Source organism: Hordeum vulgare, chromosome 7H (assembly GCF_904849725.1).
Source record: "Hordeum vulgare subsp. vulgare chromosome 7H, MorexV3_pseudomolecules_assembly, whole genome shotgun sequence".
Taxonomy (NCBI): Eukaryota; Viridiplantae; Streptophyta; class Magnoliopsida; order Poales; family Poaceae; genus Hordeum; species Hordeum vulgare.
In genome coordinates this window covers 157088755-157160843 of record NC_058524.1, presented here as the reverse complement: position 1 = coordinate 157160843, position 72089 = coordinate 157088755, and the positions used below count along the sequence as shown (strand labels likewise).

The window sequence follows — 72089 nt, the reverse complement described above, 5'->3', positions numbered from 1 at the left end:
GTGGATCACTGGAGGGCGGTCAAGAATATCCTGAAATACCTGAAAAGGACTAAGGATATGTTTCTCGTGTATGGAGGTGACGAAGAGCTCGCCGTAAAAGGTTACGTCGATGCAAGCTTTGACACAGATCCGGACGACTCTAAGTCGCAAACCGGATACGTATTTATTCTTAATGGGGGTGCGGTAAGCTGGTGCAGTTCCAAGCAAAGCGTTGTAGCAGATTCTACATGTGAAGCGGAGTACATGGCTGCCTCGGAGGCGGCTAAGGAGGGTGTCTGGATGAAGCAGTTCATGACGGATCTTGGAGTGGTGCCAAGCGCACTGAATCCAATAACCTTGTTCTGTGACAACACGGGTGCCATTGCCTTAGCAAAGGAACCACGGTTTCACAAGAAGTCCGGACACATCAAACGACGCTTCAACCTCATCCGCGACTACGTCGAAGGGGAGGACATAAATATATGCAAAGTGCACACGGATCTGAATGTAGCGGACCCGCTGACTAAACCTCTTCCACGGGCAAAGCATGATCAACACCAGAACTGTATGGGTGTTAGATTTATTACAATGTAATTCGCATGATGATGTGAGGGCTAGATTATTGACTCTAGTGCAAGTGGGAGACTGTTGGAATTATGCCCTAGAGGCAATAATAAATATAGTTATTATTATAATTTCTGTATCAAGATAATCGTTTATTATCCATGCTATAATTGTATTGAATGAATACTCATTTATATGTGTGGATACATAGACAAAACACTGTCCCTAGCAAGCCTCTAGTTGGCTAGCCAGTTGATCAAAGATAGTCAGTGTCTTCTGATTATGAACAAGGTGTTGTTGCTTGATAACTGGATCATGTCATTAGGAGAATCACGTGATGGACTAGACCCAAACTAATAGACGTAGCATGTTGATCGTGTCATTTTGTTGCTACTGTTTTCTGCGTGTCAAGTATTTGTTCCTATGACCATGAGATCATATAACTCACTAACACCGGAGGAATACTTTGTGTGTATCAAACGTCGCAACGTAATTGGGTGACTATAAACATGCTCTACAGGTATCTCCGAAGGTGTTCGTTGAGTTAGTATGGATCGAGACTGGGATTTGTCACTCCGTGTGACGGAGAGGTATCTCGGGGCCCACTCGGTAATACAACATCACACACAAGCCTTGCAAGCAATGTGACTTAGTGTAAGTTGCGGGATCTTGTATTACGGAACGAGTAAAGAGACTTGCCGGTAAACGAGATTGAAATAGGTATACGGATACTGACGATCGAATCTCGGGCAAGTAACATACCGAAGGACAAAGGGAATGACATACGGGATTATATGAATCCTTGGCACTGAGGTTCAAACGATAAGATCTTCGTAGAATATGTAGGATCCAATATGGGCATCCAGGTCCCGCTATTGGATATTGACCGAGGAGTCTCTCGGGTCATGTCTACATAGTTCTCGAACCCGCAGGGTCTGCACACTTAAGGTTCGACGTTGTTTTATGCGTATTTGAGTTATATGGTTGGTTACCGAATGTTGTTCGGAGTCCCAGATGAGATCACGGACGTCACGAGGGTTTCCGGAATGGTCTCATTTGATATATAGGATGACCTCATTTGATATATAGGATGACCTTATTTGATTACCAGAAGGTTTTTGGAGTTACCGGGAATGTACCGGGAATGACGAATGGGTTCCGGGAGTTCACCGGAGGGGGGCAACCCACCCCGGGGAAGCCCATAGGCCTTGGGGGTGGCGCACCAGCCCTTAGTGGGCTGGTGGGACAGCCCAAAAGAGCCCTATGCACCATAGGAAGAAAAATCAAAGAGAAAAAAAGAGGAGGTGGGAAAAGGGGGAAGGACTCCTCCTTCCAAACCTAGTTGGACTCGGTTTGGAAGGGGAGAGCTGCCCCCCTTGGCTCGGCCGAAGCCCTTAGGGGTCCTTGGACCCCAAGGCAAGGCTCCCCCTCTTCCCCCTATATATACGGAGGTTTTAGGGCTGATTTGACACAACTTTGCCAGGGCAGCCCGACCACATATCTCCACGGTTTTACCTCTAGATCGCGTTTCTGCGGAGCTCGGGCGGAGCCCTGCTGAGACGAGATCATCACCAACCTCCAGAGCGCCGTCACGCTGCCGAAGAACTCTTCTACGTCTCCGTCTCTCTTGCTGGATCAAGAAGGCCGAGATCATCGTCGAGCTGTACATGTGCTGAACGCGGAGGTGCCGTCCGTTCGGCACTAGATCGTGGGACTGATCGCGGGGCTGTTCGCGGGGCGGATCGAGGGACGTGAGGACGTTCCACTATATCAACCGCGTTCACTAACGCTTCTGCTGTACGTTCTACAAGGGTACGTAGATCACACATCCCCTCTCGTAGATGGACATCACCATGATAGGTCTTCGTGCGCGTAGGAAAAATTTTGTTTCCCATGCGACGTTCCCCAACAACAAGGCCCTTAGTCAGTTCCGACTGAACTAAGGAGTTCCCTTCATCCAGTCGGTAACAGATCCTCGACCGTTCAGTCGGAGATTAGCATTCGGAGTTTATCAAACTAACCGACTGGATTCCACTCTGTGCATCGTAACCCCCGTGGAGGGAAACGGTCATACGTTTCCATGTGCCTTTATTAGCATTTAAGACGTACGTTACCTGTAACGTAGGCATTTATTCGCCACTACTCCACCCCTGTGCACCGAACCGTTGTGGAGGGCAGCGCACTCTATATAAGCCACCCTCTCCCACTGGCGCAGGGGTTAGCAATTCACTGTATTTTATATTCCACTCGACAACAAGCTCCCAGAGCACTGAGACGTAGGGCTATTACCTCCACCGCAAAGGGGCCTGAACTCATACAACCTCGCCGTAGCTAAGGCTCTGCCCATTCTTTCATACCCTACACATCTACTGTCAGGCTTATACCCACGACAGCCGATGCCGCGTCCCGCACGTGCCGGCTCCGCCTCCGCGCTCCTACTGGCTCCGCCTCGGCCGACCGGCTACTCCACCCCTGCAGGCTCCCACTGCTACACTCCTCCGCCGGCTCACCGCTGCCGCGTCCCGCCCGCGCCGGCCTCGCCTTCGATTGCGACCGGCTCAACCTCCGCACTTCTGTTGGCTCCGCCTCGACCGATGTCGACTCCGCCCCGGCTGGCTCCCTCGCCACTCTGGGTGTCCCATGTGGTCGACTACGGGAGATGAAAAAGAAGCGTGGGCCAACTAGCCTGCCGGCTAGAAAGAAAAAACAGAGCATCCGGCCACACGCGCAAAAAAAGAGGTACCACCTGCATTCGTCACCACTCCATCAACCGAACCACGTCGCCACCTGGCCAGTTGGCCTGCCCGCCTGCCTCGACGCTGGCCCGACCGCGTGTCCACTCCGACGCTCGGCCGGCCAGCAACCCCATCGACCGCCCCGGAGGCTACACCCAGCGGGTGCGTCCGACGCGCCCCACTGGCAAAAAGTTGCGACCGTTGTAGGCGGCAGTCGGCTGTCTTCGACAACAACCGCCTCGCCGGCAACAAAAAGCAATGTGAGCTCTTCATCTGCATATGTTAGCACCATGCACAAAAACGGATACCCCGAGCGACCCTCGGGGGACATCCCCACATTTGTTTCAGCTACTTTACTGTTCAGCCTGACGCTAGCTAGACTTGGCTCGGGGTTGGTTGCTTGGCCCGATACGTTCGTTCCCACGAGACAGATTAGTAGCATGTACGGTACCGAAGGCCCACTCTTGGTATCAGCTAAAGACCGCACCGTGGTTGTCCGGCTAGCAAAAGGCAAAGGATGGAGGTCACCACACCCGAAAAGCGTCCAGGGAGAAAACGGCTTGGGCGATACGGTAGTTTTAGTTGTGAGGTATCTGCTCGGTCGAGTCCGCTCCCAGAGTCCGAGTACTGTACGCTCCATTCCGCGGCCCACTCTTCGTCTCAGCTACAGACCGGCTCCCATCTGTCCGGCTAGCAAGAGCAAAAGCCAAAGAGCGGAGGGAACATGAAAAAGACTAAAGGGGGCTCAGACGAAACTGAGTCGGCACCCTCTACATAAAGTTGCACTGCCCAAACCAAATATTTGACATGTGTGCATCGACTAACCTTGTCTTTTGCATGATCATCTTCGCGGGAACTCCTCATCGCCCGGCTGGCTGGAGCCCGCCCGGCGTCCGCCTACTAGCTATTCCCGTCCGACTGGAGTCCTGCCGGTTGGAGCCTTGCCGACAGCTGTCGATAGCCGGCCAACGTTAGCAATTTTTGCTACAACAACAACAAGAAGCCTCCGCACAACTCTTCAAGTTGCCCGAAGGCTTGGAAGCTACACCCTGCGGGTGCGCTTGCTTGCCCTGATACGTCTCCAACGTATCTATAATTTTTTAAGGTTCCATGCTATTATCTTCTCAACTTTGGATGTTTTATATGCATGAATATGCTATTTTATATCTTTTTTGGGACTAACCTATTAACTTAGTGCCAAGTGCCAGCTTATGTTTTTTCCGTGTTTTTGGCCCATTTTCAGACGGAGTCCAAATGGAATGAAACTTTACGATGATTTTTTTTGGACCAAAAGAGACCCCCAAAGCTTTGGGAGAAGGCCAGATGGGCCACGAGGGAGTCAGAAGCCCTCACACCGCCGCCACCCCCCGGTGGTGGCGCGCAGGCTTGTGACCTCCTCGTGGGCCCAACCGACGTAATTCCACCGCCATAAATTCCTATAAATTTAGAAACCCCCAGAAAGAAACCTAGATCGGGAGTTCCGCCGCCGCAAGCCTCTGTAGCCACCAAAAACCAATTTGGAGCCCGTTCTAGCACCCTGCCGGAGGGGAATCCATCTCCGGTGGCCATCTTCATCATCCCAGTGATCTTCATGACAAGGAGGGAGTAGTTCTCCCTCGGGGCTGAGGGTATGTACCAGTAGCTGTGTGTTTGATCTCTCTCTCTCTCTCATGTTCTTGAGATGTCTTGATCTTGATGTACCATGGGCTTTGCTTCTATAGTTGGATCTTATGATGTTCTTCCCCCTCTCCCTTCTTGTAATGAATTGAGTTTCCCCTTTGGAGTTATCTTATCGGATTGAGTCTTTGAGAACACTTGATGTATGTCTTGCACGTGTCTATCTGCTGTGATCAACTTGTGGGTTTGTGACAATTGGGAACCTATGCATATGGGTTGGCACACGTGGATTCATGTGAGTACTTGATGTATGTTTTGGTGATCAACTTGCGGGTTCGTGACATTGGGAACCTATGCACAGGGGTTGGCACACATTTTGACTCTCTGGTAGAAACTTTGGGGCACTCTTTGAAGTTCTATGTGTTGGTTGAATAGATGATTCTGAGATTATGTGATGCATATCGTATAATCATGCCCACGGATACTTGAGGTGATAATGGAGTATCTAGGTGACATTAGGGTCTTGGTTGATATGTATCTTAAGGTGTTATTCTAGTACGAACTCTATGATGGATCGAACGGAAAGAATAGCTTCGTGTTATTTTACTACGGACTCTTGAATAGATCGATCAGAAAGAATAACTTTGTGGTGGTTTCGTACCCGACAATAATCTTTTCGTTTGTTCCCCGCTATTAGTGACTTTGGAGTGACACTTTGTTGCATGTTGAGGGCTAGTTATAAGATCCAATTATGTTATCATTGTTGAGAGAACTTCACTAGTGAAAGTATGAACCCTAGGCCTTGTTTCCACGCATTGCAATACCGTTCGTGCTCACTTTTACCATTTGTTACCTTGCTGTTTTTGTAATTTCAGATTACAAAAACCTATATCTACCATCCATATTGCACTTGTATCACCATCTCTTCGCCGAACTAGTGCACCTATACAACTTACCATTGTATTAGGTGTGTTGGGGACACAAGAGACTCTTTGTTATTTGGTTGCAGGGTTGCTTGAGAGAGACCATCTTCATCCTACGCCTCCCATGGATTGATAAATCTTAGGTCACCCACTTGAGGAAAAATTGCTGCTGTCCTACAACCCTCTGCACTTGGAGGCCCAACAACATCTACAAGGAGAAGGTTGCGTAGTACAAATCAAGCTCTTTTCTGGCGCCGTTGCCGGGGAGGCTAGGTAAGCGGCACTAACATCCCGTCAACGAAGCTCTCTTTTCTGGCGCCGTTGCCGGGGAGGTTAGCGCTTGAAGGTATATCTTTAGATCTTGCAATCGAATCTTTTTGTTTCTTGTTCTTTCGCTGAAAATTACAAAAAAAATGGAATTGAGGATGCCTCATATGCTCCATCTTTTCAATGTCTTTCATGAGCATGATGGGAAGGAAAATTGTGCTCAACTGCTGAAAGAAGAATTACATAGAATGCTTGGCATAGAATATGTGAATGGTGAGCATGATTGCAATGTTCTTAGCATGAATTCTATGAATACCCATGATGCTAATGATATGCAAAGCCACAAGCTTGGGGATGCTATATTTGATGAAGATGATCTTTTTAGTTCTTCCACTTTGAATGATCAAAATTATTTTGATGAAAGCATGCATCCTATCTATGATGATTATTGTGAGGATACTTATGCTTTAAAGAAGAGGGATGATAGAACTTGTCATACTCTCGAGAACCCTTTTGCCAAACCTTGCTTTTTCATTGTGGACACAAGTTTTAGTGCTCAAGTCTTTTACGATACTCCCACTACTATTCTTGAGAATATATTTCCTTATGTGGAGAGTAGTAAAATTTCTATGCATGTAGATCATGAAAAGAAAGCTTTAGGTGATGGTTATATTGTTGAATTCATTCATGATGCTACTGAAAATTACTATCAGAGAGGATCATATGCTTCTACTTATTGCAATAGTGTCAAGCTTCCTCTCCATATGTTGTAATTTTTGAAGCTATGCTTGTTTTGCCTTCCTATGCTAGTTGATTCTTGCTCCAATAAATTGTTTGATCACAAAATCCCTATGCATAGGAAGTGGGTTAGACTTAAATGTGCTAGCCATTTGCTCCATGATGCTCTCGTTATGTTTCAATCCTTACCTTTTATGTGAGCATCATTGAAATCAATGCCTAGCTAAGGGCGTTAAACGATAGCGCCTGTTGGGAGGCAACCCAATGAATAATTTTTTTCTTTGCTTTTTTGCTTCCTGTTTTCTTTTCTCCACACTTTCATAATTCTGTTATGATTGTATTTTTTGTGTTTCTTTTTGCGTTTGTGCCAAGCAAAACCATTATGATTAGTCTTGGGGATGATCGTTTGGTCATGCTGGAAAAGACAGAAACTTTCTGCTCACGAAAAGAATTTCATTTTTTTCTGTAAGAGATTTTGAGTTGATTCTTTTTGCTGCTGATTTCTATGCAATTTCTTCAGACTGTCGTAATTGTTCAGAATTTTTGAAGTACCAGAGGTATACGAAATATACATATTGCTACAGACTGGTCTGCTGTTAACAGATTCTGTTTTTGTTGTGTTGGTTGCTTATTTTGATGAAACTATGGATAGTATCGGAGGGTATTAGCCATGGAAGATTGAAAATACAGTAACCCAACATCAACATAAGTAGAATTTAAGTTTACTATAGTACCTAAGGAAGTGGTGGTTTGCTTTCTCATACTAATGTTATCACGAGTTTCTGTTTAAGTTTCGTGTTGTGAAGTTTTCAAGTTTTGGGTGAAGTTCTTATGGACAAAGAGATAGAGAGTGGCAAGAGCTCAAGCTTGGGGATGCCCAAGGCACCCCAAGAGATTCAAGGATGCCATAAAAGCCTAAGCTTGGGGATGCCCCGGGAAGGCATCCCCTCTTTCGTCTTCAATCCATCGGTAACGTTACTTGGGGCTATATTTTTATTCACCACATGTTATGTGTTTTTGCTTGGAGCGTCTTGTATCGTAGGAGTCTTTTATTTTTGTTGTGTCACAATCATCCTTGATGCACACCTAGATAGAGATACATGCACTCACCGTGATTTTGTCGAGCTTCACTTATATCTTTTGGTAGACAATTCAGCTCACATGTGCTTCACTTATATCTTTTGAGCTAGATACTTTTGCTCTATGTGCTTCACTTATATCTTTTAGAGCACAGCGGTGCGTGGCTTGGTAGTTGATCTATGCTTTGAAAGTAGTCTCAAAAGGGGTAGTTATCCAAAGGGATACGAAAACTTCCACCTTCATGTGCATCGAATAGTTAGAGAAGTTTGATTCCTCTCAATTAGTTTTGAGATATGGTTGTGGTAATATTGAAGTTATGCTAGTAAGGTGTTGTGGATCTAGAAATACTTGTGTTGAAGTTAGTGATTCCCGTAGCATGCACGTATGGTGAACCGCTATGTGATGAAGTCTGAGCATGATTAGTCTTTTGATTGTCATCCTTTGTGTGGCGGTCGGGATCGCGCGATGGTTTATACCTACCAACCCTTCCCCTAGGAGTATGCGTTGAATGCTTTGTTTCGATTACTAATGAAACTTTTGCAACAAGTATATGAGTTCTTCATGACTAATGTTGAGTCCATGGTTTAGATGCACTTTCACCTCCCATCATCACTATCTTCTTAGTGTCGTGCAACTATCACCGGTGCACAAAACCCACCATTAGCCTCCCTCAAAACAGCCACCATACCTACCTACTATGGCTTTTTCAAAGTCATTTCGAGATATATTGCCATGCAACTACCACCATAACATGTGCCACCACGTCTACATTGCCATTGCATGATCATAAGATAGCTAGCATGATGTTTCCATTAATGTCTATGCCATGCTAGATCATTGTCACGGTACACTACCGAAGGCAATTCAGATAGAGTCATCATTGCTCTAAGTTTTGAGTTGAAAGTGTGATGATCATCATTGATGGAGCATTGTCCCATGTGAGGAAATAATAGAGGCCAAAGATGCCCACCAAAAAAATAGGCCAAAGAGCCCACCAAAAAAAATATAAAAAAATGAGAGAAAAAGAGAGAAGGGACAATGCTACCACTTTTCCACACTTGTGCATATTAAGCACCATGATCTTCATGATTGAGAGTCTCTCGTTTTGTCCCCACCATATAGCTAGTGGGAAATTTTCATTATATAACTTGGCTTGTATATTCCAATGATAGGCTTCCTCAAAATTGCCTTAGGTCTTCGTGAGCAAGCAAGTTGGATGCACACCCATTAGTTTTCTTCAAGAGCTTTCACATACTCTTAGCTCTACTGCATCATTTGTATGGCAATCCCTACTCATTCACATTGATATCTATTCATGAGCATCTCCACTGCTTATTGATATGCCTAGTTAATGTGATCATCTTCTCCTTTTTTGTCTTGCAACCTCCACCACACTCCACACCACTTATAGTGCTAAAACCATGGCTCATGCTCATGTATTGCGTGAGAGTTGAAAAGGTTTGAGAAAGTAAAGGCGTGAAACAATTACTTGACCAATACCGGGGTTGTGCATGATTTAAATTCGTTGTGCAATGATGATAGAGCATAGCCAGACTATATGCTTTTGTAGGGATAACTTTCTTTTGGCCTTGTTATTTTGAAAGTTCATGATTACCTTGCTAGTTTCCTTGAATTATTATTGTTTCCACGTCAATAGAAGTTACAAAGGACAATTATGCTAGGTAGCATGCAACATCAAAAATTCATTCTTTATCACTTCCCTACTCGAGGACGAGCAGGGGTTAAGCTTGGGGATGCTTGATACGTCTCCAACGTATCTATAATTTTTGATGGTTCCATGTTATTATCTTGTCAACTTTGGATGTTTTATATGCATGAATATGCTATTTTATATCTTTTTTGGGACTAACCTATTAACTCAGTGCCAAGTGCCAGCTTCTGTTTTTTCCGTGTTTTTGGCCCATTTTTAGACGGAGTCCAAATGGAATGAAACTTTACGATGATTTTTTTGGACCAAAAGAGACCCCCGAAGTTTTGGGAGAAGGCCAGATGGGTCACGAGGGAGTCACAAGCCCTCACGCCGCCACCCCCCCCCCCCTCGGTGGTGGCGCGCAGGCTTATGACCTCCTAGTGGGCCCAACCGACCTAATTCCACCGTCATAAATTCCTATAAATTCAGAAACCCCTAGAAAGAAACCTAGATCAGGAGTTCCGCCGCCGCAAGCCTGTGTAGCCACCAAAAACCAATCTGGAGCCCGTTCTGGCACCATGCCGGAGGGGGAATCCATCTCTGGTGGCCATCTTCATCATCCCGGCGATCTCCATGACGAGGAGGGAGTAGTTCTCCCTCGGGGCTGAGGGTATGTACCAGTAGCTATGTGTTTGATCTCTCTCTCTCTCATGTTCTTGAGATGTCTTTATCTCGATGTACCATGGGCTTTGCTTCTATAGTTGGATCTTATGATGTTCTTCCCCCTCTCCCTTCTTGTAATGAATTGAGTTTCCCCTTTGGAGTTATCTTATCGGATTGAGTCTTTGAGAACACTTGATGTATGTCTTTCACGTGTCTATCTGCTGTGATCAACTTGCGGGTTTGTGACAATTGGGAACCTATGCATATGGGTTGGCACACATGGATTCATGTGAGTACTTGATGTATGTTTTGGTGATCAACTTGTGGGTTCGTGACATTGGGAACCTATGCACAGGGGTTGGCACACGTTTTGACTCTCTGGTAGAAACTTTGGGGCACTCTTTGAAGTTCTATGTGTTTGTTGAATAGATGATTCTGAGATTATGTGATGCATATCGTATAATCATGCCCACGGATACTTGAGGTGACAATGGAGTATCTAGGTGACATTAGGGTCTTGGTTGATATGTATCTTAAGGTGTTATTCTAGTACGAACTCTATGATGGATCGAACGGAAAGAATAGCTTCGTGTTATTTTACTACGGTCTCTTGAATAGATCGATCAGAAAGAATAACTTTGTGGTGGTTTCGTACCCGACAATAATCTTTTCGTTTGTTCCCCGCTATTAGTGACTTTGGAGTGACTCTTTGTTGCATGTTGAGGGATAGTTATATGATACAATTATGTTATCATTGTTGAGAGAACTTCACTAGTGAAAGTATGAACCCTAGGCCTTGTTTCCACGCATTGCAATACCGTTCGTGCTCACTTTTACCATTTGTTACCTTGCTGTTTTTGTAATTTCAGATTACAAAAACCTATATCTACCATCCATATTGCACTTGTATCACTATCTCTTCGCCGAACTAGTGCACCTATACAACTTACCACTGTATTAGGTGTGTTGGGGACACAAGAGACTCTTTGTTATTTGGTTGCAGGGTTGCTTGAGAGAGACCATCTTCATCCTATGCCTCCCGTGGATTGTTAAACCTTAGGTCACCCACTTGAGGGAAAATTGCTACTGTCCTACTACCCTCTGCAGTTGGAGGCCCAACAACGTCTACAAGGAGAAGGTTGCGTAGTAGACATCATGCCCCCGCTGGAATGCACCAGCTGGCGGACCCCGCGTCTGTTTCCGGCAGGGCCTCACGCCCACCAGTTGGCTGACCCCGCGTCCGCGCCCGACAGGGCTTCGCACCCACCAGTCGGCACACCCATCGTCCATGCCCGGCAGGGCCCTGTTCCCATCAGTCGGCGGACCCCGCGTCTGCGCCCGGCATCCTCGACGCCACCGTCTGCTTCAGCAACAACAAAGACCCTCCGCCCGACTCTTCGAGTCGCTCGGAGGCTACACCCAGCGAGTGCGCTGGCGCCCCCCCACTGGAAGCAAGCCACTCTGTCCCCGGCCTGATATCGACCGTCATCGACAACCTGTGCAACAACAACAAGTGCGAAAATCCTCCGTCCGACTCTTTGAGTCGCCCGGAGGCTCGGAGACTATTGTTGGGGGGATGAGCCACGGTTACCCCAAAGACGGCGAGTCGGACGGGGTGCGTGCCCGCCTAGGCCGACGGCTCCGATTCCCACCCACGGCCGGCTGCTCCGACCAGCCGGCTGCCTGGAGTCAACTACGATGTCCCATCAGACACACGCGGTCGTGACGACCAATGTCACGCAACTTCCACGACAGCCTTGTCCCCTAGGCGATGGTTTATAAAGCGCCTCAGGGGGCAAGCATAGCCTAGCTCTCAAGCTATAGTGTAACTTGTCCCCTAGGCGATGGTTTATAAAGCGCCCGAGGGGGCAAGCATAGCCTAGCTCTCAAGCTATGTTCAGCTTGGCATGTAAGCTACTCACTATAGCTTACATCCCAAGTTGCTTGACATGTAAGCTACCCATTGTAGTTTACATGCCAAGCCACACACACTCATTCCTTATAAGGGGTTTCATGCCCACCACGTATGGCATGGCCTCACTCTCTCCCATCCCACATACACTCATGTTTGAGGCAGAAGCCCATGGCTCTCCTCTCCAATACAGCTCCAGAAGCAACCTTGTACTGCAAATACACCTCATATACAGACATGCAGGAGTAGGGGTATTATCTCTTCGAAGATCCCCGAACCTAACCACCGCGTGCTACTACCCTATCGCGTCTCGGATCTTCCATGACAGCCTTGCTCTCACCTTGATTAGCCTACCCATGGCATCTGTCGTGAGAAAACGATGACAATGACCTTCCACCCCACAGTAGCCACATTTCCTCTTTGATCTTTGCTTCGTCATCTTTGCCCACAACCTTTTCTTCGGTGCTCCCGGCCTTGCACATGCATTGGATCCAGAACCATTCCCAGATCTCCAGAATCAATTTCCATCGTCTGTGGCAGCACCGGACCAAACCTAATGCAATCCTCTTGAACACGACTTGATTCCTTGCTGTCATCTTGTGCATTCAGAACCATCTTCACACGCTCATACTCCTCATTAGATTGACATGCCCAGAAAGATGTTGCGTCACTCAAATTCCGCAACTCACGGTACCTCACAAGGCTTATCGAATAGTTATACTTCTCGCTCTTTCTGGTTGAAGGGTAAGCAGACTTCGCTCTTATTGTCCACCTCATGGGAACACAACACTTGGGGATCAGTTCTACTTGACGTATTCTCAAGATGTAGAATATGTGAGAGCATGGTGTGGGCCATGTATGTTGATTAGTTTACAAAGTATGACTTCTAAACTATCTGATATGCGCCATGTATTTTTGCCAATCAAAATATATACACCAAATGAAATTCTAATTTCAGCTAGCTACCACAAATGCAATCGTACTTAAGTCAAATCTGCTTGTGGGACAGAAATACTGACACCTGAGCTGACCTATGCATTGCACACATACGAACATCGGTGAATTCCTACAGAGATCTGCCGCTCGGCGATTGAATTTCTGATTTGCATAGCAATGGAGGGGGTCGCGAGAGGGAAAGGTACCTGTCCACGGACTGCTCGCCGGCGTTTCTGGGCGTCGTCGGCTGCTCGCCGGAGGGAGGCGCTGCAGTGGGCGGTGAGGCAGGGGAGAGCTTGGCGTGCCGCAACGGACAGTTAGCAGTTCCTGGCTTTGGGCCTAACCCTTGGTTGTAGCAACGAGACCAAGGACACGGACCGGTGATGCTTGCCTAGATCGGGGCTGCCGTGGGATTCTTGACCAGAACGGTGGGGAGGGCGGCGAGGGCGGCGGCTAGGCGAACAATAACATGATTCGTCTGCGTGAGGGATGGGCGAGGAAACTCGGAACCGCTTCTCGTGTGGAACTGCTTGAAGCAACTTTATCATTCTACCTGACCAAAAATAAATCATTAACTAATTTTCCAGATACAACGATGATGGAGTTACACCAAAGGAGCTCACTACCTAGCGGCGCTGCACGGCTGCCTTCCCGTGCGGCGGCGGTTCGTTGACCACGACGCAAATCGCGTTTAAGCACATGTTTGGGGATTAAAAAATTATACAAGTACGACTCTTGTACTGCTGCATGCATTGTACTGTTGCATGCATTTCAATGATGAAGCATTTTGGCAGCGCATGCATGCAAAACATTTTCCAGTCCTAGTTAATATTTTATGCATATTTATTGTCAATCTTAAAAATATTGTATCTCATAAATTAATAATTTGATTGGAGATTCGCCTTCACCGTTAGGTTCGTCTCGACAAAACCATCAAAATAAGATCCCATATTGACATGTTTCGTTGATTCTTTTTCGTTGTTCCTAGTTGCCACATTTATGTCATCATAGTTGTCATCTTACGGATGAACAATTGTCATAAAAATTATACATAGTTACCGTGATGATAATTTTATACTTTTTAAGTATTGCAGTATTTTGTGAAGCTAAAAAATGATTATTAAAACACTAATAATTGGCAAGCAAATGCTTGAACCAGCACAAGTATAATGAATCAAGTTTTTTACTCATTCATGAACGTGATAACTGTTGAGGCATAATTTATGCCTAAGTAATTTTGGTGATTGATGACAGTACCATACAGGACTAATCGTGTGTGTCAAGGTTTCAGGCAACATTCGTCAACGGCACAAGACGACACGACTCCTCTCTTCAGGAACGGAAGCACGGCGCTATCCTAGATTCTCTTTATTTGAGTCATAGGAAAGCTGTACTATTAAGAGGGGATCCGTAGTGGAAAGGTTTGGGTGGAATCTATCTTTGCACACGCACACCTCTATTTTCTCCCTTTCCTTTATCCTTGGAGCGGCCCTCGCCTGTTTGTTCTTTGCGTCTCGGCAAAATGGTCCCCAGCGGTAGTACCGCTGGTCCCAACGGTAGTACCGCTGGACTGCCAGCGGTAGTACCGCTGCAGCCAGCGGTAGTACCGCTGGCTGGCGGTAGTACCGCCCCTGGTCAGCGGTAGTACCGCTCCAGGTGCCCTGTTCCACCTACCTAGCGGTAGTTCGTGGACGGACCCTTTTGCGAAGACTTTCTCGGCGGTAGTAGTGTTTATGCACTACCAAGGGCCAGCGGTAGTACCGCTGGGTCCAGCGGTAGTACCGCTGGAAGCCCCAGCGGTAGTACCGCTGGTGCCAGCGGTAGTACCGCTGGAAGCCCCAGCGGTAGTACCGCTGGTGCCAGCGGTAGTACCGCTGGAAGCCCCAGCGGTAGTACCGCTGCATGCAGTGGTGGTACCGCCAGGCAGCGGTAGTACCGCTCCTTCCCAGCGGTAGTACCGCTGGATCTCGGGCAGAGAGTGGGAAAACGGTCTGAATTTTCCCCCCACTATATAAAGGGTTCTTCTAGCTGAGGAACCCTATCTCTTACCTCTCTAAGCTCCATTGTTGCTCCACAAGCTTAAAAGTGCCCGATCTCTCTCCCTAGCCAATCAAACTTGTTGATTCTTTAGGGATTGGTTGAGAAGGCCTAGATCCACACTTCCACCGAGAGAAAAGTTGATTCCCCCACCTATCCCTTGCGGATCTTGTTACTCTTGGGTGTTTGAGCATCCTAGACGGTTGAGGTCACCTCGAAGCCATATTCCATTGTGGTGAAGCTTCGTGGTCTTGTTGGGAGCCTCCAAGCTTTGTGTGGAGTTGCCCCAACCTTGTTTGTAAAGGTTCGGTCGCCGCCTTCAAGGGCACCTATAGTGGAATCACGGTACCTTGCATCGTGCGAGGGCGTGAGGAGAATACGGTGGCCTTAGTGGCTTTTTGGGGAGCATTGTGCCTCCACACCGCTCCAACCGAGACGTACTTCCCGTCAAAGGGAAGGAACTTCGGTAACACATCCTCGTCTCCATCGGTTCCACTTGTGGTTATCTCTAACCTTTACTTTGTATTTGCTTTTCCTTGTTACAATATCTTACTTGTCTTAATAGGTCTTGTTGATAGCTTCTATAGGGGTCACCTCTTTGTCATATTATTTGTGAACCCGTATAGTGTTTACCTTAACTTGTTAAGATTAATTAAAAAGTGGTCGTTGTCTATTCACCCCCCCCCTCTAGCCAACCATATCGATCCTTTCAATTGGTATCAGAGCCACGTCTCTTTATTAAGGGTTTAACCACCCGAAGAGTATGGAAGGCGAAGAGGAAGTGAACCATGGGCAACCCGAGGGCATGGACTTGACTTCGGTCACAAGGGACGACTTGAATACGGCTATGGCAGCCCTCAAGACGTCCTTGACGAGCGAAGTCAAAACCATGCTTAAGGAATTAATTGATGGTCTTAGAAGTTCACCCGAACCGGCTTTAGTGGTTAAACCCACCATTTCCGATTCGGAGGCCAACTCCTCTAAGGAAGCGGCTAAAGGTATGCAACCTGCTTCACCTCACGAAAAGGATGGGACTGGAACACATGCCTCTGTTCCACCTCCCATGACTTATGGAGGACCCGTTCTCGCACCTCGTCTTAATCCTGTTGGTCCTCCTCCTAAACTTGTGAAAGGTGACTTTGCTAACTGGGTATTTTCTATTAAGTCTCATTTGAATCACAGCTCAACAAACTTGTGGAGAATTATCGAGCAAGGATATTACCCCCATGACCCAAGAAACCTCACTCCAAGAGAAGATGCAGACAATCAATATAATCACTCTGCGCTGTTTATCCTTCAGTCTGTTGTGCCACCTGAAGATCTTCCCCACTTACGTCCCTTCACATTGGCCAAGGATTGTTGGGAGCATATTATGGTGTTGTATAAGGGAAGCTCAAGTATTCAACGATCCAACTATGAAGTGATACTTGATCAGGCCGATGAGTTTGTGATGAAGGAAGAAGAGGACCCTCGTGATCTCTATCGGAGGGTGACTGCTATTGCCGTGGCACTAAAGGATCATGGAAGTAAGGATGTGGATGACACTTGGGTCAAACGCAAGTTTCTCAAAGCCATCATGCCTTTCAACAAAGCCATGTCATCTGTCATTCGTCAGCGGCCAGACTTTCACTCTTTGTCTTCCAGTGAAGTGTTGGATGAGTTCATTGCAATGTCAATCATGAACGAAACTGCCGACAATGCACTTGCTCGTGTCCGATCAAAAATCACTTCACCCAAACTTGCGTTGAAAGCAAGAGTAATGCTTGAAGAAGAAGAAGAAGATGATGAGGAAGAGGAGAGCTGCCCGGAAGACACAAAGTATGCCTATCATGAGCACATGGCTCTTGCATCAAGGCAATTCTGGGGAAATAAAAGGAACTCAAGACCAACCTTCAACAAGAACAACTCAAGTGGTTTCAAACCCAAACAACGAGTAAGGACATGTTATAACTGTGGCAACGTGAGTCACTTCGTGGCAGAATGTCCATATGAGAAGAGAGAAGACAATGGAGGCAAGCTCATTCGCAAAGACAAAACCAAATCATTTCCAATCAAGAACAACTTTGTGAAGAAACCTCACCCAAAAGGAATGGTGGCCCTGGAGGAGTATCCTTCTGATGATGATGACGATGATGATACAGTGGCAACGGCAACTGTTGCTATAGCCACTACCCCTTCCCAGAAGGTGTCTCTCTTCAACGCCCCCAACGAGAACCACATCACCAAGTGCCTCATGGCAAAAGGTACCAATCAGGTAACTTCTATCATTAAGACCAACATTACTTCTACTCCTTCATTGTTAAATTGTGTAGAAGATAGTGATGTTGGAGAACTTAATGAGCATGATCTTGATAAGTTTCTATGCACTATTAAGGGAGAAACCAAGAAGCATTTTGTTGCTCTCTTGGAACAATTGGGTGAGGCCACTGACCTTATTGAGTCTCATGAGGAGACCATCTCCGAGCTTCATGGACATAGTCGTGACTATGTCGATGAAATTGCCGAATTATCTAGTACTCTTGAAGAAGAGCGCACTCTTCGTTTGGCTCTTGAGGAGTCATATAACGATGACTGCACTAAAATGCAAAAGAAACTGGATCATGATGTTGTTCTTACTCGCATGCTTAAATCTGAAAAGTATGCTCTTGAGGTTGGCCGTGACAGACTCAAAGAAGAGTTTGACATACTTGACAAGGCCCACAAAGCCTTGAAAGGTGTTCATTTCGCTCTGAAAGAGTCTCATGATCAACTCCAAGCAAAGCTTACCAAGGAGATCTCTACTTGTCCTCCCTTTGTGCTAATTGATAATACTTGTGCAACTAACCCTTGTTGTGAGCATGTTCATCTTGTGGAAGAAAATGCCAAGTTAAAGGAGAAACTTGAGAAGGGCCTTGTGTCATGCAGACAAGGTGAGAAGAGTCTGAACGATCTCTTGAGCACTCAAAAGGGTGTTGTAGGAAAGGAAGGAATTGGACTTACCTCCAAGTCAAAAGGTAAAAGAAAGAACAAGAGCAAACGATCTCTCACCCTCATGGACATCTTTGTCAAGGAGGGTGAGGGTACTCAGAAGGTGAACAGGAACAAGGTGGACTATGGGAACCTCAAGAAGGGCAAAGCCGCTCCTACTAACACAGCCGGCAAACTCAATTCCTCTTATGTGTTATGTTGTGCTAGTGATGGGCATGTTTATGCCAGATTTATTGGTTCCTACGATGAAGATATTGAATGGGCTATCTGGGTTCCTAAGACCCTTGTCTCTAACATGAAAGGACCCATTAAAAAATGGGTACCTAAAACCAAGCCTTGATCTATTGCAGGAGTTTGCTTCCGGTGGGGTGTCATGGTTGCTCGATAGTGGAGCAACAAATCATATGACCGGAAGCAAGGACTTAGTGGTGGATGTGCACCCTTCTCCATCTATGCCCACCCATGTCCAATTCGCTGATGCATCCTCGTCAAAGGTATTGAGATTTGGTAAGGTGGTCGTCTCTCAAGATTTGTCTATTGAGAAGGTCATGCTTGTTGAGTCTCTTGCCTACAATTTACTTTCCGTTCGTCAACTTGCAATCATGGGTTTTTCCACATTCTTTAATATTGACACTGTGGTCCTCCTAAGGAGCAAGACTCTTAAAGTAGCCTATGTTGGACATGTCGAAAATGGTCTCTATGTGGTAAACTTTTCAAAACGACCCACTAAGATTGCGACATGTCTAATGGCTAAAGTTGACGTGGGCTGGCTTTGGCATCGCCGTTTAGCTCATGTCAATATGAGGTCTTTGCAAAGTCTTCTGACAGGGGACCATGTTCGTGGACTAACAAATGTGAGCTTTGCTAAAGATCGTGTTTGCAGTGCTTGCATTGAAGGAAAGATTCATGAAACTGCTCATCGTCCATTAACTCTTATCTACACTAAGAGGCCATTGGAACTTCTTCACATGGATCTGTTTGGTCCTCCAACATTTGATAGTCTTGGAGGCAGAAAGTATTGCTTAGTAATTGTTGACGACTACTCAAGATATACCTGGGTATATTTCTTCAAAAGGAAGAGTGAAACTCAACAAACGGTCATCAACTTTGCCAATGAAGCGCAACGTCAACATGAAGCAAAGATCTTGATGATTAGGAGTGACAACGGCACCAAGTTCAAGAACTATACCCTAGATGAGTTTCTAGGTGATGAGGGAATAAAGCACCAATATTCTGCACCATATACCCCTCAGCAAAACGGCATGGCAGAAAGGAAGACCCGGACCTTGATAGACGCTGCAAGAACAATGATGGCAGAATTCAAATCTCCATACAACTTCTGGGCAGAGGCCATCAACACAGCATGTCATGCGTCCAATCGGCTCTACATCCGCAAAGGCTTGAACAAGACTCCGTATGAGATTCTAACTGGAAACAAACCCAATCTCAAGTACTTCCGGGTATTCGGTTGTAAGTGTTTCATTCTTAAAAAGGGAGCTCGGTTAGCTAAATTTGACTCTAGAGCACATGAGGGTATCTTTGTTGGTTATGCTACAAACTCTCATGCTTACCGTGTCCTCAACAAGTCCACCGGACTAATTGAGGAGACGTGTAACGTGGAGTTTGACGAAAATAATGGCTCCCAAGTGGAGCAAAGTGGTCTTTGTGATATAGGTGATGAAATTCCTCCCGAAGCCATAAGAAGAATGGGGATTGGTCAAATACTCCCCATTGAGGAACCCCTTATGGCCGAAGGAGAAGGACAATGCTCTACTCAAGTGGAGCCATCACCCCCACAAGCCCCACACGCTTCCGATGAACAAAGAGAAGACTCTCAACAAGTTGATCAAGCTCTCGCTCAAGATCAATTGCCTAACAATGGTGATATGCCCATTCAAGCACTACCCCAAGACCTTGAACCAACACGAGATCAAGATCAAGAGCAACCACTAATACAAGATCAAACTAGTGAACCTGCTCAAGTCGAAGGACAAAGTGATCAGGAGACTGTCTCACAATTCCCTTCTGGAGCTCCAACAACCGGCTCAAGACGCAAGGGCAAACAAAAGATACAAGTCGATGCTCCCCTGTTATCTAATGAAGAACTCTTGGAGCGTCGAGCAACCAAGAATGCGAACAAGCTGAAAGCCAAGTCACATCTTATGAATAATGTTCTTGGTAGTTTAAAAAGGGGAGTATCTACCCGTCAACAACTTTGGAATTATTGTGAGCATCACGCGTTTGTCTCGTATTGTGAACCTCAACAGGTACAGGAAGCGCTCGATGATGAGGATTGGCTTATGGCCATGCACGAAGAACTTAACAACTTCGAGCGCAACCAAGTATGGGATCTAGTGCCACGACCAACGAAGGAACATAATGTCATCGGGACCAAATGGATATTCAAGAACAAGCAAGATGCAAATGGAATTGTGATTCGAAACAAGGCAAGATTGGTGGCTCAAGGCTACTCCCAAGTCGAGGGTATCGACTACGGTGAAACCTTTGCCCCTGTCGCTCGTCTAGAATCTATTCGCATGCTACTTGCTTTTGCTTCTCATCATAACTTCAAATTACAGCAAATGGATGTGAAAAGTGCATTTCTTAATGGTCCTTTAAATGAGTTGGTATATGTCAAACAACCCCCGGGATTCGAACATCCCAAGCTCCCAAATCATGTGTACAAACTCAATAAGGCACTCTATGGTCTTAAACAAGCCCCACGCGCGTGGTATGAGTACCTTACTGAGTTGTTACAAGATCGTGGGTTTGAAATTGGGAAGATTGATCCCACTCTTTTTACTAAGAGGGTCAAAGGGGATTTGTTCATATGCCAACTATATGTTGATGATATTATCTTTGGTTCTCCTAACATTTCATTCAATGAAGAATTTGCCGCGCTAATGACTGAGAAGTTTGAGATGTCCATGATGGGAGAGTTGAAGTTTTTCCTCGGATTCGAGATTTAGCAAGGTCTAGAAGGGACATTCATCAAACAAGCCAAGTACACTCAAGACATGCTCAAACGGTTCGAGCTCGAAGATGTCAAACCGGTCAAGTTTCCCATGCCAACCAGATGCAAGCTTGACAATGATCCCAATGGTAAAGCAGTGGATCAAAAGGTATACCGCTCCATGATTGGATCCCTCCTTTACCTTTGTGCATCTAGACCGGATATTATGTTGAGTGTAGGGATATGTGCACGGTTTCAATCCGCACCAAAAGAAAGTCATTACATGGCTGTCAAACGAATCTTTCGATATTTGGCACATACCCCAAACTTTGGCCTCTGGTATCCCAAAGGAGCAAACTTCAATCTAGTTGGTTATTCTGACTCAGACTGGGCTGGAGATTGTGTGGAGAGGAAGTCAACATCTGGAGGGTGCCAATTCCTTGGTCGCTCTTTGGTAAGTTGGTCTTCAAAGAAGCAGAACTGTGTCTCCTTATCATCCACCGAAGCTGAGTATGTGGCAGCTGCAAGTTGTTGTGCACAATTGCTATGGATGAGGCAAACTTTAAAGGATTATGGTGTCACTTGTGACAAAGTGCCTCTTCTATGTGACAATCAAAGCGCCATCAAGATTTCCCTCAACCCAGTGCAACATAGCAAAACCAAACATATTGATATTCGTCATCACTTCATCCGTGAACATATCAAGCTAGGTGATATTGAGGTTCACTTCATTCACACTGAAGAGCAACTTGCAGATATTTTCACCAAGCCACTTGATGAAGCAAGGTTCCGGGAGTTAAGGCATGAGCTAAATATCATTTATTCGAGTAATGTGGATTGAAACTAGGCATATTGCACCTCACTTCACATTCCATCTTGGTCTAGATGTAGGCATGGACATAGGGGGAGTGTTGTTCTCTCAATGAACTCTCCCTCCCCCCATTATGCGTAAATCAATCTAGTCTTTCACTTTAGCCATTGTCAAATGGCACTTGTGCCTCAAAGACGAGCATTGGTCATGAACCCAAGGATAATTCTTCGCGGTGTCATACCATTGTCTCAAACATAGGTGGCCTCGGCCACCGCCCCTCCATCCTCTCTTGCGTATAAAGGAGAGGATATACAATGTCAAGTCGGTATTTTTTTCTTAGAAGTCATCCCTTTTTTACTCACTTGTCATGTGCCCGAGTTTTCCCGCTTTCCTTGGCCGTGCTGAAACATGTACAGCGGTACTACCGCCAGGGGTAGCGGTACTACCGCCAGGACCCCAGCGGTCCTACCGCCAGGACCCCAGCGGTACTACCGCCAGGGGTAGCGGTACTACCGCCAGAGTTCAAAATCTAACTCGGCCGGCCGGAATATTTCTAGGGTTTCGAGGGGGAGCGGTACTACCGCCAGGGGGAGCGGTACTACCGTCAGGACCCTCAGCGGCACTACCGCTGCACTCCAGCGGTACTACCGCCAGGTCAGCGGTACTACCGCTGCCCATACCCCTTGGGCTATATAAAGGGAGGGGGAGCCCGATTTTCAATCTGTTTCTTCTTCCTCGCGGCTCCTCCCTCCCCTACCCCGAAAACCCGCTGTTTGGATCTTTCTTGGAGGAGCTCCCTCTTCCCGTTGGTGTGGAAGGGCTGATTTACTTCTTCTTCCTCCTCCAAAGCCATGAATCCCGATAACAAAAGCTCCTCCCCTCTTCTATTTGGTTGTTTTTCGTGTTCTAGGGTTAGGAGCATTGGGGATTGCATTCATCTTGTTGATCCAATGGCTTGTTGCTAAGATTGCTGCCGTGGTTTAGGTTTTCATCGTCTTAGATCGGATATTTGAACCTTTTTGATTAGATCTAAAACGTGCTCTCTCTTGCCTATGCATGTTTGTACCTCGTGTTACTATGTGTTCCTTTTGACAATAGGGCTGATGTATACGTATTAATGATTATATTCAGTCCTTGCCCTAGAATACGAGTTTTATATGTCTAGATCTTACAGTCAAACCCCCAGCGGTACTACCGCCAGGGGGTAGCGGTACTACCGCCAGGGGGTAGCGGTACTACCGCTATGACCCCCAGCGGTACTACCGCCAGAGCTGGCGGTACTACCGCCACTGACGGTACTACCGCCAGGTGTGGCGGTACTACCGCCAGGAGCATTCACGGTGTTTTCTCCTTGGGCTTAGCAATGCATGTTTTCTTTTGTTTCTTTTCTCTGCACTTTCAAGATCCATTGCCTTGACTTTTCGTGTTGCCTCTTTTTCGCTTTGTGGTCTGTGTCACAGGTGGCTCTGCTCGCCGTTCGAACCCCCCACGGGACACGGCATCCAAACAGTTTCGCAACACAGAGGCGCCCGAGGGGTCTGCCACGTCTGGTCTCCCCCCTAAGAAGAAGTCCTTCAAGAAGGTTGCCCACAAGGACAAGAGGGTGAACATCCGAACAATGTCTCCTAAAGAGTTTCTACAGTTTCGCACCAAGAACCACTATCTCCAGGAGAGGGAGACGATCGAGGGTAGTACCGCTGGATCTCGGGCAGAGAGTGGGAAAACGGTCTGAATTTTCCCCCCACTATATAAAGGGTTCTTCTAGCTGAGGAACCCTATCTCTTACCTCTCTAAGCTCCATTGTTGCTCCACAAGCTTAAAAGTGCCCGATCTCTCTCCCTAGCCAATCAAACTTGTTGATTCTTTAGGGATTGGTTGAGAAGGCCTAGATCCACACTTCCACCGAGAGAAAAGTTGATTCCCCCACCTATCCCTTGCGGATCTTGTTACTCTTGGGTGTTTGAGCATCCTAGACGGTTGAGGTCACCTCGAAGCCATATTCCATTGTGGTGAAGCTTCGTGGTCTTGTTGGGAGCCTCCAAGCTTTGTGTGGAGTTGCCCCAACCTTGTTTGTAAAGGTTCGGTCGCCGCCTTCAAGGGCACCTATAGTGGAATCACGGTACCTTGCATCGTGCGAGGGCGTGAGGAGAATACGGTGGCCTTAGTGGCTTTTTGGGGAGCATTGTGCCTCCACACCGCTCCAACGGAGACGTACTTCCCGTCAAAGGGAAGGAACTTCGGTAACACATCCTCGTCTCCATTGGTTCCACTTGTGGTTATCTCTAACCTTTACTTTGTATTTGCTTTTCCTTGTTACAATATCTTACTTGTCTTAATAGGTCTTGTTGATAGCTTCTATAGGGGTCACCTCTTTGTCATATTATTTGCGAACCCGTATAGTGTTTACCTTAACTTGTTAAGACTAATTAAAAAGTGGTCGTTGTCTATTCACCCCCCCCTCTAGCCAACCATATCGATCCTTTCAATAACCAAGTTGATTTAATGTGAGAACTATATAACAAATAATATGACAAGTAAGTCATAATAATCTGGCAAGTATCGACGAAAACAAAAGTTATCGAAACATGTTAACATGGGATCTAGTTTTAAAGATCTCGTCGCGATAAAGTCAATGGTGAAAGCGGATCATTAATTGAGATGACGGTTTGGAAGATAAATCTTTTTTAAAATGCAAATAGCTAGTATAACTCAGCAGCGTGTAAGTGCAAAAAGTAGACTCCCTCTTATACTCCTATTAAACTAACCAGTACTACATTATGCTAATTGGTAAATCGTCTCCGTACTTTTAAGATCTGACACATGTGCGCGGCCGCTGCACGGGAGAACATGTGTGCGTAGAAAGCCCATTAGATTTTCCCTACACCAAATTACAAATTGTAACTCGCCAATCTCTACTATTAAAAGCACGAGAGGGCAGATCTAACTATAAATATTAGTCGTTGGATAGTAATCTAATGGTTGTTAACTACACTAACGAAACGATGTTAACGAAACTGTTGTAATTAGCATCGTACGTCCCGACCCATGTCTCCTGCTGCGCACCTCACACCCAAAAAAAAAACCACCCACTCTCATACTCCCCCCGCACGCCGCCGGCGGCCGGCCCCTGCCACCCCACGCCGCCAACACCCCGCCACCGCCCCAGCCCTTGCAGCCGCGCCCCGCCGGCCCCTGCCACTCCCTACCACCTCCGCCCCGCCCCGCCACCCCTCGCCCCAGCCCCCACCATCGCCGCCTCGCCCCTGCGCCTCGCACCATCGCCCCTGCCACCGGCCGCGCCCCACCAACGCCAGGCCTCCTCTCTCGCCTCGCCACCATCGCCCCTGCCACCGGCCGCGCCCCACCAACGCCAGGCCTCCTCTCTCGCCTCGCCACCATCGCCCCTGCCACCGGCCGCGCCCCACCAACGCCAGGCCTCCTCTCTCGCCTCGACACCGTCCTGGAGTGGATGCCCCGCCACACGTTGCGCCCCACGATCAGCAACCCAGTGGCATCACGGCTCGAGGTCCTCCTCCACCTCATTCCCCATCCCCTAAATTGGATCCATGCATGTGCTTGCTGGTGATTCCACATAGTCTCCCACGGAATCGACCATCGGGAGGGACAGATTTTGCCGTCTCGTCCCGGGCGTTGGTTAGGGCATGAGTTCGGGCGCGGTTCCTTTAGTTCCCCTGCAGGAGGAGGCAGGCCAGCAGCAAGGTGTGAGATATGTGGGAGTGCAGAGAAGAAACTGTATGTGTTCACCTGCATCCAGTGCAATGGCTGTCAACATCGGTACTCCCTTTTTCTTCACCCTGTTTTCTTCAGCTTTCATCTTGGTTCAGATGTTAACCACTCGGGAAGTGTACTGCTTGCCAATCTGCCAGATCATGCATATTTTCCCTTTTTGCTGTAACCCTGTTTACTCTGTATATTTTGTACTTTGTATGTATGGATGCTTGGGTGGGATAAGAGAATTACAGAGTATTTGATATGAAACTAGAATGGATTTCGCAATAGAAAGTGATGCAAAGAGCCAAATATATTAAATTAGACTCAAAGCGTTCCTAGATGATCCAAAATTTATTATATCCTTCTTTTGTTCTGAGGAAATTGTGTCCAATTGCACTACCCCCTCCTTCCACAATTATAAGATGTTCTAACATTTTTGTGACTTGGATGTATACAAACACATTTTAGTGTCCCTGATCACTCATTTCAGTCCATATGTCGATGAGTGAGTGAGGCAAGGAATGTGAATGCTAAGTCGGCAGGACGGTAAACACAGAATAAGCCAGGGTACGAATTATGAACTGAATAAGTACTTGTGGATTTCAACACTGAATTAGTGGCATGAGTATCTACTTTAAGAATATCATGTTGCCTACAGCCTAGAATTAGTGACATCATGTCCTATTTCGCTGCCATGAGTATCTACTTTAAGGATATCATGTTGCCTACAGCCTAGAATTAGTGGCATGTAACTTTTCATTTGACCCGAACAACTTTCTGACTTGCTATTCAAATCTCAGTGCCAAGTGAATGAACCTAATGCAGTGTTTTGCTAGGAGTTTGTTTTATATGTGCAGGTTTGTTTTAGAACTATAACTATTTGATAAGTTAAGATGCAGGATTAAATGATTCCCTATGTTGGCACTTTTTGATGCTAGCATGTATAACGACATTGGTTGGAACAACTTTAGATAAGCTACATCATTTGTATTGTTCCATTTCCTAGCGTTTTTGTGTGTGCAGTCAACCTTATCGCTTTCAGTTTGTCCTGTATCATATCAACTAGCAGCTGGGGTGCGCCCATGGCGCACCGCCTGAGCGGTAGCTCGGCGGTGCCAGGTGGGAAAGCGCCCCTTCAGCTAGTTTATGCATCCCTTGTTAGCACATACATATGCCAAATATCATCAACTATATGAACTTAATTACAGTCATTTGAAGAACTTCAAAGATCATTGATGCAAAAGTCAAGTAGGATTACAATAATCCTATACGAACACATAGATAGCAGGTTGATAACCTAGATGCCATTACAGATAATTGAGGTGGTTCAAAAGTAAGGCAAGGCGGTGTCCAAAATACAGTCACACATCCTTGTAGGTAGGACGTAACCAGAAGGTTCAATGGAAGTGATCATGCTACATGGAATATATGTATAGTCGTATATGCAATAATAGTTGCGATCGACTGTAGGCCTAGAGGGAGGTGGACAGTAAAAGACAGACGCCTAGGTGAATATGCTATCTTTCTCCATCTGCAATGCATTGAACATACAACAATAATTGCACATTACACATCTAAACTTGCTTTCTTTGAACATAAATGATATTGATTTGAATAGTATACTATGAATCACACCAACAGAGAAAAACACATCTTAAAACCTGGCTACTTCAGGCATTCCAAAAAATGGAAAAGAAGACATACAATATCTATATTGTACAATTTCAGAAGGAAAAAGGACATGTCTTGTAAGGGCTAACTCACATGCTTGTTACAATAAAAATTAATATGTCGCTGTTGATTTTCAATCAGTACTATAGGATTAAGTTGATAGAATAAATCCATCTAACAAAAGATACAACACTTGTTCCGCCGACGCAACTCATACATAGTTAAGTGTGGTGTTATTAAACAAGGCAACATGAACACAAGAGCACAATTTTATCATCCAGATTTTACAAGAAATCATTTTCTAGAAGGATCTGATTTGGAGAGATTATTATTTACCTTCATATCTAATTGTCGACGTCGAGCTCTTGCATCCTCAGGCTATCATCTCTTAATAGAATAATTGATTCTGGAAGCAGTTCAGCTTATGCAACTGTTATTCCTATTTGTGCTCAGTGGAAATTCACAGTAAAAAATAATCGAGTTTATAACTGAGAATTATGAAGAAATGTCTTACACACTAAATGCTGGAGCATTGAGTTTGGCCACTTATGTTTTGAGCCCCAACCCACAAATCCTTGTTGGATAGCACATAGAGATCTGACGATTCAGTGAATCCTTGGAGTCAGCAGATACAAGAACCATAATGTCATCAGATATATCATCCGAGTTATCGAGCACTTCCATTCATCTTGACAACGATTGTTGCCCCTGTGCGGCTGTGCCATTGTTTATTCCACTGCTTTTTTCCTTCAAGCTAAACTCTGCTCTCTTGAGATCAACCCCTCCCCTCCGTACCCTGGTGCGATAGATTGATTTTAGGAAAAAAATTGACAAACTGGTGCTGCGCCGGATGAGAAGAAATAACCAAGCTGCTCATACCTCGAAGGAAAGAAGGAAGGAGGAACTGGAGACGGCGGCTCAGATCTACGGCTTGGCGTCCCTGGAACCCATGACAAGACACCGCGCCAGTCCCTCGTCGCTCAGTTCCACAGCCCCTGCCAACGCACACGACGCTGCAGTGGCTGCCTGAGCCCGGGCCTCCATACCGGCGGTGGCGCGGCGCGGACTGGAGGGCTGGCCCCGGAAGATGGAGAGATCTGACGTCGCCATCGCCGCTCGGGGGCGCGGTTCTGCGCCAAGGGTCGGACCTCCTCATCGCCGTCGTTTTCGAGTAGCCGCGGTAGAGACAAGGGGGGAGGAATGAGAGAAGGTGACGCACACGAGTGGGAAAGGAGAACTCGAGAGGCTGAGGAGATGTGCGTGCGAAGAAGACGACGGGGACGACAAAAAAAAACGCAACGAGATTTTCTCCACCGACCATTGTTCCTCTGCCGACGTGGCTAGTGCGAGGGCTCGCCCTTTACGCGTAGCTTCTTGTTGTGGATTATCCATGGTGAATCTTTAAAAAGTTCCATTTCTATGCATATTTGTTGGATTAGAGTAGATCAATGTCTTTAGTAAATTTCCGATTTCATTGTATGATCTTTGGTAGCCTCAGAGAACTAACATTTATCTGTGTGATACTTCAGAGCCAACATGATGATATTGAGGGGAAGTTTTTTTAGGAAAGGGCCGCCCTTGAAGCCAAGTACCAGAAGCTGTATGAACCATTGTACGCTAAGGTACGCTTACTCCGTGTTTATAATGTTTCAGGTGAATATATGAAAAGATATAACTTCTGTCCATTTCCTTATGTGCAAATTGTTCCATTGTTTTCCATGGTTTCAGAGGTACAACATTGTAAATGGAGTTGTGGAGGTTGATGGTGTTGCTCAAGAACCTACCAGTGAAAATGCTGCAGAGGGGGAGATTCAGATGGTATGAAATCAAAGTTTGCACTGCCTCTTAGAGATCACCATTCTGATGTTTTGTTAACCTTTTTTCAGCTAAAGGAATCCCAGATTTCTGGCTCACTGCTTTGAAAACAAATGAAGTGCTGACTGAGGAGGTAATTCATAGTGTGATGTACTTCTCGGTGTTCTTAGCTCTTCCCTTAATACATTTTTGACTGTATACTTGATTAATATTTTTCTCTTTATCATCTAGGAGTTTTTCATTTTGTAACATAGAGTACAACGAATTTTCTTGGAAATTAAATGCACTATTTCTCTAGCTTGAACGATTAGCTATTTTTAAATTTGAAAATTCTGAGCATACCATTGCTGAATTTTATTGATTAGGGGAATTATTACGGCAAGAACGCATTATTCTTGGCTATCAACAGAGAATGTGATGAGATGGCATTGGTTGCAGATGAAATGAAAAAATATTTATAGGTCGGATTGACTTATGCATAGGTGTATTGATTGAAATTATCCACTTTGTTGTGTTCTATGTTTTCATTCCCTTTTGTTGATGAAGATTGATTTTTTCAGTGCAGATCTAGATTGTAGAATTCCATGCTTGAGTTAGGGCTTGTGATTGGCCTTTGTGATGCGCACGTAGATTCTAGGATGTACTTGATTGATCTATGAGATGTGTGGCTTGGTGGTGAAGGTTTCTCACATCTGCTTGGTTGACTATGTAGAAATGAGCATGTTCACCATGCGGATTGTTCATATATTCTTTCGCTATGTCAGTGTTGATCTTATTTACTTGATTTTCTATCAATTGCTCTTGCCAGTGCGAGAGATAGTAGTAGATTTAATGGTAGTATTTTGTTAATTTTAATAGAAATCCTTTTTATTCTCAGATCCATGTCGTTTATGCACTGCCACATTGGTTCATCTTTATTTCCTAGAGTATCCTGACAGGTTTTTGTAGGATAAACATTTCTATCATGCTAAGCATTTTTTTAAGTAATAACGCAACCTGTAAGTTTGGGAAATTTATACTTGTTCATTGTAGCATTCGTATTCCTGTAAGCTTACACCTGATATTTCCATCTTATAATTGCAGGTGTATTCACCTCATCACACCATCAGTTCTGATCAAGGTACCCATCATTTCCTACATTGCAGATGTAAAGCCATTTTTTCTAGGGATTGCTGATATTAAGTCTGTCATTCGGCAAAATATTTTTGATCCTAATAAATAATCAGATTATTGTGCTCATAGTTTTTCTTCTCTTAACTAGGATCTGGATGTGGTGCAAGCTACAAACACCGCCCCGAAGGAGGCATCGGGATTGTTATTGACTGGGAGGAGCAGGAGGCAGCCGGAGAGGCAGTAAGCACCTTGACAATGACAGCCATGACCCGGCTTATTTGGTTATCCTTCATATGTCACCTAGGTTGGTTTGTGGGAATTGACATGCATTGTTGTTCCATTTAACTGATTTATTTGATAAATATATGACCATATGAGTAACCTATTGTTTGTTTTAGTACCATTTTACTTATCTATTTGATAAACATGTGACCATATGAGTAACTTGTTGTTTGTTTTAGTACTACGAGACACCACATTCCTATTTAATAGGGAATTTATTATCTATCATTCAGGCTATGATAATTGTTTTTTACTAACGTTTGAAGCTCTATTGTATGCTTTAGATTTATCTACTACTATTAAACAATCAAACATATTCATCTCTAGACGCATCCAACCTAATCTACGTGTAACATCCCAAACTAATTATAGCCTCATGATCCCAATCACTTGATTTTATCTAACAGTTCAGATTACTCTATCTGCCACACATGAGTGCGTTTAGGAATTTTAGAGTGCATACGAAAACTCTTCCGTCCCATTATGACCCGCGGTGGCGACCCCATCAATCACGCACAAAAAAAGAATCAGATCCCAATCAGATCCCAATCAGATCCCCTCACCCTCAACCGGGCGATGCACCTCTGGCTTGCCATCACAAGACCTCCCAGTTGGCGTGCTCCTCCTCCCCCTTCTCACTAGATTTCATCTTCGCCAATGAGAGGTGCTCAAGGGGGGCTCCGGCGAGGGTGGTGGGGAGCAGCGACGCATTGGCGGGCAGTAGTGCTTATGCAGCACATAGCGGCAGCGCTGTAGGGCGGGAAAATGGAGGCCGGATGGCGCTGAAGGCGGATCTCGGCCGCAGATCTTGGCTACGAGCGTGACACGTAGAGGCTGTTGGCAGCCGCATCACCAAGCGGCAACCCCGCCGTTCCCTGCCAGAGGTCGCTGACGCCTTCCCCAACTTTTGGGTCGGCACCCAGATTGGAGGCCTCCCTTTTAGCTCCTTTTAGTGTTTGGTTAACACGTTTCTATGAAATTGAAGGTATCAGTAAGGTTCTGTTGTGTGTTCACATTAATTCAGAAATTGTATGTATGAATCAGACTGCATCCGATGTTGTGCTTCTCATGTTCCCTTGAAAGGATTGTTGGATGGAAAGATGTTTTACCTTTCATGATTTCTGGTGTGCGTATGACCCTCTAAATAACTTTTTTTTCATCTCATGCGGCAGCAGAGGTTTAGAGTAAGGCGTTGCAGCGTGGATGCACATGGGATGCTGCACGTTAAAGTTCTTTACTTTGTCGATAATTTCTCTAATGTAGATTATAAGTTATGTAACAGAAATATAATTTAATTTGTGTATGGTGTGGATTCCAAAACTAATCTGCTTCTACTGGAACGCTCGCTTGTACTAGAATTTTTCTAAAGCTAATGGAATCCCCTTGTACTCCGTCTAAAGCTTTCATGATGACTACTTTTCCAAGATACATGTGACAAAGAGGAGGAGCTCAGGGAGCTGAATGTGAAAGGATAAAGTAGTCATGAAGGAGAAATCATATGTTGGCTTAACTAATGCTTCCTAATCAGCATGCTTTTCATATTGTCGTTTATATTGAACTAATATAGTTCGCTTTTGATTAAGGATCTTGACATGGCACCTAGCTGTTTTTGATTTCCTGTAGTTTTTGTTGATCTTCTCCTTCTTCGGATTAAATTGCTCATTGATTTTCCTATTCTTTTGCAGGAACATGAACCTTATGATGACCGATAGTTGGATGTATGTGAGAGGTACATGTGTTATCTCATAAGCATATCAAAATACAATCATGACGTGTATAATTATCCGGTTATACTTTTTGTTCATGGCTCAACAATCGACCAAATTAAATGACAGGATGAACATTCAGACATCCTTGATGACTGGGATTCTAGGAAGACGATCACATACTCGACCAGCCCACCCGTCACCGCGAGACAAGTTAAAAGTGAAGCAACTACAGGTTTGCATCGAATGTTTTTACTATTGGTTTCTTCAAGGGTAGAAACTTATACCCAACATATGTCATTTTTAGGTTAATTGGCTAGCCCCTCTTTTTATAATGGTCCAATCAATTTAGAGAAAGGGGAAAAGAAAATGTATGACACAAGGATCCTAAGGCCTAAACATTTGAATTCCTGGTCCTATTTATGATCCTACAAGCGCTATCTCTATGAGCTGAACAATTATAGCAGAGGACACAATCAAATTCAGAGGTTAGAGCCTGATGAGCAATGTTATGAGAGCTTGTTTTTGATCTGCCTATTTTCCGCGAAATTGGGACGTGATGGATGGTCCTTGTGAGGTTCTCCAAGAATTTGATTCCTCATTTTTCCTGTTCTGGTAGTATGATGGATTTTGATTAGTTAAGAACCTGCAGTTTCTTTGGTAAGTTGGGATTAAGAGTTCCTGATAGGAATAGGATCCCTACCAGCGCGAGGTCTTAGGTTATATGGGTGGAAGAGAGGTTGGCGGGGCGTGGCACGCGGCCGGCGGCGGGACACAGTGATCGCGTGCGCGCAAGAGAGAGAGAGAGAGAGAATCGAGACGGCTAGGGTTAGGGTGCCGGCTCCTGTGGGAGCCGAGAACATATGATTGCTTCTGCTTAACCAAAACGGAGTCCTTACATGACTATATATAATCTCCCTAGCCTAACAAATACGATAAACTAGGCTAAGCCCCTAATAACAATAAGATAAGTTGGGCCAGGCCTTTAAGTGGTTGCGCCCTTGGGCCCCCTCTGGTTATAATGAATACCGGTCATAACAGTTTCATATATATTTCTGCTCTGGTAGTACGATGGCATTTTTTTTTGCACTGTCTGATTTATTCACTATGTTATTACTTAGACCAGGCTTCTACCTTACTTGAGTTAGTATTTTCTTGTGTATTCCAATAGCTACTATTAATTATATTTATTTTTCCTTCAACGGGATCAACAAATTGTTAAGCGCACATGCTACAACCATCAATTTCTGTGATATTAACCATCTAACTCTGCAATGTTCACACACTGATTTCCGTCATCTATACGATGATGTTTCCATTACAGTTGTTTGTTTCTCCAATGACTATGTATACTCTTACGCACGATAAAAAATATATTCAGGCTATGCCAGTGCATCCAAAAGAGTTGGTACCCACGAGTTCGTTTTCCTATTATGTGCATTGCTGGGAGCCTCGAACCTTAAAAAAATTATGTTACATACGAAATCATTTCCATCAGCGCCTGCCTACAACATAAAAATTGTTAGCCTTCCCAAAGACGGATTTCTGCACAACATTCTCGGAATTGACGTATGTGTGTCCGTACATTTTTCACCTTGACTATAAGTGGAATGGTTTTTTATTTATTCAACTGCAATTCAAAACATTTAAGTACCGCACTATATGTTAATGCTACTCAAACTCCATTATTATAATAAAAATATGTTCAAGGCTACTTTGTTGTCTGCCTGATGGTCTTTTTCTATGAATTTCATACGCCAACTGCTGATACAAGGTCCTTATAGGAAAAAAACAAAGGCACATGCCCTTTGAAAAACCAACAAAGGATTCCTGGGTGAACCCTCACTTTTAATACAAGTTCACTAGACGACTGTTATATCTTTATGTAGCACTGGAATGATTGGATGAAGTTGGATGGGAGATCTCCATTCAGCTTTTAGAAACCATGATTTTGTTTGGTTGGTTAGGTGGACAATATAGGTCTATACCATTCAGGGACGAAGCCAACATGCAAGCATAGGGGAGGCAAGTTTGTTCATGGAGGGGGCAAAATTCATATGAAGTAAAAAAAATAGCTACAACAACCATTATTATAGTAGAAAAATCAATTTGTTAGGGGGGGTCTAGCCCCCCTTGTCCCCCCCTAGAATCGTCCCTGAGATCATTAATGGTAGTTATTTTTTATTTGAACTAGCACTTGTAACAAACATTATATATCTTTGTATGCATTTTTGGTGTTGAGATTTTGCTTTAGAATATTGGCTCACTGCCATTAATATTTTTATGTAAGGCTGTTTTTCAATCATAAAAAGTTATCTTATTTATTAACAACCAATGAAAACACCTAATGGATGGAATAACATATATTGTGGTCTGTATGCAACAACATGGTCATAGTTGTGTTTCACCTTTAAAACCGTAACTTGAGCGACATCACAGAATTGTGTTTCCATTTAAGATTTTTTTTTGAAACATTTATTTTGTGTTTGTATGAATTCCATTTTCTCAACGTATGAGACGTGTTCCACACGGAAGCTTACTAGTCAGCCTAAAAGAGCTCATGTTAAAGTAGGACCGGTCGTCACTTCCTCTCATCCCCGTGAGTGAGAGAGAGAGGTGGGCGAGCAGGGTGGGAAAGGGGTATGGAGCACCGCGACGGATCTCCCCGGGAACCGGTCGGAGAGGAGGAAGGAGCACATTCCCGTGCCCTCCTTTTGCTCTGCTTATCCATCGCCGTCGGCGGCGGGGTGTCGAGATCGCGAGTAGGGTGTTGGGATCGAGCACCATCACGGGGTGCACGGCGGGGTGACGGAGACGACGAGGCGGAGCTCCTTCCATCGGCTGATCGGCCTGCCACGGGTCGAGGTCCACACGACCGCATCTGGGGGCACCGATGTGTACCACGGATGCCTGAGATGACGACGGGCTTTGTCGTTCCCTATTGCGGTCGTGGGATGCGAGGACTGAGGCCGGAGTATTAGTGCAACGACGGTGATGACAGAGAGCTTCCAGCTCCCGTTCTTAGGCCCTTCTCGGCGACGAGGAGAGCCACTCCGGCGCACTGGGGAGCAGCTACCCCAGGTTGTCTGCGCCCGCGGGCCTTTGCAGGGCCGCTCTGCTGGCTGGCGTTCACGTGCAGGTTGCTCGTCACTTTCCCCCTCATTTCTCGCTGCTTTTTCACTCTATCTAAATCCCCATGGCATGCACTGTTTTTTATTGCTATGCGTCGGATAATATGGTTTTGATTCATAAATTTGTTTCATTTTTAGTTCATTCTTTTGTTAGATTACGATGTAACGACCTAGCAAGACGCACAACCGATAATTTGCTATGACTAGTTGCCATGGCAACATTCTGGAGTTGTTGCCATGATAAATTTCTTTAGTATTCCCTCCGTTTCTAAATACTCCTTCGGTTTCTAAATATAAATCTTTTAAGAATATAAGTCTTTTGAGAGATTTCACTAATAGTTTATATACGAAGTAAAATAAGTGAATTTATGCTTTAAAATATGTCTATATGCATCCGTATGTAGTCCACTGATGAAACCTTGAGAAAGACTTATATTTAGAAACAGAGGGAGTATAAGTCTTTTAAGAGGTTCTACTAGAAAACTACGTACGGATGTATCTAAATACACTTTAAAATATAGACTCATTCATTTTGCTCCGTATGTAGCCTTTTAATGAAATCTTTAAAAAAAACTTATATTTAGAAACGAAGGGAGTAGTTGTCATGGGCATAATTTGCTATGATTAGTTGCCTGGAGTAGTTACATATTTTTCCATGCTTGGTCTATCGTCCTTGTATCTTTTCTCTTAGGGACATTATTCATATTACATAATATGTGATGATTCTTTGTAGGAATACAACATTTTGGTAGATTTGTCATGTGTCCAGTACTAATTATTCACTTTTTTCCATGATAACTACAACTTTTTGTTTGTACGAAACTATGACGTTTTTTTGCCATGGCAACCTAACATGTACTTACTCCGTCTCAAAATAAACGTCTTAACTTTAAAATAACTTTATGGCAAAAGCTTGGCTTCAGTCGACAGATCGCACGCGGGCGTCCGCTCCCTCGTCCATGTGACACGCATCCAACATTATTTTTTACGGTTTTCAACTGAGTCCTTGTTGCAGTTTTTTCGTCGCAACTATTCGGATGTTGCAGGATTTAGATCTGGATCCCTCGAGCACGGTTGCCTCACATGTTCCTTCCAAGCGTTCGTTCTATTTTTAATTTGTGCAACATCATTTATGTAGCAAAAGTCCTTCCGCAACATCTTCCAAGTTGCAAACAAAGGGAAGACAAAAAAATACAATATTTGAATGTTTCTGCAACATGACCTTTGTTGCAAAGAGGGTTACGCAACACCGATGTCGTTGAAATAATGAGGACATGGTTAGACCGTTGGTTGGATCAAATCTAACGGCTGCTGAGGAGGCGGATTATTTCAGATTATCCGCCGACTGACGCGCTGTCCTCATTTTTACAACAGAGGCCCTATTGCAAACACGGTATTTAGTTTGTTTTCCAGCTACGGAGGTCGTGTTGTAGAGCATCATTCTGGCCATCTCTATGAGGGTCCGGTTTTTTCTCTCAACAAATCCATTTTTTTGAGCCGTGTACATAGCCAAGAACTCATGTAAGATACCTTCTTCATCAAGAAAAGTACCCACATTAGTGTTCTTGAACTCCTATCTGTTGTTGCTCCGAACTTTCTTGATTTTTACTTCAAATTGATTTTGATCCTTTTGAGCGAAGTTTTTGAAGATCTTTTGAGTTGCAACTTTTCATCAAGAAAGAATACCCACGTAAACCTGAAAAAAATCATCAATTATAAGTATACCAAAAGAATTTCCACCGAGGCTCTTGTAAGCATTGGGACCAAAATGATCCATGTGAAGCAACTCGAGTGGTCTCTTAGTAGTCATGATTTTTTTACGGGATGACTTCCCCCAACTTGTTTTTCGACTTGACAAGCACTATAAAGTTTATCTTAGTCAGGGACCGGGTCAGAAAATGACGATAGGGGGGCAAGGGCTTGAACTAGAAGAACCGACAATATACGTAAATCAATCGACGTATATATATAGTAGTGACGTTTAAATACTCAATATATTTCTGCAATATGAATACATTTTACATATCTATTAATTTGAAATTGGCTCTACGACGATCATGATTTGGACTCTCGACAATTTTTTCAGAACTGGTTCCTCTTTCCAATTGCTTGTAAAATGTTCTAAAAAAACTCTTCTTCTTTGTGTCGACAAATGCATAATTATACAATAAAACCTTTTCTGAATTGTTTTAGAGTTGTATTTTCTACCCCCTTCTTAAATATAAGACTTTTTATAGATTTTACTAGGAGACTACATTTGGAGGAAAATGAGTGAATCTACACTTTAAAATATGTCTATGTACATCCATACATAGTTCATAGTGTAATCTCTAAAAGGTCATTTATTTAGGAACGGAGGGAGTAGTTCTATAGTTTAAGAGAACACGTCCAAACAAGTTACGGACTGCAAGTGGAGTTAGAAATCAAAACTACTGAAAGCGTGTGTAGGATCATATATTTGAGGAAATCGTCATCTTGCCGGGCGCGGGCGCGCGGAGGGTAGGAGTCACAAGCAGTGTTTGCAACTTCTGAGTAGACGAGCCGACGGCGAGTGGCGGAAGACGGAAGATATCGATCGGTCATCAGTCGGTCTGCCTTTTTTGATCAATCAATCTACTTGCGGCAGGGCTCACCTGTATGCGTCGACGTGGTTGAATACCGACCCACAGGCTGCAGCGGTTTCTGCTTGCACGACTAGATTAGGGCATCTCCAGCCGTTTGCCACCCCCCGAGGCATTTTTTTGCCGCTTGGGGGGCTGCCAGCAAACTTTTTGGCCTAGGGGGGGGGAATTTTTCCAGTCGTTGCGTCCCCTAGGAGCCGTGTCCGTGTGTGCGTGGAGGGAGAGAGAGAGGATGGGTGTGTGTATAGGGGAGCACGTGGATGGGCCAGTGAGGTAAAGGGAGGAGAGAGGGGAGAGAGAGGCGCTCACAGGTGGGCAACACGTGCAAAATGGCGAAATTAGCCCCCAGGTGCCCCCTAGCTCCCTGGGTTTGCCTTGGGGACGTCGATGCATTTTTGTCAAATCCGGTAAAAATTGAGAAGATGTGGGCGCGACTAGGCGATTTTTTAGCATCGATGGTTAAAACATGCTCTCGGAGGGCTTGTTGGGGCGCGGCTGGAGATGCTCTTAGGCCATAAGTTGCCCGCTTTATCTATTTAGATTATATTAGTATATTTCTTTTGGACTAATAGCTAATGGGACTTTTAGCATGGAGCATCTTAGAACCGTCCATGATCTTAGTCGAAGATAACATCTTTAACACCAAGTATGTGATCACCTTTAATGAGCTTGTCTATATTACGCATACCAACATGTCCTGTCCTTCTATGTCATAACCAACCTTTAGAAGATTTTGTAATAAGACATGTGCAAGGTTGTGCTTCTTAGTGGAATTAACAATGTATATATCATCTCTACGGAAACTAGTAAAGGCCTTGTTATGAATATCTCGACGAAACACTTGGCAACCTACTTTACTAAATAGCACATTGAAATCGAAACCGGCGAGTCTAGATATGGAAAGAAGATTGTAGCCAAGAGATTCAACGAGCATGACATTTTGAATGGAACTATCATGAAATATAGCCACCTTACCAAGACCAGTAGCTTATCTTTGGAGTTGTCTACGAAGGTCACATACCTATACGGTCCATGATATGGTATGATATTATAACCCACAACTGTAGGGGATCGTTTGTATCCTTTTTTGACAAGTAAGAGTGTCGAACCCTACGGGGAGATAAAGGTAGAATTAATATTCTCTCAAGTTCTATCAACCACCGATACAACTCTATGCGCGCCAACGCTTACTTTACCTAGAAACGTATGAAACTATTTGCAAGAATAAAACTAGAAGTACTTTGTAGACAGTTTTGCAAGATAATAAAGAACATGGAAATAAAAAGTTAGGTGTTGGTTTAATAAAAGAACAATAAAGTAAATATATCTAGTGTGGAAAAGTGGTGATAGGATTTGTGAGATTATCCTAGGTAATTGATAACAAGATCGGTAATCATTATTGTAGTTTTATATGAGGGGCGGACATGAGCTAACATACTTTTGGCACTTGAATCATATGCACTTATGATTGGAACTCTATCAAGCATCCACAACTACTAAAGATCATTAACGTAAAACCCAACCATAGCATTAAACATCAAGTCCCCTTTACTCCCATACGTAAAGAACCCCCTTACTGGGTGTAAGCTTCTGCCACTCTAACCATCCACTATAAGCGAATCATTAACAAATTGCAACACTCCAACAGGAACCCTTCACGTGTGCGCCTCATGGAAGATACCTTAGGACAACACCAAAATAAACGGCACAACTCAAATCAATCAAGATCATCAATCAACCCATGCCATAGGACAAAATGGATCTACTCAAACATCATACCATGGCAACAAATCTTTGGATAATAATATGTGGCATAAAACACCATGTTTAAATAGGGGGTACAACAGGATGCGGGAGAGTGGGCCGCTATAGATAGATGAGGGAAGGTGATGGTGGTGATGGCAACAAAGTTGTTGGTGCAGATCGTTGTCACGATGGTTGCCCCGACGACGTTCCGGCGGTACTGGGAGAGAGGGGTAGAGAGCACTCCTCCTCCTCCTTCCTCCTTGGTCTCCCCTAGGTGGGAGGAGAGTTTCCCCTCTAGTCCATGGCCGCCATGGCTCCCAGAGGGCAGGAGCCCCTCCGAGATTGAACCTATTTCTCTGTTTCTCTTCTGTTTTCGCCCATGTTTTTTGGCCCTTCACCGTTTCTTAAATATTCGGAGATCCATAACTCTGATCGGGCTGAAGTTTTGAGAGGTTTTTTATCGCAAAATTATATTTCTTGTGAGAAAATAAGGCCCCCACTTAAGGGGTGGCCACGAGATCATAGGGCGCGTCCAACCCCCTGGCCGCCCTGTTGGGTCATGGGGCCCTTGGTGTCAGTGTTGAAACCAAAAGATCTCGAGTAGGGGGTCCAAACTGTGGATCTTGGATCGACGGGTAACAAGAGACAAGGAAGATGATGTTCACCCAGGTTCGGGACCTCTTGATGGAGGTAAAACCCTACATCTTGCTCTTGTGTTGATGGGGTGGTACAGAGTACAGATTTGATCTACCTCAAGATTAGATGATGTGGTCTAAACCCTAATAGTAATGAGCTTAACCTGTCCTACGAACTAAAGCCCCCTGGTTTATATCGATACCAGGGGTGATAGGGTTACACAACATCAGTTAAACATCAAGGAGGGATCATGCAGGTTCCACGGGATCATGGAGTAGACGCCAAGTCTTCAAAAGAGTTCCATCTTGAATACAACATCATTTATTTACCCGAAGCCCAATAGCAACAATAGTATGACCCAGGTGTTCGGCCCATGGAAACAGGTAAGTGGCCCGAGGACCCCTTAATCCCGGACTCCCTCAGTAGCACCCAAACTGGACTCCAATGGAGCAGTTTTGGATCATCATCCTCACGCATTCAGAGTCTTCATCTTGCGGGGCAAGTTCTTCTCCTTCCTATGTTCGGCTAACCCTAGTACGTCTTGTTTCGCATTCGTGATTGACGAAACGTCGCTGGGCCCACAAAAATGAATATTTCCTTCGCAGGGTTAACCATCCCCATGATTCCCGTGCGCCAATAAGAGATATGCGGTTCCAATAACCTTCCCAAAAGAAACTCCCCTACGCTGAACGGGATAACTTATTTTTCACATAAACCATGCGTGCTACCAGCAACGCTTCCCTTCCCTTCAAATGTCAAGAAGAACGCCAGAGAGACAAAGACATGGCGAGTTCTCCAAGCTCTTCCTCACGCCCTCATGGCTATCTTCCACGCGATTGGGACAGTTGTTCTGTCTCACGCCTTTGCCTGCGGGAACTTGAAGGGCACATGTATTTGCCCTTCCCAGATTTCGCGTCTTCCCGTTCTAGGTTAACCTCCGTTGACGGCATGGCTTTCGCAGAAATTCCCAACACCCCACATGAAAGAGAGGGTATGCTTCGTTCCATTCCTCTTACGAGGTATGGGCTTCCCTATTTATCCCTTTTATGGGGCTTATTGGAATTTTATGGAATTCAAATCCACCACCTTACCCCTGGATCCATCCTCCACATTTCACGCTTTGTCGCTCTCTGCGAGATGTTGCTGGGTTGCGAGGACCATTTTGATCTCTGGAGGAAATTTTTGTGCCTTGTACCCCGATCACAGGGAGGGACTATTTGTGAATTAGGCGGATCCGAAGTATGGTGTATAGCGGGAACTGGGTATCCGTTAGGGACCCTCCGTGCAGCATCCGAAGAGTGGACCTCAGAATGGTTCTATATTCAAGATGTTCCTTTATTCGATCCAGCCAGGAGGGTGATACATCTCCAATGTATCTATAATTTTTTATTGTCCCATGCTATTATGTTATCATTTTATAACACATTTTAGGCACTTATCTACCAATTTATATTATTTTTGAGCACTATACTATTGACCCAGTGCCTAGTGCCAGTTGTTGTTTTATTCGTGTTTTTCCACTTTTCAGGTTCGAGTACCAAGTGAAGCCCAATTGATCTAAAACTTTTTGTGATTTTTTGTGGACCATAAGAAGACCATGGAGCATCGGAAGAAGGCCGGGAGGCACACGAGGCCCCCACAAGCCATCAGGCCGCGACCTCATGGCCTGTGGCCCCCTCGTGGCTCTCTCGATCTCGTTCTCTGGCTTATAAATTCCTATTTACCCTAAAAACACAAGAGGAGCTCCCGAAACACTTTTTACGCCATCACAACTCTTCGTTCCGGTGGGAGGCTATCTAGAGCTCCATTCCTGCACTCTTCTGTAGGGGGGATCGATCACGGAGGGCTTCTTCATCAACCTTGCTACCCTCATGATGATGTGTGAGTAGTTCACCACACACCTACGAGTCCATAGCAGTACCTAGATGGCATCTCTCTCTCTCTTTGATCTTCAATACAATGATCATGTCATCTTCGTTTTGATCCATATGATGTAACTCTTTTGTACGGTGGGTTTGTTGAGATCCGATGAAGTGTGGTTTTATGTTAAAATTATTCATGATAAATATTTGAGTCTCCTATTATATATAATATGATTCTTATGTGCATGATTACGATAGCTTTGTAATTCTCTCTGATCTATTGAAATAGTTTGGCCAACTAGATTGATATTTCTTTGCTAAGAGAGGTGCGTTATAGTAGGTTCAACCTGGCGAGTTTCTATATCCCAGTGACAGAAGGGGACAAGTTGTGTCTTTGTGTTGCTGCTACTAAGGGTAAAACGATGGATTTTATTCATATTAGTTGAGTTTACTTTGTCTACATCATGTCATCTTACTCCAAGCATTACTTCATTCGTCATGAAATTAATACATAGAGAGGCAAGCATAAAAACGCTCTTAAAGTGAAGTAATAGTAATAGGTGCAGGCAGGAGTCGGCCTATTCGTTTATGGACGTGATGCCTGTATTTATATGATCATTGTCGTGAAAATTGCATAACTATCCGCTCTTCTATCGATTGCCCAATAGTAATTTGTTTACCCACCGTATGCTTATTTTCTTGAGAGATGCCACTAGGGAAACCAATGGACCCCAGGTCTATTCACAACATATTGCTAAAACCTCCAATACCTTGCTTCCATTTATTTGCTTTTATTTTACTTTGCATTTTACAATTATCTAAAATTATCTACACACCTCATTATCTTGAAAATAACGAGACCAAGGGGATTGACAACCTTCTTGCCCGCATTGGGTGCAAGTTGTTTGTTCTTTTGTGTGCAGCCGCTGAAGACGGTTGTGGATTGATATTCCTATGGTTCTATAAACCTTGGTTTCATAACTGAGGGAGATACTTACCCACTTTGTGCTGCGATTGCCCGTTCCTCTTCACGGAAAACCCAACCCAGATCACGCGTATCAGGAAGGATTTCTGGAGCCGTTGTTAGGGAATATTATCATCAAGTATCAAGTAAATCCACACAAAATTTCGTTCACTTGTTCCTCTTTTTATTTGTTGGTATATTTAGTTTGTCTTATAAAAAGATACAAAAATATTTATCTTTGCTTGCTTAGCTTGCTACTAGATTGCATCTTCACTCTCTAGTTTGCTTGTTACACTTGTTACTTTTCTCTCGTAGTCACCATGTATCAAGATACTACCAAGTTGTGTGAATTTTCAAATACTAATAGTAATGATTTTATTAGTACTCCTATACTGTGACATCCTCGACTTTTGCAACAGTAATTATTGTAATTAAGCTACAGTGATCAACCGCTAATGTTGCCACGTCATCGAATTCCCATCTTAGACCCGCGTTGATTCGAGTTTGTCCGGATCCAAAATTTAAAGTCAAAAGAAAAGTATTTTATAAATTCATGTTAAATATTAAAAGAATATGTATATGAAAGAGAGAATTAAAAGTATTAAAAATAATAATGATAAAATAAAGTATAAAAAAAAGGTATTTAAAAAGAAAAATCAGTTAGTAAAATCAATGTGAAAGAAAGAAATAATAAAAAAAGGGAAAAGGCAAAATAAAACAAACAAAACAAAACAACAACAAAAAAAGAAAAAAAGAAAAAAAGGCAACCCCCCCACCCCCTGGCCGAGCTGGGCCAAAAGGCCCAGCTGGCCAGCCCAACCGCGCCCCCTCCCGCTCAAACCCTAGCGAACCCCCCTGCCTCGCTCGCCTCCCTCCCACTCGCCTCCCACGTCGCCGCCAGCCCCCCCTCGTGGGGGGGGGGGCCCACCCTCCCCCACGACAGCGCCTCCATCTCTCTCTCTCTCGTGACCCCTCTCGGTCCCCCCACCCCCACCGACAACCCCCCCACGAGAGCACCTCCCTCTCTCCCGTAACTCCCTCTCTCTCCCGTGGCTCCCTCCCCCCACGCCAGATCTCCTCCCTCCCCTCTCGCGAGCCCTCCCCTCCTCCACCTCGCCCCACCTCGGCCGACGCCCCTCTCCTGCCTCCTCCCGCCGGCGAGCCCCCTCACGGCCTCCCTCCACTGGCCCTCCTCTCCCGCAACAGCCCCTCGGCCTTCATCCTCCCACCGGCGAGCCGCCCCCCCACGGCCTCCTCCACCCCGCCGGCAGGGGCCCCGGCTGCCTCGGCCCTCCAACCTCGCCGGCCTACCACCCGCCCCCCCCGTCGGCCTTCTCCCGCTCGGTCCAGGAGGGACCGGGCAGGGAGACATCTCCACCTCGCCGGATCCGGCCGGCTCCCCCTCGCCGGCGCGTCACCACCATCATCACCGTCCCCTTCACCACCGGAACCACGCCGTCTCCTCCGCCCCTTCCCGCGAACTCCGGCTTCACCGGCCCCTCCCGTCAACGTCGGTGAGCCCCTCCTCGGGCTCCTCCCACCATGTCGTTCTCCTCACCGTCCCGGTTCCGTTCCGGCAAACGGGACCCCGATCCGTCGACGGTAGACACCGGTAGGAGGGATTGAAGTTTATGTTCTTCTATGTTGAGTTGGAGCAGAGAGAGTTCTCTGTCTCTGTGTTAACAGAGAGGGAGATGAGAGTCTTGAGAGAAAAAACAACAAATGTTGTATTCCGTATGTATGTATGTATGTATTTGATACCCGTATTTATGTATGTATTTGCGTATATAGGCACGTGGAGAAATACGACATTTGTATGGTTATGTATTTGTGATTAATAAAATGAGTAAATGGCCTTAGGCCACTTACCGGTGGGGCCAATGCACCCGCTGTCTATGACAGGGAGGCCCCACGCGATAGTTAAACTAAAAATAAAAATAATGTTTTTATTAAATAAATAAATAGATATATTAGTTAAATTAATTAATTAGAATACTTAGAGTATCACACGTGGGTCCCTCATTAAATTAATCTGATAAATCAATATTTAATCGATATAAAAACTTGTGCCTATGACGTTCGGGACCCGCTGGTCAGTTGACCAGTCAACTGCTGATGTCAGCCTGACATCGCGATGATGTCATAATAGGATTTTATTAAAATAATTAAATCTGTTTTTAATTCCTAAATAATTAATAAAACTTTGAAAATTAATATTAAATAATCCGTAAGTCAGATCAAAATATTTTCAACATGAAAGTTGATCAGCAAAACGAGACGAACCCGGATACACGGCCCGTTCGTCTGTCACGCGTCCCTAGCATAGCAAACTTGGAACTTTTCCTTCGTTTCCTGTATAACCGGTAGTAGCCCGAGACCCGGAAAATATCGTCAGATATTCTTCCGACCCGTCTATGACGGATGTTGCTGCGTTAGCTCATGTCTAGCCTGCATCTTTCCATGTCATGCTTTGTGTTGCATCGGTGCTATTATTTATTGTTTCTTCCCCCTCTTCTTACCGGTAGACCCCGAGACTGACGCTGCTGCCGGGTACATCTACGACCCTGCCGATCAGTCCTTTGCCGCAGACACCACTAAGTACTCCTGATGATATCTCTGTAGTATAGCTAGTCGGTCGTGGTTATCGAGGGTGATTCCTCTTTCACCATTCCCGATGACGCCCCTGTCGTGCAACCCCTCAAGTGGGGGACCCCCGAGGGTGATTCCTCTAAGCCCACCTTGACGGGTACATCGTTCGGAATCCAACGAGGGTGATACCTCGGATTCCCCCCGATGTTACAACCACACAGTTACTCGACCATGTTACTGGGATCATTGGTGATTAGTTGTAAGACGGGTGGATTCCCGTGAGACTGTGTTGCTGGCCTAATTAAAATGTTAATGGATTTGGGTATTTGATCTGGGTTGGTCGGAGACCTTTTCACACTAACCGGCTACGCGGGAAGAATTATGGGTACTCGGCGTCGCGGTATCAGCCGAAGCTTTTCAGATGCCAGCAATGTAGCGGCGCGCGCCCGAGTGGTCCCGAGATGCATCGCGCTTGTGATTAAGGGATGCTAGGACTGACGTCGGCCGCCCACGCCACGTGCAGGAGCGTGAAGGGGAACTGGGCCCACGAACCCTTTGTGCTTAGGATTTAGACCGGCGGGCTGGCCTCTCTAATTAGTCTTAGGTGGGGCTGCGACGTGTTGATATTCCGAGGCCGGGAAGGACCCAGAAAAGTATGTCCGGCCAGAGTGTTATCGAGCGTGACGGGACATGTGGTGCACCCCTGCAGGGATGAAAATTAACTATTCGGATAGCCGTGTCCACGGTTATAGGACGACTTGGAGTTGTGCCCCGATCTTTTACAACTACAATTGTTACTTAACTGGAATTAGTTTGCCTCGGGATTGCTTCCTCGCAGGGAGTCGAGGGAGGATCTTTAGGCGTGACCTCACTTTAATATTGCTGCAACAATATGACTATTAATGTGTTACCCCCCCTGTTCTACTCTCGTCTATTGCTGCAAGACCCTGAAGATGCTAGTCTTCGATAGGACTAGGCCTTCTCTCTCTATTCTCGCATTGCTGCAGTCAGTCCACATATAACCCCCTTCTTTGATACTGATGCATAATTAGGATAGTTCTGATGTAAGACTTGCGAGTACTTTGGATGAGTACTCACCGCTGCTTTGCTCCCCCCTTGTCCCCTTGATGCGTTTGCTGCGACCAGATGATGGAGCCCAGGAGATGGAGGTCCCCGCCGCCGACGACTGCTACCCCGACGGTGCCTACTACTACGTGGAGGCCGCTGATGATCAGGAGTAGTTAGGAGGTTCCCAGGCAGGAGGCCTTGCCTCGTTCGATCGTTGTATCTTTTGTGCTAGCCTTCTCTAAGGCACCCCATGTTGTTTTATGTCTGTACTCAGATATTTGTTGCTTCCGCTGACTCGTGTGTTTATCGAGCTTTCGTATTCTAGCCCTCGAGGCCCCTAGCTTGTAATATGAAGCTGATGTTATTTTATTTGTGTCTAGAGTTGTGTTGTGATATCTTCCCGTGAGTCCTTGGGTTTGATCGTACGCATTTGCGTGTATGATTAGCGTACGATTAAATCGAGGGCGTCACATATACCACCCGCCACTAGTGCGGATGTTTTTGATATTAATGCTTCATTGCTAAATCTTGTCATGAAAGATCAATTTTCGGGAAGTCCTAATGAGAATCCCGCTTCACACCTCAATACTTTTTTGAAACCTTGTGATATGCAAAATAAAAAGGACATGGACAATGATATTGTAAAATTTAAATCATTTCCTTTTTCACTTAGATATAAAGCAAAAGCTTAGTTTTCATCTTTTCCACATAATAGTATTGGAACATGGGATAAGTGTAAAGATTATTTCATTGCCAAGTATTTTCATCCTGCTAAGATCATCTCCCTGAGCAATCAAATAATGAATTTTAAACAACAATAGCATGAACATGTTTCTCAAGTTTGGGAGAGAATGAAGTTGTTGATAAGAAATTGCCCAACTCATGGTATAAACTTATGGATGATTATCCAAAATTTTATGCAGGACTACACTTTTCATCTAGAATTCTTCTAGATTCTGCTGGAGGTGGTACCTTCATGGAGGTGACCCTAGGAGAGTCCACAAAACTTATGGACAACATAATGGTCAACTATTCTCAATGGCATACCGAACGAGCACCAACACGTAAGAAGGTAAATTCTGTTGAAGAAATCACCACTTTGAGTGAAAAAGTGGACGCTCTTATGAACTTTGTTGCCAATAAAAATGCTCATGTTGATCCCAATTATATGCCTTTCTCTACCTTGATTGAACAAAATAATTATGCTATTGATGTTAACTTTGTCTCTCTAAATAATTTTAACAACAATGCTTATAGAGGTAATATCAATCATAGGCCGTTTCCCAGTAATTCTTCCAACAACTATGGAAATTCTTATGGTAATTCCTATCGAAATTCTTACACATTCTAATAGGATACCCTCTGATCTTGAGAACATAATTAAGTAATTCATTAATTCTCAAATGGTTTTCAATACTATGGTAGAGGAAAAATTGCATATTGTCGATACTTTCGCTAAATATGTGGATAGAATTGCTCTTGATGTAGAAACTCTTAAAAGTAAAACTTTGCCTCCTAAGCATGATTTTAATGATACTATTAAATCTATCCAAGTTCAATCAAGGAGAGTAAGGAGAGGACCGCTAAATTGAAAGCTAAGCGAGAATTCCTAGAAAAGGCTCTTACACTTGGTTTTTACCATAATCGTGATGAAGACCTTAAAATGATTGGTGCTTCTCCTATTGAATCTTTGTTTAATTCTATGAATACTAGTGATAAAGGGACTGGATATGAGTCTACTTTAGTTAAGGAGCGTCTTGTTTTCTTGGAGGGTGATGATCCTAATGATAAAATTGAAAAAGTGGGTTTGGAGAGGTCAAAACTTTAACTAGTGATGTTCCCACTATCTTGGATTACAATGACTTTAATTATGGTAATTTCTATTTAGTGGAATGTATTTCCTTTCTTCAATCCATTATTATCTCACCCAATTCTTGTGAACAAAATAATGATTTTAGTCAACGTATAATAGAAGCTATGGTAAAAGCTTGTGATGACAAACTTGAGCTTGAAGTTTCTATTCCTAGGAAATTGCATGATGAGTGGGACCCTACTATCAAAATTAAGATAAATAAATATGAATGTAATGATTTGTGTGACCTTGCTGCTAGTGTTTCAACTATACCTAAAGCTTTATGTGATGTGCTTGGTCTCACTAATATTGAAAATGGTCCCTTAACTTGCATCTTGCGGATTCTACCATCAAGAAACCCTTAGGTAGAATTAATGATTTTCTTGTCATTGAGAATAAAAATTATGCACCTGTATATTTTATAGTTCTTTATATTGATTGCAATCCTACTTGTCCTATTATACTTGGAAGACCTTTCTTAGGAACTATAGGTGCAATAATTGATATGAAAGAGGGCAAGATAAGGTTCCAATTCCCATTAAAGAAAGGGATGAAACACTTCCCTAGAATTATAATGAAACCATCTTATGACTCTATCATGAGGGCCACTTATGTATTAAACTTAAAATATGACAACACTTGAAACTATGCAACATGCCTAGCTAGGGGCGTAAAACAATAACGCTTGTTGGGAGGCAACCCAATAGTTATGTTTAAAACTAGTTCCTTCACTTTATGTTAATGTGTTATAACATTATTATTTATTATGTAATGATTGTGTTTTTATGTTTTAGTTAGTGTTTGTGCCAAGTAAAGCCTTTGGGATGATTTGCACGATGAGTAGAATTGATACGGTGCAAAAATAGAAACTTTGACGCCCAATGCAGAATTTCTGTGATTTTACTCAAACATCTTTTTAAGATGAATGTTACACAATATTGATATAAAAATTCCCCAGGTCTTACTAAATTTTCAGAATTTTTGGAGTTATAGAAGTATGGAAATTAAATATATTACTACGGACTATTCTGTTTAAAAGAGATTCTGTTTTTTGCATGCATAGTTTGCTTGTTTTGATTATGCTATTGATTATATTGGGGGTATAAGCCATGGAGGATTTAGAATATAGTACCTTATGATAAAATAAAAGAATAATAAATTTATAAGAGTACCTAAAAGTGTGAGTACTAACAGATCTCACGAAGTTTTGTTGAGTTTTGTGTGATTGAAGTTTTCAAGTTTGGTGTATTATTTCGACGGACAAAGGAATGAGAAGTGGCAAGAGCCTAAGCTTGTGAATGCCCAAGGCACCCCAAGGTAATATTTTAGGAAGACTAAAGCATCTAAGCTTGGGGATGCCACATGAAGGCATCCCCTCTTTCGTCTCAATCAATCGGTATGTTACTTGGAGCTACATTTTTATTCATCACATGATATGAGTTTTGCTTGGAGCATCGTTTGATTTTGCTTAATTTTACTTTTAGTTTTCCACAATCATTGTTTACAGGACACACCTATTTGAGAAATGGACACCATCATCATGATTTGTTAGAATACTCTATGTGCTTCACTTATATCTTTTGAGCTTTGCACTTGCTCTAGTACTTCACTTATAATTTTTTAGCATGGTGGTGTGTACATTTTATAGAAATAATATGCTTCGGTTCTTCACTTATATTTGATTGAGATCTAGACAATTAGTGATGGTATGCATGGGTCATAAGACTAGATAAAAAATAATGAGTGTTCAATAAGTGATAATTAAAACCATAATGTGGCACATATAGAGAAATTGTGGTTAATGATATTGATGTGGTGATATGAAAAGGTGTGAGTGCATAACTATTAATTGAGAGAGGTGTTGATATTAAGAGATGTTAAAACTTCTTGAACATCTGAAAAATTAAAAGGGCATGGTGATGATGTGGGAGCATTTCTATTCCTCGTAGAAAACCTAGTGTTGTTTTGAGTCGGAGCCGCGCGATGGTTAATTCCTACCAATCCTCTCCCTCACGGCATGTGAGTAGTACTTTGATTTGTGATAAGACTAACAAAACTTTGCAATATGTATATGCGTTCTTTATGACTAATGTGACACCATGGACATACGCAATTTCACCTCCTCATACTTTCTATCCTCTCTAGCATAGCGCATTCTCACCTCGAGGAATGGTGCAACTTTCGCCGATGCATCCAAACCTCGTGACATGATACACTGTGTTGCACATAGGCCTTATTATATCCTCCTGAAAGCAACCACCATCCTACCTATTGTGGTAATTCCATAGGCATTCCGGGATATATTGCCATGCAAATTCCATCATCACTTCACATGACTAGTTCGTTCATCATCATATTGCTTTGCATAATCATATAAAGCTAACATAGTATTTGTGGAAAAGCCACCATTCATAATAGCATTTGTGGCAAAGCCAACAAAAATCATATGGTGAATACATGTTACACTAGATCATTGCACATCGTGGTACACTCCCAGAGGCATTCATATTGGAGCCATGTTGCTTCCTCCATCATATCGAGTTATCCAGGAGTTGTAAGTAAATAAAAGTGTGATGATCATCATTGTTAGAGCATTGTTCTAGTGAGGAAATAAAGATTGGCGAGGCCAAATGATCCCACGATAGAAAAATAATGAGAGAAAAAGGGAGAAGGGACTTTGCTACTATCCTTTACCACACTTGTGCCTCAAAGTAGCACCATGTTCATCATGTAGAGAGTCTCTTGTTATGTCATTCATATGCTAGTGGGAATAAAAAAAAACTTGGCTTGTATATTCTGGTGACGGGTGTCCTCAAATTCCCAAGGTCTTCATGAGAAAGCAAGTTGGATGCACACCCCACTTAGCTTCAGTGGAGCTTTCATACACTTATAGCTCTAGTGCATCATATGCATGACAATCCCTACTCCTTGTATCAATACCTATAAATGGGTATCTCCATAACCGTTGGTACGCCTAGTTGATATGAGACTATCTTCTCCACCTTTAAACCCCTTTAAAACCTGCCACCTTACTCTATTCCACCTATATGCTATGTCCAATGGTTCACACTCATGTATTGCATGAAGAATAAAAGTTGATGCATATTGAAAAAGTAGGATCCAATTGCCCGACTTGGGAACCATGGTGCTTGACATTTGTAGTTATCTGGTGAAGATGGAGCCATGCCTTGCTAATATAATAAGGAGGAAAGGGTTGAAACAATCTTTGATGATCGTACTCTTTGAAAGATTAATTGTTTTGTTCCTTATACTTATAAATATTGTTGTGTTAATATTTGTTAATTCATCATTTATCAATGATCATACATGCATAAGAATACATCATGGATAGCATGTCACATCACAAATTCTGTTTTTATCATTTATCTACTCGTGGACGAGCAAGAGTTAAGCTTGGGGATGCTTGATACATCTCCAACATATCCATAATTTTTTATGTTTCGATGCTATTATCTTATCATTTAAGAAATTTTTTTATGCACTTATATACCAATTTATATTATTTTTAGCACTAACCTATTGACCCAGTGCCCAGTGCTAGTTGCTGTTTTCTGCGTGTTTTTCCACTTTTCAGGTTCTAGTACCAAACGAAGCCGAGATGACCTGAAACTTTTTTTTTTTCATTTTTTTCTGGACCAAAAGAAGACCGTGGAGCATCGAAGAAGGCCGGGAGGCACACGAGGCCCCACAAGCCATCAAGCTGCGGCTTGGGGCACGACCTCATGGCTTGTGGCCGCCTGGTGGCTCTCCCGACTCCGTTCTCTGGCTTATAAATTCCTATTTACCCTAAAAACTCTAGAGGAGGTCCCGAAACACTTTTTACGCCGCCTCAAGTCTGTGTTGTGATGGGAGGCCATCTAGATCTCCGTTCTGGCATTCTTCCGGAGGGGGATCGATCATGGAGGGCTTCTTCATCAACCTTGCTGCCCTCATGATGATGTGTGCGTAGTTCACCACAGACCTATGGGTCCATATAAGTATCTAGATGGCATCTCTCTCTCTCTCTCTCTCTTTGATCTTCAATACAATGATCATCGCATCTTCGCTTTGATCCATATGATGTAACTATTTTATAGAGTGTATTTGTTGTGATCCGATGAATTGTGGGTTTATTTTTAGATTATTCATGATAAATAATTGAGTCTCCTCTGATATATAATATGATTCTTATGTGCATGATTATGATATCTTCCTAATTCTCTCCGATCTATTGAAATAGTTTGGCCAGCTAGATAGATATTTCTTTGTTGAGAGAGGTGTGTTGTAGTAGGTTCAACCTGGCGAGTTTCTATATCCCAGTAATAGAAGGGGACAAGTTGTGTCTTTGTGTTGCTGCTGCTCAGGGTAAAATTGTGGGGGTTATTCATATTAGTTAAGTTTACTTTGTCTACATCATGTCATCTTACTCCAAGCATTACTTAATTCATCATGAACTTAATACGTAGAGAGGCAAGCATAGAAGCGCTCTTGAAGTGAAGTAATAGTAATAGGTGTAGGCAGGAGTCGGCCTATTTTTTATGGACGTGATGCCTATATTTACATGATCATTGTCGTGAATATCGTATAACTATCCGCTCTTCTATCTATTGCCCAACAATAATTTGTTTACCGACCATATGCTTATTTTCATTAGAGATGCCACTAGGGAAAGCTATGGCCCCCGGGTCTATTCACAACATATTGCTAAAACTTCCAATACCATGCTGCCATTTATTTGCTTTTATTATTTATTGCATTTTACAATTATCTACACTCCTCATTTGCTTGCAAAAAAGAGACCGAGGGGATTGACAACCCTCTTTCCCGCGTTGGTTGAAAGTTGTTTGTTCTTTTGTGTGCAATCGCTGATGACGGTTGTCGATTGATATTCCTATTGGTTTGATAAACCTTGGTTTCACTACCGAGGGAAATACTTACCCACTTTGTGTTGCGATTACCCGTTCCTATTCACGGAAAACCCAACGCCGATCACGAGTATCAGAGGGGTTTGCCCGAGTTTTCAACGACGCTTATTAAGAAGCCGTTCAACTCACGTTAGAGGAGCCCTTATCAACAGGACAACTTGGAGGTGAAGTGGTTGGTTGCCAATGTATAACTATTGGCACAAATTTAAGCTTACCATGATTGATGTGATGGTCGCAGCAATAAACTGATGTGTTCAACCCCTTTAACAAAGATCCTATCCCATGTGGCAATATAATGGTTGAAGTGATGCCACTCGGTATAAGAGGGAGGATCCAGCGAGCCCAATGACATTGGCTTCCATATTAGCCGACCTCTGCAAAGGAGAAAAGGAGGATTTCATGAGCTTGAACATCAAGGAAGGCCACTCAAGTCATAACCCCATCGAATGGGTTAGTATAGCCTTATTCCCCTTAATTCAGATTTTTATTTACTATGATTCTTGGCTGATTGAATCCCTAAAACTTTTCTCAAACAGGAGTGGAGACACTGGGTAGAGAAAATCAATTATCCTCCCCAGCCAGAAAACTATGCCAAGGATGACGATCCAAGATTCCATGGCAATCGTGATACGTTGATTATCTTTGAGGATGGGTTCTTTTTTCAGGCGAGCATTAACGGCTCTGAGGTTACCCTCATAGCCGATTACCCTAGGATACGTCCTTCCTCGGCTAGGGATAAAAAGAAAACTTATTCCCGAAAAGGGCACCCGCGTGCTACAGCAGCAACTCCTACCCCAACAGGTCGTCACTTGATACGTCCATTTTGCATTATGTTTTTACTGTTATCTATGGTGTTCTTCTGCATTTTTCTACTTGGTGGAGTAATTCTAATGCCTTTTATCTCATAATACGCAAGGTTTACATCAATTGGGAGAATGCCGACAGATGAAATTCTAAACCTGAAAAAGTTATGCTAAAGATAGCTATTTTGCGCATATCCAATTGAGCTGAAAATTTATAGGGATTTATTTTATAAAAAATTAAAAAAAATACTAGAGCGAAGAAGTGTTGTGGGGGGTCCACCAGGCGGCCACTAGACACTAGGGTGTGCCAGGACCCCCTTGCGTGACCTGATGTCTAGTGGCCCCCCTGGCACACCTCTGGCGATCATCTTCTGGTATAAAATTTGTACTTTCGGGACAAAGCGCCGTTGTCTCAAGGCGGAACCTGGGCAGGAGCACTTTTGCCCTCCGGCTGAGCAATTCCGCCATAGGAACTTCCCTCCCGGAGGGGGAAATCGAGGCCATCGTCATCACGAACAACCCTCTCATCTTGGGGAGGCCAATGGCCAATCTTCATCAGCATCATTTCCTCCCAAAACCCTAGTTCATCTCTTGTACCCAGTCTTGTACCGGAACCTCTGATTGGTAGCTCGGGTGTGTCTAATAGTGTTGATTACATCTAGTAGTTGATGCTTTATTGTTTATTTGCTGGAAGATCATATGTTCAGATCCATTATGCTATTTAATACCTCTGTGATCATGAAAATGTTTATCGCTTGTGAGTAGTTACTTTTATTCTCGAGGCCACGGTAGAAATCATGTTGCAAGTAGTCATGTGAAGTTGATATTCGTTCAATATTTTGATGATAGGAATGTTGTGATTCCCTTAGTGGTGTTATGCGAACGTCGACTACATAACACTTCACCATATTTGGGCCTAAGGGAATGCATTGTGGAGTAGTAATTAGAGGGTCGGTTGCGAGATTGACAGAAACTAAAACCCTAGTCTATGCACTACTTCGTAAGGGGCTGATTTGGATCCCTATGTTTAATGATATGGTTAGAATTTATTATTAATACATTTCTCGTAGATGCGGATGCTTGTGGGAGCGTTAAACGTAAGTGGGAGGTTTGTTCAAGTAATAACAACACCCAAGCACCAGTTCACCCATATATCAAATTATCAAAATACCGAGCGGGAATTAACCCAACACGAGGAAAGTGACTAGATGAAATTCCCGTGTGCCCTCAAGAATGCTTTGCCTATTATAAGAAATTGTTCTGGCCTGACTTTTGCCACAATAGGATTGGGCTACCTTGCTGCACCTATTGTTACTACTACTACTTGTCACTTGTTACAATTATCTTGCTATCAAACAACTTGTTTCCGCTATTTCCGTGCTTGCAGAAATTACCTTGCTGAAAACCGCTTGTCATTTACTTCTGCTCCTCGTTGGGTTCAACACTCTTACTTATTAAAAGGACTGCAATTGACCCCCTATACTTGTGGGTCATCACGACTCTTTTCTCGCGCCGTTTCCGGGGAGGGAAGCACCTTTGGTAAGTGGAATTTGGTAATGGAAAATTTATATTACATGCTGAAATTTACTGTTACTTGTCACTATGGAAAGTGATCCTTTGAGGGGGTTTTTTGGGGTATCTTTAACTCGACCAGAAACACCAAGAGTTGTCCCTCAACCTGTTGAACCTACAAATTTTTTTTATTATGAAATTCCTTCGGTTATGATAGTGAAACTCCTAGCTAATTCTTATGCAGGAGAGGGAACAAAACATCCCGATTTGCACCTAATCTATGTGGATGAAGTTTGTGGATTATTTAAGCTTGCCGGTTTTTCCATAGATGAAGCCAAGAAGAAGGTTTTCCATTTATCTTCGCGGGCAAAAGCATTGACATGGTATAGGCTATGTGATGAGAGAGGATCTTGGAATTGGAATCGATTGCAATTGGAGTATCACCAAAACTTTTATCCTATGCATCTTGTTCATTGTTATAAGAATTCTATCTGTAATTTTTGGTCTCGTGAAGGAGAAATTATCGCTCTAGCTTGGGGGAGGCTGAAGTCAATGTTATATTCATGCCCCAATCATGAGCTCTCAAGAGAAACTATTATTCAGAATTTTTATACTCGACTTTCTCTTAATGATCAAACCATGTTCGATATTTCTTGCTCTGGTCTTTTATGAAGAGGACTATTGAATTTAGGTGGGACCTTTTAGAAAGATTAAATGCAACTCAGAGGATTGGGAGCTCGACAAAGGTAAAAAGTCAGGTATAAAACTTAAGTTTGACTGTGTTAAATCTTTTATGAATACTGGTACTTTGAATGATTTTAGCACTAAGTATGGGCTTGACTCCGAGATAGTAGCCTCAATCTGTGAAACCTTTGCTACTCATGTTGATCTCCCTAAAGAGAAATGGTTTAAATATCATCCACCTATTAAACAAAAAATTGAAGAACCAATTAAAGTTGAGGCTGAAACTACATTTACATTGTTGACCCAGTTGTGCCTAGCGCTTATATTGAGAAACCACCTTTCCCTGTTAGGATAAAGGAACATGGTAAAGCTTCAACTTTGGTTAACAATAGTTATGTTAGAACAACCAAACCCTCTAAGAAAATCAAGGCAGAACCTAGTACTTCTATGGTTAAAGATATCTTGGTAGACAATATCCATGGGAATGTTATTTATTTCTGTAGTGAAGCTGCTAGAATTGGCAAACCTAATACTAAATATACGAATAGACCTGTTGTTGGCATGCATGTCATTTCAGTAAAAATACGAGATCTTTGCTATCATGGTTTATGTGATATGGGTGCTAGTGTTAGTGCTATTCCTTTCACCTTATATCAAGAAAGTATGCATGAGATAGCACCCGCTCACATAGAAGACATAGATGTTACCATTAAACTTGCTAATAGAGATATCATCACACCACTTGGGAATGTTAGAGATGTTGAAGTCTCGTGTGGAAAAGTAAAATACCCTACTGATTTTCTAGTACTTGGAAGACCACAAGATAATTTTTATCCCATAATATTTGGTAGACCCTTATTGAACACTGTCAATGCTCAAATAGATTGCAAAAATGACACTGTCAGTGTTAATATTGGTGGTATGTCTCATGAGTTTCATTTATCCAAGTTTAGTAAGCAACCCCATGACAAATAATTGCCTAGCAAAGATGACATAATTGGTCTTGCTTCTATTGCCATTCCTCCTACAGATCCATTAGAACAATATTTGCTAGACCCTGAGAATGATATGCATATGCGTGAAAGAAATGAACTAGATAATATGTTCTTTGAGCAGAAACCTACCCTTAAACACAACTTGGTTGTTGAAACTCTAGGAGGTCCTCCTCCACCCAAGGGTGATCCGGTGTTTGAACTAAAGCAATTACGTGACAATTTGAATTATGCTTATCCCAATGAAAAGAAGATATATCATGTTATTATAACTTGTAATCTTAGAGAGCATGAAGAAGAAAGATTGTTACAAACTTTAAGGAAGCACTGAGCTGCTATTGGGTATACTCTTGATGATCTTAAGGGCAATAGTCCCACGAGTGCCAGCACAAGATTAATATGGAACCAGATGCTAAACCCGTTATTGATCTCCAATGAAGGTTGAATCCCAAAATGAAAGAAGTGGTAAGAAATGAAATACTAAAGCTTCCAGAAGCAGGTATAATTTATCCCATAGCGGATAGTAGATGGGTAAGTCTCATTCATTGTGTTCCCAAGAAAGGAGGTATTACTGTTGTTCCTAATGATAAAAATGAACTCATTCCACAAAGAATTATGGCTGGCTATAGAATGGTAGTTGATTTTAGAAAATTAAGCAAAGATACTAGAAAATATCATTATCCTTTACCTTTCATATACCAAATGCTAGAAAGATATCGAAACACAAACATTTTTTCTTTCTAGATAGCTATTCTGGTTTCTCTCAAACACGTGTGTCACAACCTAATCAAGAGAAAAAACACCTTTACTTGTCCTTTTGGAACCTATGCTTACAGACGTATGACTTTTGGATTATGCAATGCACGTGCTACCTTTCAAAGATGTATGACTGTTATATTCTCTGACTTTTGTGGAAAGATTGCTGAGGTCTTCATGGATGATTTTTCCATTTATGGAACTTCTTTTGATGATTTCTTAAGCAACCTTTATCGAGTTTTGCAGAGATGTGAGCAAACTAATCTTGTCTTGAATTGGGAGAAGTGCCACTTTATGGTCAATGAAGGTATTGTCTTGGGTCATAAAATTTCTGAATGAGGTATTGAGGTGGATAAGGCTAAAGTTCATGAAATTGAGAAGATGGCATGTCCTAAAGATATTAAAGGTATCCGTAGTTTCCTTGGTCATGCTGGTTCTATAGGAGGTTTACTAAAGACTTTTCTAAAATTTCTAGGCCTCTTACTAATTTATTACAAAAGGATGTTCCATTCATTTTTGATGATGATTGTGTAGAAGGCTTTGAAACAACTCAGAAAGCCTTAACTTTTGCACCTACTGTTCAACCACCTATTTGGAAGTTGCCTTTTGACATTATGTGTGATGCTAGTTATGGGGATACTACCCCTGGGTATACCAAAGATGGAGATTAGCCCTGTCCAAGACATTAGGTGGCCGCCTGCCCCCCTGGCCAGCTGGAGACAGCCGGCACCTCGGGCCCACAACTGCACGACCGACTGGCGATAGCCGGACCTGTAGGCCCACTGACAAGCGGCCTGCTGGCGATAGCCGGCCGATCCCTTCACGTACCCCGTCCGCCTGGCACGGTTCGGCTGGCCGGCCGCTAGCCAGATGGCCTGCCACGTCCCATCGGGCCGTACCGCCGTACAGAGACAATACACATGTATGATACAGAGCCTATCACGGGAGCAGTACGCGCTGATGCCCGTCAGGACAACAGAAGCATGACGACCGGGTGAGCAGTGCTGCAGGGCGCCTAGACGACACCGACGCCGGCCAAATGGCGCGGCCTTGTATCCATCATTAGCATTGCGCACATGTCGTGATGGCTCGGCGCGTCAGCCGCTGCTGCGCGCAGGCGACAGGCCCCACGACAAGACCAGACAGCCAACGGGCAACACAACCGGCTAGGAGGCTGGCAGCCGGGTCCCACCGTCAGTCTTATCCTCAAGAGTGTATCACCCTGGCTACACTATAAAGCCACTCACCTGCCCACCGAGAGAGGCAGGTTGATACACACTAGGTTCCACAGGTCACACGCATAATTCTCTCAGCATACCAACACACGTAGAACACCACTGAGGTAGCGACATAGGCAGCTGCTACGACAACAAAAGTCCTTCCCTGGCGCTTAGGAATTATCTTGTTACTTCTCTGGATTTCGTCGATTTTTCCCTTGAAGAGGAAAGGGTGATGCAGCACAGGAGCAGTAAGTATTTCCCTCAGTTTGAGAACCAAGGTATCGATCTAGAAGGAGGGCCTCGTCAAGTCCAAAGTACCTGCGCAAACACAAACAAGCTTGCACCCAACGCTTCAAAGGGGTTGTCAATCCCTTCAAGATTGTTTGCAAAGTGAGATCTGAAGGCGGAAAGAGCAACGAAGTAAAAAGTGTAACGCTGAAAATATGGTGTGGAGTACACCCTGGGGGCCATAGTGTTCACTAGAGGCTTCTCTCATAATAGCAAATATCACGGTGGGTGAACAAATTACTGTCGAGCAATTGATAGAACCGCGCAAAGTCATGACAATATGTAAGGCAATGATCATGCATATAGGCATCACGTTCGAGACAAGTAGACCGATACTTTCTGCATCTACTACTATTACTCCACACATCGACCGCTATCTAGCATGCATCTAGTCTATTGAGTTCATGACGAACAGAGTAACGCTTTAAGCAAGATGACATGATGTAGAGGGATAATCTCAAACCAATGATGAAAACCCCATCTTTTTACCCTTGATGGCAACAACACAATGCGTGCCTCGCTACCCCTTCTGTCACTGGGTGAGGTCACCGCACGGTATGAACCCAAAACCAAGCACTTCTCCCATTGCAAGAATCATAGATCTAGTTGGCCAAACAAAACCCACAACTCGAAGAGAATTACAAGGATATGAAATCATGCATAAGAGAGATCAGAAGAAACTCAAATAAGGTTCATAGATAATCTGATCATAAATCCACAATTCATCGAATCTCGACAAACACACCGCAAAAGAAGATTACATCGGATAGATCTCCATGAAGATCATGGAGAATTTTGTATTGAAGATCCAAGAGAGAGAAGAAGCCATCTAGTTACTAGCTATGGACCCGTAGGTGTATGGTGAACTACTCATGCATCATCGCAGAGGTCATGGTGTTGATGGAGAAGGCCTCCGTGTCCGAATCCCCCCTCCGGCAGGGCACCAGGACGTGCCCCAGATGGGATCTTGCGGAGACAGAAGCTTGCGACGGCGGAAAAGTGATTGCGATCGTCTCTTGATTTTTTTGGAATATTTGGGAATATATAAGCGCAAGATCTAGGTCAGGGGACCTCCAGGGGGCCCACAAGCCTGGATGGTGTGCCCCCTGGCCGCGGGGCGGGGGCTTGTCGGGCCCCTGGCGCTCCTCTGGCTTGGCTCCCAAGTTCTCCGATCTTCTTCCGTTCCAAAAAAAAATCTTTTCGGGGATTTTCTTCTGTTTGGACTCCATTTCAAAATCTCCTCTGAAAGGGGTCAAAAACAAGGAAAAAATAGGAACTGGCACTTGGCACTGAGTTAATAAGTTAGTCCGAGAAAATAAATAAAAAGCATGCAAAACATCCAAAGTTTGACAAGATAATAGCATGAAACCATAAAAAATTATAGATACGTTGGAGACGTATCGAGCATCCCCAAGCTTAACTCCTGCTCGTCCTCGAGTAGGGAAGTGATAAAGAATGAATTTTTGATGTGGAATGCTACCTAGCATAGTTGTCCTTTGCAACTTCTTTCACGTGGCATGCATGTTCAGATCTTTAAGATTCAAAACAATAGTTTGCTATTGACATGAAAACAGTAATACTTCAAGCAAACTAGCAAAGTAGTCATGAACTTTCAAAATAACAAGGCCAAAGAAAGTTATCCCTACAAAATCATATAGTCTGGCTATGCTCCATCATCCTCACACAACTAATGTAAATCATGCACAACACCGGAATTGGCCAAGTAATTGTTTTCGCACTCTTACTTTCTCAAACTTTTTATAACTATCACGCAATACATGAGCGCGAGCCATGGATATAGCACTATAGGTGGAATAGAGTGTGGTGGTGGTTGTGAGACAAAAAGGAGGAGATGGTCACATTGACTCGGCGTATAAATAGGCTATGAAGATGCCCATTAATAGATATCAATGTGAATGAGTAGGGATTGCCATACAAGAGATGCACTAGATCTATAAGTATGTGAAAGCTCATGAAGACCTAGGGCAATTTTGAGGAAGCCCATCATTGGAATATAGAAGCCAAGTTATAAAACAAAGATTGCCACTAGCATATGGTAGTGACAAAGCAAGAAGCTCTCAATCATGAAGAACACGGTGCTAACATGAAGCACAAGTGTGGAAAAAAGATAGTAGCATTGTCCCTTCTCTCTTTTTCTCTCATTTCTTTTTTTATTTGGGCTCTTAGGCCTCTTTTTTATTTTTTCTTTTTTTGTTTTTGGGCTCTTTGGCCTCTTTTTATATTTTTTTCGTCACATGGGACAATGCTCTAATAATGATGATCATCACACTTTTATTTACTCACAGCTCAAAGATCACAATGATGATGACTCCATAGGAAATGCCTCCGGCAGTGTACCGGGATGTGCAACGATCTAGTACGTTCATGCAATGGCAATATGAGAGTGACGACACAAGTCATTAGACGGAACGGTGGGAGTTGCATGGCAATATATCTCGGAATGGCTATGAAAATGCCATAGTAGTTAGGTATGGTGGCTGTTTTGAGGAAGGAATTTGGTGGGTTTGTGCACCGGCGAGAATTGCACGGCACTAGAGAGGCTAGCAATGGTGGAAGGTGAAAGTGCATCTATACCATGGGCTCACATTAGTCATAAAGAACTCACATACTTATTGCGAAAGTTTTTATTAGTAATCGAAACAAAGTGCTAAATGCATACTCCGAGGGAAGGGTTGATAGGTGTAAACCATCGCACGATCCCGACCTCAACACAAAGGATGACAATCGATAGATCAATTATGCTCCGACTTCCTAACATAGCGGTTCACCATACGTGCATGCTATGGGAATCACTAACTTCAACACAAGTATTTCTAGATTCACAACACCCTACTAAAATAACTCTCAATATTACGGAATCCACGTCTCAAAACTAATTGAGAGGAATCAAAACTTCTCTTTCTACTCAACGCACATGAAGATGGAGGTTTTTGCATCCTCTTTGGATACCTAGCACATTTGGGACTACTTTCATAACATAATGTAGCGACCCGACCTGAAACGACCAAGTCTCTGGTGTTTCCGTCCCATCCCAAGATCATGCTGGTACACACACAGTACATCAATGTATATATCGAGAGTTCAATCACACAGCTTTATTAATCGAAATCTCATATCGAGTACTTTATTACAATAATGAATTACAATAAAGTGGCTGAAGGTCATCTCATGAGATAACTAACGAAGACTAGCGGAAGCTTCAAAAGTAGACAAGTCCATCCGACTCCAGGGAATATCATCGAGCGTAGATCGTAGCCTCACTCCTCGTCGGAAAAGTACTCTGCAACATGCTACGTTGCAGCCGTGTAGGTCAGCATATGGAATATGCCGGCAAGTCATCAAAGAGAGGGGGGGTGAAATAATAATCATCTATTCTACATGCATATATGGCAGGTGGGCTATAGTTTTTTTAGCGAAAAGCAAGTTTTGTCCTACATCAAGAGAGGTTTAAAAGAAAAATATTACTACATTGTTGGTTGTTAACGAGATGGTTCCGCCAACCAATTCGCGTACCCGAGTTGTCAATAATTCCCACGTCATTATTAAATTGTGTTGAGAGTTCTGGAAAATTTCAATGCCTTCGGCTCAAGTTGTCCATGACCGTGGACACGGCTAATCGATAAGGTTTGGGTACTCTGCAGAGTTTTGCACACGTTCCCCACAAGATTTGATCGCCTCTGAGTATGTCCTCGCACTTCAGGGTGTTTGAAGACCGGATGATCAAAACATGGTCTTTCAACGGGTCCCTCTGATCCCCTGTCGGTGCCCATCCAATCCTACCGTTCTTCTACATCTGCTAGCACCGCCTGTCCAGAGTCGCCGCGTTGTCCAACCAAGCCAGAGCCCATAATGACTTGTGGCTGTGCAGGTAAGCCTTGGGTCTTGAAGCCTCCGTCGATCTCTTCCAGCCTGGGTGAAGCTTTCCGCAAGATGTCATGGCACTTCCCCATGCATCCCGATTCGTCCACTGGTTTCTCCAGGGAGCCCATCTAAACTTAACCCAGAGTTGCATTGCATCACGGTCCTTCACCCAGAGTTGCATTGCATCACGAGGTCTTGAAAAGTCTTGACTTAACCGGTCTTGGTTATTAAATTAATCTCGCATCACTCGTGATAAACTCTCAACCAGAACCCCGTCTACTCAAGCATAGCAAAATAGAATTTGTCGTCCCGGGCCAAGTAACAGGGTTGTTGGGTGCCTACCACATGATACTACAGCAAGTAACCAATATTTCCAAGTACCTACTCATCATGCAATTGGGTGTAGAAAGGTAGAACTACAATGCATAAAACACAGGTAATACATGATCAAATGACTTGCCTTGCTAATAGTTGTCGTGATCAAGCGCTTCTAAGTAGCAAGCTTCGCCCTCCGGGTGATCTATCGATACAAACTAAATACACACAATAAGTACTACGATCACTAACAAACAAAATAAAATCACTAATATATAAACACCATTGCGTAAAGTGAAGAAAATCACTTAACATAACCAAATCAGAATCTGTTTTTGATAAAACCCCAACTAAAAATATTAAAAAAAATGAAACCTAAACTACTGAAATATATGATCACTAGGAAGCAGCAGCAAAAATAATTAAATTAAAATCTATTTTTAATCTCCTGGAATAAGCAAAACAAGATTTAAACTAAATCTGATCTCATTCAAATTTTGAAATTTCAAACATAGGCAAATAATATGTTTTCGGAAACTACAGAGAAATTGTGATCTACTGCAAAAAGAATCAACTCCATTGGAGTCCTAGAACAAAAGTTATAAAGAAAACAATATTGAAACTCTCTCTGTTTTTAAAACTAAAACAGAAAAAGAAAAACTAGATCTAGCGAACAGGGGTCTACGTGGCAGCTCCTGATTGGTCAGGGAGGTGTGCGCTGCGGTGTTAACTAGCGAACGGCCGGTATTTAAACAAAAGTCTCCGGCTAAATATTAAGTGACGAAAAACCGTTCGGTTTTGTTTAAAAACCGAAGGGGTACGTGATATCTAATCCTAGCCGTTTAGAATAGATCGGACAGAGGAGAGAGAGAGGTGCTCACGGGGGGGGGGGGGGAGGGGGGGCTGCCGGGGTTGGTTCTTCTCCGGCGAGAAATAGAAGAGGTGGTGCTCGGGGAGGGGGCTTCGGCGATCTCCGGCGGCGTCCGAGGTGTCCAAAGGGTGGCGGCGGGGCTCCGGCGTCCGAGGGAGGCGACGACGAGGGAGAGGGAGCCGAGGGCGAGCAGGGGGAGCTTGGGGAGGTTCGGTGATGGTCAAACTCCGGCGAGGCAGCGGGGGGTGGGGGGGCCGAGGGCTTGGCGTTGGAAGGGGAAAATGGAACGTGGGGAGGTGGCGGAGGCTGGTGGTGGTGTCGGTTGGTGCGGGGAAGCGACGGGAGGAGCAGCAGGAGGCTTGAGGGGTGGTGGTGGTGCTCGGACTCCGGCGAGGCGGTGCGGTGGCGTGGAGCGACGAGGAGGGGCGGCTACTAGGGGAACGGGGTTCGGGCCGTCGGGGGTATTTATAGGGGCAAGGGGAGGTGTCGAGAGGGAAGGAGGAGAGAGATCCGGGGAGGGGATCGGGCTCCGGCGAGGTAAGGAAGGACTCGGGTTGGGGAAGGAAGGGAGGGAGCGAGAGGAAGGGGGTGACCGGGGAGGTGGCGGTTGGCCAGTGGGGCCCGTTGGCCAGAGAGAGAGAGGGAGGGGGATTCGGTCGGGCGCGGGGCCAGGGGTCAGTGGGAGAGGAGGGGGCAGCGGGATCGGGCGGCCGATTCCTAAGGGATTCGGTCCCGGGCCTCACAGGATCTGGACGGTTTCCTTTAAATGACGTCGCGGGCGTTTCCTAAAATAAAAGATTTTCCTATTTTTCAAAACCAGAAACTAAAACAAATAAAAAAGTAAGTAAATGCAAACCAAAAATAGGGGTATTATATACCAAAATTTTCAGAAAAAAATCTCAACACGTTTAACAATTTTCCAAGGCCAAAATAAAAACTAAAAAAATGTTTTTTCAGAAAAACCCCTAAAAGCTTTATTTTCTTTATGCAATTATTTTCTCAATAAAATTTTTGTTTTCTTGGCTCAAAATATTTCAAAAATGCCCCTCGTTTTGGAGGGTCATATTCTTCCTCTCTTTCTTGCTTGCAAGAATTTATTTCCCGGCATTTCTTGCACGAAGAAAAATAGAAATGCAAAAGGAAAATTTGAAAGGAATCCAATGCCAACTTTATTTCAACCAATATGCATAGATGCTTAGCTACAATTGTAAAACATTCCAAATTAGGGAATTTGGGATGTTACAAACCTACCCACATTAAGATGAATCTCGCCTTCGAGATTCGGGTTGGCTAGCAAATAGGTGCGGGTGGTCTCGACGAAGATCTTCTTCTCGTTCCGAGGTGGCTTCTTCCTCGGTGTGGTGACTCCACAAAACCTTGCAAAACCTGATGATCTTGCTGCGAGTAACTATGTTGGTAGTATCGAGAATCCTGACGGGTTTCTCCTCATACGTCAGATCACTGTCAAGGTGTATGGCCTCTAGGGGCACTGCATCTCTTATCGGAACATCAGCCATCTCAGCATGGCATTTCTTCAACTCGGAGACATGGAAGACATCATGAACTCCGGACAATCCTTCCGGCAATTCCAGTTTGTATGCAACTTCACCTCTACGTTCAAGAATTTTGTAGGGGCCAATGAATCGGGGTGCTAACTTTCCTTTTACACCAAATCTCTTGATTCCTCGAAGTGGAGACACTCGAAGGTATGCTCGGTCTCCCACTTCGTATGTTACTTCCTTGCTTTTGTTGTCAGCATAACTCTTCTATCTGGACTGAGCTATCTTGAGTCGGTCACGAATCAGCTTGACCTTCTCTTCGGAATCTGGGATAAGGTCGGGACCAAAAAGTTGTCGGTCTCCAACACCATCCCACATCAATGGTGTTCTGCACCTCCTTCCGTATAGAGCTTTGAAAGGGGCCATCTTCAGACTGGTCTGATAGTTGTTGTTGTATGAGAACTCGGCATCAGGTAAATTGTCATCCCAGCTAGACCCATAGTCTAGTGCGCAAGCTCTCAACATATCCTCCATAATCTGATTGACTCTCTCGGTGTGTCCATCGGTCTGTGGGTGAAAAGCTGTACTGAACTCCAATCTCGTTCCCAAAGTTTCGTGTAGTTGATGCCAAAACTTTGACGTGAACCGAGTTCCTCTATCTGACATGATACTCTTTAGTACTCCATGTAGACATACAATCCTGGTCATATATATCTTGGCCAGCTTAGCACGTGTGTAAGTAGTCTTCACGGGAATGATGTGAGCTACCTTGGTCAAACGATCGACCACAACCCAAATAGAATCATAACCAGAACGGGTCCTGGGTAATCCTGCGATGAAGTCCATACCAAGCTTCTCCCATTTCCACTTGGGTATCGGCAGAGGTTGAAGCAATCCTGCTGGCTTCTAATGCTCGGCCTTCACTCGCTGACAAACATCACATATTGCTACAAACTCGGCAATGTCCTTCTTCATTCCTGTCCACCACAAACTTTCTTTCAAGTCCAGATACATCTTGGTGTTGCCTGGATGTATCGAGTACGGGGAATCATGGGCCTCCTGAAGTATCAACTTCCTGAGTTCAGGATCATTGGGCACATAGATACGATCCTCAAACAATATAGTTCCGTGTTCATCCTCACGAAAACCTTTAGCCTTCCCGTCATTCATTCTCTCCTTTATCTCAGCTATCTCTTTGTCTGATTTTTGTGCTTCGCGGATCTTTTCGGTCAAGGTGGACTGAATTTCTAGCGTTGCTACAAATCCTCTTGGATATCGGGGCTGTTCCGGGTAATAGTTCAATTAGGAACTCAATCTCTCTATCCGGTGGCATGCCCGACAATTCCTCCAGAAATAGATCTGGGTATTCTTGCACAATCGGTACTTGCTCCTGGACTACTCCTGTGAGAGAGTTTACCCGTTTACTCCATGATGGGCGTTGGGATACGTACTTAATCCGCTTTTGCTCGGGGGTGGTGAGCAAAATAGACTTAAGGGCACAATTAATGTTTCCTTCATACTTGGTCAACCAATCCATGCCTAGGATTACATCCAATCCCTGAGATTCTAATACGATGAGGTCGGTGGGAAACTTATGGTTCCCAATGTTGAGACTCAAGGCATGGCATCCTATCCCGGCTGTCATCATGCCTCCTGGGGAACTAACCTTAATAGGCTGGCTGAGGGTTCTAGTTGGCAAACTATACTTTTCCACAACTACCCTTGATATGAATGAATGCGTTGCACCAGAATCAAAAAGTACCAATACTGGATGTGAATTTAGCAAAAACTTACCAACCACGGTATCGGGGTGATCAACCTCTTCAACATCAATGTGATTCACCTGAGCTCGTTGAAAAGGATTGGGCTTCTTTGCTGCTGAGTTGCCGTTGCCGTTTCCATTTCCCTGCTTGTTTTGGGGACATTCAGTGGCATAGTGTCCCGTCTTCTCGCACTTGAAGCAGGTGATGTGAGTCAGGTCCTTCTGAGATGGAGTGGAGTGATGCTGAGTGCCGGTACCGCCATTCTTGAAGTTGCTGTTGTTGCGGTGGTTCCCATTTCCTCCATGGTTGTGCACTGGATGATTGTGCTAGACGTGTCCTCCAAACTTACCGGATCCAGTCCCGGTATTCCCTGAATAGGGGGTGTAGTGAGGCTTCTGCTGAGTGCCGGAGTTGAAATTCCCATTGCCATAGTTTCGCTTGCGGTTCTCCATGTGCTGATGTTTCCCCTCCAAGATGAGGGCCTTATCTACCAGCTCCTGGTAGTTGTTGAAGTTGGCTACAGTCAGTTGAATGCTCAACTCATCGTTGAGTCCCTCCAAGAACTTTTCCTGCTTGGCCGCATCATCGGCCACATCTCCAGGTGCATAACGGGCGAGCATGCTGAATTCATCAACATAATGAGCCACAGAGCGATTTCCCTGGCGTAAGTTGCGAAACTCATGCTTCTTCAGACTCATGGCCCCAGCTGAGACATGAGCGATGCGGAAGGCTTGCTTGAATTGCTCCCAAGTGACTCCAACAATGGGGTATGTGGTGGTGTAGTTCTCCCACCATGTAGCTGCGGGGCCTTCAAGTTGATGCACGGAAAAGCGCACCTTCTCAGCTTCAGTACATCCAGCAGTGATTAGTTCCTGCTCCATCTCGCGGAGCCAATCATCTGCCACAATGGGCTCAATGCTGCTGGAGAAAGTCGGAGGGTTCAACCTCAGGAAACGGGTGAGATTGTCGGCCTGGGGTGGATGATGGTTGTTGTTATTGTTCTGGTTCTGAATGATCAGCTGCATCAGGGTATTTTGTTGCTGAATCAACTGTGTGAGTTCCGGCGGGAAGTTGGAAGCATGGTCACATCTCGGAGGCATCTGGTGTTTGTAGAGGGGTGGGATTAGCATAGAACAATTGTCTAAAGAGTAATTACACCACCCATATGAAATGCATCAAACAATTTTCACACCACACATTTATTCATTATCACCACAAAAGGTTCACACACGGGGATACAAGTTTCGATAACCTAAACATCGGCCTAAGCGTTTAACGATAAGATAAATTGGTGGACTAGTCTAAGTGTCCTCCTCAGAAGAGCATGGTGGTGGGTCCGTTGGTGGAGCTTGCTTCGTAGTCCTCCTCATTGCTGATCAAGGGGGCTATGTCTCCTTTAGGGTGAAGGTTCTCGCCCATGTCCAGTTCTTCCTCCAGATATGTGACACGAGCCTTCAGCTTCTCGATCCTCTCCAAGAAGTCCTTCACCTCCAATTCGTGCTCATAGTGGGCTTCCCGGGCTACTTCTTCGAGTTCGAGTTCGCGGAGCGACAGGTGCTTGATCTTCCTGGCGTCCTTGACCACACGATGCTCCAGAGTCCCGATGTGCATCTGCAAGGTCTGGGCATAGGACACGAGAGCATCTTTGGTCTTGATTGAGATGACTTCTCCATCTTCTCCTCTCCGGGATACCATGAATAGGTCCGGTGAAATAGGGCAGCCTCTGTACACTTCCTTGATACGTCCGAGTGCACAATGGACCGCCATGTCCCTTCCGAGAATCCAGCTGGGTGCGATGAGCTTGAAGTCCACAGGCTCAGTGCGCGGCTCGAATGTCCTTCCGGGGATGTGCACCTCAATCCTATAGTGTGAATCCTCCGGGTAAGACGAAGTAGGCTTCCTAGTGATAGTCAGCAGAGCAATCCTTAAGTCCTTGGTGATCTGCATCAGCTCCTTTCTGAAAGTCATAGTGGCGTCGGGCTGGCAAAACTCCGTGAACTTAACGGGGATTAAGGTGGCCATCTAAAAATATTGGAACATCGGAGAGAAGTCAGAAATGAGCAGAAGAGGAAAATAGAAGTTTTATAGACATAAGAAAAATAGTTTTCTTCCTAAGGCTTTTCCATTCCTAGAGGTTACGTCCTACGGTCAGCGTGTGCTCTGATATCATATCTGTAGCGACCCGACCTGAAACGGCAAAGTCTTTGGTGTTTCCGTACCATCCCAAGATCATGCTGGTACACACACAGTACATCAATGTATATACCGAGAGTTCAATCACACAGCTTTATTAATCGAAATCTCATATCGAGTACTTTATTACAATAATGAATTACAAGAAAGTGGCTGAAGGCCATCTCATGAGATAACTAACGAAGACTAGCAGAAGCTTCAAAAGTAGACGCGTCCATCCAACTCCAGGGCATATCACCGAGCGTAGATCGTAGCCTCACTCCTGGTCGGAAAAGTACTCTGCAACATGATACCTTGCAACCGCGTAGGTCAGCATATGGAATATGCCGACAAGTCATCAAAGAGAGGGGGGTGAAATAATAATCATCTATACATGCAAATATGGCAGGTGGGGCTATAGGTTTTTTTTAGCGAAAAGCAAGTTTTCTCCTACATTAAGAGAGGTTTAAAAGCAAAATATTACTACATTGTTGGTTGTTAACGAGATGATTCTGCCAACCAATTCTCGTACCCGAGTTGTCAATAATTCTCACATAATTATTAAATTGTGTTGAGAGTTCTGGAAAATTTCAATGCCTTCGGTTCAAGTTGTCCATGACCGTGGACACGGCTAATCGATTAGGTTTGGGTACTATGCAGAGTTTTGCACACGTTCCCCACAAGATTTGTTCACTTCCGAGTATGTCCTCGCACTTCAGGGTGTTTGAATACCGGATGATCAAAACATGGTCTTTCAACGGGTCCCTCTGATCCCCTGTCGGTGCCCATCCAATCCTACCATTCTTCTACATCTGCTAGCACCGCCTGTCTAGAGTTGCCGTTTGTCCAACCAAGCCAGAGCCCATAATTACTTGTGGCCGTGCAGGTAAGCCTTGGGTCTTGAAGCCTCCGTCCATCTCTTCCAGCCTGGGTGAAGCTTTCCGCAAGATGTCATGGCACTTCCCCATGCATCCCGGGTCGTCCACTCGTTTCTCTAGGGAGCCCATCTAAACCGTCCTTCACCCAGAGCTGCATTGCATCACGAGGTCTTGAAAAGTCTTGACTTAACCGGTCTTGGTTATTAAATTAATCTCTCATCACTCGTGATAAACTCTCAACCAAAACCCCGTCTACTCAAGCATAACAAAATAGAATTTGTCGTCCCGGGCCAAGTAACAGGGTTGTTGGGTGCCTACCACATGATACTACACCAAGTAACCAATATTTCCAAGTACCTACTCAGCATGTAATTGGGTGTATAAAGGTAGAACTACAATGCATAAAACATAGGTAATACATGATCAAATGACTTGCCTTGCTGATAGTTGTCGTGATCAAGTGTTTCTAAGTAGCAAGCTTCGCACTCCGGGTGATCTATCGATACAAACAAAATACACACAATAAGTACTACGATCACTAACAAACAAAATAAAATTACTAACATATAAACACCATTGCATAAAGTGAAGAAAATCACTTAACATAACCAAATCAGAATCTGTTTTTGATAAAACCCCAACTAAAAATATTTAAAAAAATGAAACTTAAACTACTAAAATATATGATCACTAGGAAGCAGCAGCAAAACGAATTAAATTAAAAGCTATTTTTAAACTCCTGGAATAAGCAAAACAAGATTAAACTAAATCTGATCTAATTCAAATTTTGAAAGTTGAAACATAGGCAAATAATATGTTTTCGGAAACTACAAAGAAATTGTGATCTACTGCAGAACGAATCAAGTCCATTGGAGTCCTAGAACAAAAGTTATAAAGAAAACAATGTT

At 44.1% G+C, this 72089-nt stretch overlaps 1 long non-coding RNA gene across 5 annotated transcripts; it reads left to right on the top strand.

Annotated features, from left to right (window-relative positions):
• The first annotated feature begins 25125 nt into the window (after nt 1–25125).
• On the top strand, nt 25126–42187 carry LOC123412154. 5 transcript variants are annotated; one of them, XR_006613421.1, is made up of 9 exons: nt 25126–25628; nt 28766–28858; nt 28965–29054; nt 29123–29184; nt 30135–30171; nt 30313–30468; nt 32132–32175; nt 32282–32387; nt 41815–42187. It is a non-coding gene; the product is annotated as an uncharacterized LOC123412154 (long non-coding RNA). The 5 variants fall into 5 exon arrangements; XR_006613420.1 differs by lacking the exon at nt 41815–42187 and adding an exon at nt 32460–33554 and having other exon boundaries at nt 25127–25628; XR_006613423.1 differs by lacking the exon at nt 41815–42187 and having other exon boundaries at nt 25127–25628; nt 30313–30404; nt 32282–33554.
• The last annotated feature ends 29902 nt before the right edge of the window (nt 42188–72089 follow it).